Raw genomic sequence first — 66879 nt, forward strand, 5'->3', positions numbered from 1 at the left:
AGGATGAGTCAATAAAATAACTCACTGAGCAATATTCAATACTTGTTTTGAAGCAATATGAACTGCACAGACACCATATCGACAGACGATAAACAGTCGAGCCAAGAAATAGCCAAATTCCTTACATTCCCTGGCCCTCGTAGTTTCAGCTGGAAAGCCTCGTTCCAGAGGAAGCGTTTGAGGCATTTCCACGGAATTCTTTCGCAAACCAAATATGAAACTCTGAGGTGGGCGACAACACCCCGGGGGGGGGGGGGGGGGTAAACACGACCGGAGACCACATCGCTCAGCAGAACGTGGCCATGGCGGAGGTTTGCCCAGCTGAAGGAGTGGAACACCTCGCCTCTCATTCAAGCAGAGTTTCAGAGAAGGCTGGAGATTAGCAGGCACTGCTCCACCGCTGTGGTATGTCAGTTAGCAGCTGCTATGTAGCAACAGGTCCCTGGGGAAAAAGGTGGGCTCGTGTACAAAGAGCCCAGCGAGTGTGCAAAAGAAATAGGCTTTCCGGCTCTCCCCCGGACTACACCCTGTGTATTTTAAGAACCCGGGGCAACAATGCATACCACAATAACAACTGCTATACTACCTCTGTTTGATGGACTAGCACATGTAATCTACTGTACAGGCCCATACATGCCAGCAAAGACAACACACACACAGTAGCCTTCTGTGCTGTGTATTCCCACCGGAACTACTGACTTCCTACACAAAGCAATAAACCCAATAACCTACAGTAAATGACTGGTTATATGGTATAATACTCACATGTATCTTGAGCAAGTTGTGAGTAATGTACAGGGTCTAGAGGAGAATGTACAGTATACTTTAGGCCTGTGTACAATGTGGCAGCTTACCGAAGGAGCACCTGACAACATGTTGGCAGGCTATGAAAACGACCTCCTCATCCAGACAGATAATTTCCCCAGAGTTAGAATTCAGTTACGCCATCTTACCTCCCGGCCTCGCTGCTGATCTCTCCCCGTCCTCCCTATCGTACCTGCTACGGTATCTCCCCCGGGCTCTCAGGAAGACTCAGCTGTGGCTGGCGTTCAGCGGGGAGGAGGCCTACCTTAACGCCACGCCCAGGCCTGTGACATCAGAAAATCTGTCTGCTGTTTTAAATCCCCCCCCCCGGCTGCGTCTCAAAGCCCTTAAGTGCCGCGTGTCGGTGTGGAGAGAACTCCCCCCACGGGCTGTAATAAGCGGAGTGGTAATCAGCTTTACCTCCCCCGTACAGGGCTGGCCCTGTGGGCAGGGCCGAGCAGAAACACAGCCCCTGACATCCAGCACAGCCTCGGCATGGGAAGCCTGCGTTAGCAGAAACACAGCCATGACATCCAGCACAGCCTCGGCATGGGAAGCCTGCGTTAGCAGAAACACAGCCCCTGACATCCAGCACAGCCCCGGCATGGGAAGCCTGCGTTAGCAGAAACACAGCCATGACATCCAGCACAGCCTCGGCATGGGAAGCCTGCGTTAGCAGAAACACAGCCATGACATCCAGCACAGCCTCGGCATGGGAAGCCTGCGTTAGCAGAAACACAGCCATGACATCCAGCACAGCCTCGGCATGGGAAGCCTGCGTTAGCAGAAACACAGCCATGACATCCAGCACAGCCTCGGCATGGGAAGCCTGCGTTAGCATCCAGCATCCTGGCATCGGTGACTTATTACAGACTAGTCTGACTGCATTCTGTTGTAGTATTAGTTACTAATTAAACTGAGGCTGTTTAAAAAAACAAAACAACGGATGCACAGAGGTTACAAAACGGACGCACTGAGACGTGTAATTATATAAATCAACTGATGCAACAGTGTAGGAGTTCAATACAAGCTTGGGATAAGTTCATGCATTATACATGTTGACTTAATACGTGTTAACAGACAAACTTACTGTAGTGTTGGCCTGCCTGAGCTGCAAACTAGGCCAGGAAACTTTCCCGAAGCATAATTAGATCTAGGTGTTACTCAAGTTTGTCTGTTTGCTTTTCATTATCCAAGACACTGACCACTCATCACCTCTCCCGAGTCCACACCCTCCTCCCCCCTCCCCCTGGCGGGGGCAGCTCAGTCCTCCTCAGATCACATTAGAGAGCCTGTGTTGATTGATGCAAACATCGCCGTCTCCAATCAACGGCCGTGCCAGGCAATGACATCGTCGCGCGGGGATTGCTTTTCGCCCAGAGCAGTGCTCCTCGAGCTCAGCGGTGAGAGTTTTAGATTTGCTGTAATCTCATCACGGGGCCGATTGTCGTCCGACAGGTTTTGCACACTGACAAGACGATGTCCCAAGATAACAAAAGGCCGCTTTGACTTTCTCCTGCGATGGGAATTGCATAGATAAGGACGATTACATCAACCGACCCTGCGTAATAACAAGTTGTTTGTGTTATTTGCTGTGTTTGCGAGATAGGCCCACAACAAACAAACGGGTGGACTTTGCAGGCCCTCCTGCTCAGACAGGTGGTGAAATAGAGCGTTGACTACATTATCCAGCTTGTCAGCGCTTTCTACTCTCACAAGCTTTGACCAGAGACAGCTGTTGCACTGGCCTGCTTTCTAACATCTCACATCGTTTGACAACACATTACAACCGATGTTAAGCAGGGCATGGATAATAAAACATTTAAATAGTAGGAAAGCCAAAGTAAAACTGGTAAAAAAATAATAATAATTAAAAAGCATACTGACATCTGTCTATTTGATATCTGTCTGAATTTGATTATATAGTCTACAGAGTAGAACTGCAGTACCTAAACGGGCTGAAATGTGAACTACCTGAGACAAGAGTCCGATCGAAAAGCCCTGCTCACCTTCTACGGAGTATAAAGAGAACTGAGTGGCTTCAACCACCCGGCCGGGCGAGTCTTTTCACAGATCATCGCTGCTGCAGTGGAAATATCTCTCCAGTAGGCCGGCCCATTGAAAACGTGTGACAAAAAAGCAGGAAGCAGCGACCTTGGCTTGTAAGAATATTATGACTCATGTAAATTTCCTAGGTCTGATACAATAAGAGCGCCAGATCAACAGTGGGAGCCGGTCTTTCCTGACACTCCTGCTGCTCATACTAGCCTTCTTTGGATTTGGAAAGCAGAGCATTTGAAGTGTGACTGCTAGAAGTGTTTCTCCAGTTGCCCCCTGACTCGAGGCAAACGGCAGGCGCTTTCCCATTCTGAGAAAGAGGCCGTTTTGACTCTTAGTGTCTCAGTAATCCTCGACTATAAATATGCTTAAACATGCCTCCGGAGCTTGTCCTTCATTCAATAGAAAGAAAAAAAAGTCAGATGATAAGAGCCGTGCTGTGGCTGGAGGTGGTTGTGTGTGTGTGTGTGTGTGTGTGTGTGTGTGTGTGTGTGTGTGTGTGTGTGTGTGTGTGTGAGGGTTGGGGTTGGGGTTAAGGTTGGGGGTGGGGGGGGTGAAGCATCGCTGGGCAGGGGGTAAATCCCTGTGGAAAGACAAAACACAGAGCCAGGGACACAGCTGGTAATTTGGCGAGAGGTCACTCACAGTAAACACAAGCTGTTTAGAGAAGGTCTGGAAAGGCCATCACTCCAGAAGCAGTGTGGGATGGAAACACGTTAGGGGGAGGAGGAAAGGGCTCCCAGCGACTCTAGGAGAAACTCCCCTCCTTTCTATGTGTATATCTTCGATTTTTTTTTAAGCTAAACAAAACTATTTCCCACAACGTGTTCCTGCGCAGGCCTCAAACCATCTTGGCATACTTCACACCCTTATTTAGACGGCTGATAAGTATCTAGGGGACTCTAGGGGGCCGCAGTGTTATTGTCCTTCACTTACAGTATGTAATCATCCATCAATATGAATTGGCTCATTTCACTTCAATGCACATTGTTCCTGTGGTACAGTATGTAGCTCTGAGGTACAGTAACCGCTACAGCAGAGTCACAGTCAAGTCAATCGGTCAGCCAGGAAGTCAGTCATTCAGTCTGTCATAAGTCCGTCAGTTGGGTCATTCAGTCAGCCAGTCAGTGAGCCAGTCAATGAGTTTCAGATTATGCTGAGTGATCTCTGTTTCAGGTACATGACCCCACCTGGCTGAGGTCACTAAGCCAGTCAGTTAGGCCATTCATTCATTCAGTCAGTCAGTCAGTCAGTCAGTCAGTCAGTCAATGAGTCTCAGATCATCCTAGGCGATCTCTCCGTTTCATGACTCGACCTGGCTGAGGTCAACCTAGTCAACGACCTGCACTTTCTCCATCATCCCTGCACCTAATTTCGAGAAGTCGAACGGCGCTTCCAGACGTTCCGATGACAGGCCAGTGACTTGGCGCAGTCAACGCTGAGCTAGCATCTGCCAAGCATTAAGATAAGACGACAACAGGTAACACATGTGTTCCCGTCGAAGTTTATGAGCAAAATCTCCTTCTTTTAAGACGATAAGAGAAGAAATTAGAGAGGTCGTTTGTTCACCGGGGTGCGTTTGAAATCCATCAGATACACGAAACCGGCCCCAGCTGCCACCGCAAATGTGGAGCACTGACAGAGGGGGACATTGTGTTTGCGGCTGTGGGGATTCCTTGGAGTTCAGGAGCAAGTTTGTACTTTCTGCGAGGCCAACATTTACATAAAACGAACGGAGAAGAGCAAAAGTTTTCCCCCCTCAGTCATAATTATACAGTATCTCTCGTACACTGTGTCCTTTCTTCTGAAACAATGCGCCATTGTTTCCAGCGAGGCATCTATCAAAGGAGCACAGGGCCGACTTTCCCCTGGTGCTGGTCACAAGCACTGTGGCTTCCCCAGGCACTAAGATCCCCAGTCTAGACTCCCAGACTTTAGAGAGAAACATGCCCACAAGCCTGCTATGTCATCTCTGTTTTCCATAATGATCTGTGTCTTACAGTAAATAAACACAACCATGTTTGTTATCGTCTGCCGGTGCAGTCCCATGAGCTCAGATTTCCGATAGGTACGCTTTAGGATCATCGTAGGTTGCAAGGTTTGATTAAAGCATACATTTTGCTTGTGGCCATTCCCTGCAGCTGGGTGTTAACCCTCTACCTCAGTTTAATGACAAATTGCGTACAATGAAATACTAGGGAATGACCGTGAGCGCAGGGATAGCGCCATCTAGAGACAGGTTGGGGGTACAGTATCTCCTCGTTCTCCTCCACCCTCTCATAGTGTGCGTTCAACAGAAACAGCTTGCTCGTGTTGATAGGAGGGTGAAGTGTGACTGAATTTCAACACAGGCAGTCTGAGCATGTTGAACAGCATCATGGCTACTGTATCCTATGTGATGGGTCATCTAGATGTTTCTGCTCCCGTTTCACCCTCCGAGGACATCCAAAAACCACAACACTGGACCATGAAGGCTCAAACAATAATGTGTAGGTCTACATGACGTCCAAGCTGAGATTTCATCTCGGTGGCAAACTGATAATAAAAGGTTAGACAAATGAAACCAGAGCGTGTTGTTTTGAGATAATTACTCGTCTGACAGTACTGCTTATGTTACGTCTGAGATCAGGATAAGCCTGCATTGACAGCATACAAAGAAGAGATTCATCTTAAATCATTCACAAAGTTCTGGAGGTGGGAGGTGGGTGGGTTGTTATGAGCTGGATGAGCGCACAACAGACACAAAGGAGAAGGGGCCTCCACGGCCCAAAAGGCAAACACAGCTATTTCAGCTATTTGCATACATTTTAGCAGATATAATGACCCATTAAACCTCATTTTTTAATTAATCATTGTCAATTATTTTCAAATTGTTCCCTGATTTTTTTTTTTTGTTCTTACCAGTACAACCACGGTAATAATCATTCATTGGTATTTACGGTCAGTGCGTTGGCTTGAACTGCTCAACAAAGACGACCCATTATCCCCTGCTTGCTGGATGATGGCCATTTTGTCTGTTTTAGCCCTCTGAGGCAGAAACCCACGAGACATAAAAAGGCCCTGTATTTCCAAGACACGCCAAGCTTCGCGAATACGAGCTTGTCTTAGGTCTTGATTAAATTTATGTTTGGAAAATGTGTCATTTTCCTACCCACCAAATTTACTCTTGCTACACTTCTTCTCCAAGTGTTCTGGATTGCAATATCTGTGCTCCAAAATTGTTAAACATATTCAAAATAAAGCCCAAGTACTGAAGATGAGACCATGCTATGTGACTTCAAAATATACTGTACTTTATGTGTACTGTGATGGAAAACATTGTGCATAGTGGACTCTGCTGTTGACTTAAGGCCAGTGCAACGACTCGACCACGTGCTGTAAAGTAATTAAAAAGTATAGATATTTGTAATGCATGTGACGGGTGAGTCCCCTAAATGTCTGTCTTTATTTGCTTTTTGGGCTTCAGTGACAGTTTGGACTCCATTATGCTTTATGATCCGGTAACCTCATTTCTGCCCCAACTGGGAATTATTTTCCTGTCTGAACAGGGCGGCATTATATCCCCCAGGAAAGTTTCAGGAGGAAAATGTTGCAAACGCAGGAACTCTTAAGGGTTCTCTCTGTTCTAACTCCAAGCGTACTTTAGTAAACACACTATTCCCCTTGTTATTCCACGCTGCACCAGAGAGTGCGATATATCTATATAAGATTCTCCAGTTATGAGAACAGCCCTAAACATTACTCAATACAATAGCCTCGACCTGGTTTGTCCTCTGTCAAAAATGACATCATGATATTTTGTTATGATGACACTGCCCAAACCACTGACCTCATATTAAAGTATAGACTACAAGGCCTTGCTGCTTTCAGCTCTGTTTGTTGTAGGATTTGGCCCGTCTCCCTCTCGCCATAACTTTCACCGCTAGCCTCAGGAGAGCAGCTGTGCCCTTGGCCTGCCGAGCATCTGGAAACAGCTGTGGGGATTCACGATACCTTAACCAATCCCACGCTTCCCAGCCCGTGTGAGGTCATGCTTTAAGGTGTGTCCTATTACCGGGACAGGGTCCATAATACCGCGGGAGTGAGCGCGGATCGACTGGAATGTCAACTCGTAAAGCGCACAACAACCGAGCAAACTGACGAAGCATCCTCCTCTCCCACCCATAATGCAGTGTGGCTTACCGTAGCTCCAGTCCTGGTCGGACATGCCAAACTGTCAGGCCATCACGAGTCCAGAATGAGACCAGATGTCATCTCTAAACGTCTTGCTGCGACAAAAATATTATGCTCTCTTCTGGAGCTAAGTCAGTTTTCCAATGAACAAAGCAGATGTAGATATGGAGAGGCGTACAGTATAGAGTAACTTTAACTGTCTGCCCGATGAGTTGATCCCATTGTTTTCACTATAAGCGATGCACTGTGCTGCTATGCTCATGTGCTACCAACTGCTCCCCCTTGGGAAACAGCCGGCCTGCGTCTTGGCAATGTCAGTGGTTGGATAACAAACAGGGCATAGCGTCGAGGGCCGAATGACGTCCCCACATATCATCGCGTTTGAAAAGCGGGTGGGTTTTCAGAAGCGGTGGTCTAATGGCTCCAAGTATGAAAAGCCACAAATAAAACAGGGAACGCGTGTCTCTGCCTTCCTCACAACAGCTTATGGAGAGAGAGGTTCTCGTTTCCAAACAGAAGTCAAACCGCAGACTGAATTGGGTAGCCTGCTCCTCTCAACGGCCAAACAAATGTGGATCTGCTGCCGAATTACACAACACCAACGTGAAATATCAAAGAGCCATGCTGAGAAAGTATTCTCTTCATTAAATGATATTGTTGATATGCATGATTGTGTATTTCAGACCTGATCAATGTGTGGAGACTTGGAAACCCCACATTAATTGCTGTGAAGCCTTCAAATTCTCCATCTCACTTCTAATTAAAATCACAACACGTCAGCAGCTTCTTGCATGCCAAAGAAGTGAGCAGTGACTGTAAAAAGAAACTTCCAAAGAACGCTGGAAACTCACTCCTCCGATTTAAGGGTGAAATACTTCCAACCACTGGGATAAAGTCAGATGACATCATCTCCATGTCATTAAATGGGTGGGAAATTCCAAGAAGTCGCAGTCTTAATAGTCTGGACGAGATCATCGTTGACTAGAGTTGGGATACACCTCCTCAAGGATTATTAGTTTTACAATGTGTCTATCACTGGCAATGCGCCATTCCATACAATTAGTTTGAATCACAGGAACAACAAACTGGTGTCCCCAACAGAAAAGTAAACAGCCAGGACGTCATCAGGGGATAGGCAGAGGATGCGGATTGCGTTGCTTTCAAAATGCTTCCCATGACCCCAACATGTGGTCAAGGCAGTTTCTCAGTACAACCCTGAAAGCAGGAAATGAGTAAAGTTCAAAGGTTACTGAAATGTCTTCAGCAACTGTGACTTTACTTAAGGGACTTAATATAGCTGGTGCAGAAGAATGTTGGTGTAGTTGACTCAGAGATGAAGATTGCATCTAAGCTGCCTCTGGCTTCTGTCCTATTAGATTAGACAAAGCTCTTTGCTCAGACGAATTGCAATTTCCTTGCAACATGTGGTTGTAAAAGCAATTATTGCAATGTTGTCGAAATCGGTGAAAGCAACAGAAGGCCGAGACTTCAATGGCAGATATAACTAAATGAATGACAGTGGGGGCTGGTAAAAGCCCGAGAATGGTTTTAACTGAAGTGATGTGGTTGAGTGTCAACAGCAGCAGTGACTAAAATGTCCCAAAGATTTTCCAGTGCTACCACACAAATCAACAATTCATCACGTAGCAGATTTGAAAGAATTGTCCATCATCCAATAGGATGCCACTGGCAATTGAAATGCACCCAGTCATCATCATCAATCAGAATGAATGTATGCAAATGAGGGAGCCGGACGTTTCATCATACATACCTAACCCCAGACAGACGTCGGTGTGGGCTTCCATCCATGTCTAGTTGCACAGGTTTAACAAAATCCGGACTGGAAAAAGACAAACAGAGCGCACAATTGCTCATGATTTCTACCTAAAAAAATGCTCAGGTTCGAGCTGCCGTCTCATCACAGCGCCTGACGCGAGTGGGAGAATTCATGACAATGAGGTCATAGTTTTCCAAGCAAACTTTTTTTTTTTTTTTACAAGGACATGCAGTCATATATCACACGGAAAAACTTTTTTTCCCCACTCCATTTTTACAAATGTCGAGTGAATTCAAGATTCGTTTATTCGCCCTGTACACACACAGCCTACTAAACCCATCAGTTCTTACCATGAATACCGCCACTGGCCCTCGGGGAAGTTGTCACCTTTCATCAGTCTTAGTTTATTGGGGAAAAGGTACCCGGAGCGGAACAACTAAAGTTACAAAGGACGTTTTGCTTTCCATTCCTTGCATTGATCCATCTTCGCTTGAGCATGCGGGAACTCCCACCGTTTTGTTCAACTAAGTCTTGGGCGTCAGTTCGTTCCTCACCAGCACGCCTCCGCTTTTCGCCAAACAAGCAACCTACATTATCTGAACAGTGACTCGGCTCTGCTGTTTCACTAACGAGTGCGCCCCAGCAGCAACAGCCACAGAGCCTATAGAGAAGGCTACATAGAGGCAGACGAGGCTAGGCTATCCTAGAGGGGCGTTCTCCAAATCCCTCTCATTACTCCCAGCGGACCACAGAGTTTAGACTGGAACTGGGCGACTCGCAGTCTCTAGGCTACACTACCAAAACACGCAGCCCAGGCCGGCTGTCTCATTACTGTCAGATCGTTTTTCAGCACTTTTAACACGACTCGAGACAATCTCATTGAATGGTTAATTAATTGACCCTGTACACTAATTGATAAAGGTAATGTGGCAAGACCTACTGTCAGTGTTTTCGTTGCTGAAACAGCCTGCTATCTTTTTAGCCTAGGCTACTCACGAATCTTTAACTCGTGTTGTAGCGACATCGTGTGGCAGGTTTCGAGATCACAGGACTACAACATGTGTTGAAGACAGATTTGTTTATTTTTAACTGCCTTACAAACAAGGTCAACATAAAAAATAATAGCCTAACACCTCTAGTTCTAAGAGTTAATTGTGGCATTGTACTTTACAGTACCTCACACAAACGCATCATAGCCTATCCACCTCATAAATAACGTAAAAGGCATCAGATTTTTTTTTTTAAATAAAAAAATAAAATAAAAAACGTGAAGCTATAGCCCTGGTCCAGGTCGGTGTACTATTCGGGGCTATACCCCAGTATACTGCCCTGCAAGGGACCGTTTATTGCGCCATTTACTTTTTTCACTCGGTCTACATTAACGCATCTAAAGACAATATTATTTCGTTTCTCACCGAAGTATAGACATTTTTGGAAAGATGAAAGCCTTTTCTCAGCGATCGCAACAGTTCCAGCCTCCACCTTTTATATAAAAAGCACTTCTTTGCACTTAAATATCACATATCCACCGATATCCACTAGCCTGGTTTCACGACCCTAATCACGTGATCTCTCTCCACATACAGAAACAGCCTGTGAGATCACATGATTAGGGTCACGATGTCAGGCTAGTGGATACTACAATAGCTCCATGAGTGGATAGCGGTGGATATGTGCTATTTCAGTGCAAAAAGTTGCTTTTTATATAAAAGGTGAGGGGCTACAACTGTAGCCACCTTAGAAGAAAGGCTTTCATCTTTCAAAAAATACCTTCCCTTCGGTGAGTAACAAAATAATATCGCAGATTGTAGATGCGGTAATGTAGACCAAGTGAAAAGAGTCTATGATGCAATGAATGGTCCCTAGTACAGCCCCGAATAGTATACTGACCTGGACCAGGGCTAGTGGGGCTACTTCTGTTTACAGTGGGGTTGTGAGAGAGCTCCTATGTGGGAGGTGTAGAGTTGGTGCCATTGGCTATGCAGTAGAACAACTCCACTCCATGGGAGCAGTTTTGGGGATAGAGGCCGGTCATGACCAGACCGGTCACCATGACAAACACACCCAGCAGGAGGAGGACGGCCGGGATGAGGTTCTCCCCCTCGAACCAGCGGCCTGGGGACAGTTTGAGGAAACACGCCGACGGGATGATGAAGATCAACGGGGTGGCGCTCAGGACACCCTGAGAAACCCAGAAACATGTAAAAGAGGCCAGGAAAAACATACGCTTTCACCTTCTGCTTATATGCTCCTATATGCAGTTTGCCAACTCAAAGAACTACTTCATTTCACTTGATGTTTTTTTTGCTTCCGTCTGGAAAATTAGGGGTAGGATCACCCCCCCCCCCCCACACCCCTTACTCTCTGTGAAGTGCATAGTGTTGTCTCTGTGTATGAAAAATGTATTTTTTTAATACGCTATATAAATAAAGTTTGATTTGATTTGAAACCATTCAGTCTCAATCAAAGCCACTGAAGTGGGGCTCGGGATTCGTTAAAGGATAAGGACACTGAATTTCATGTTAAAGGAGTAGTAAAGGGAAAATCATGTTTAGCCCTGTTTTAAGGTTACTTATGATCATATACAATGGTTCAGATCAAAAAGTTGACAAAACTAGCACTTTTGAGAAAGTCTGATAATTGCTCTACCACCGCTTTGGTCATACAATGGATGTGGGTGGGCACCGTGAAAAATCATTCAAAAAACATGTTAAACTCTTGATTTCAAAGACAAGAAGCTCACCGAGGGTGTAATTGGTGTCCGTTGGTGTTCTGACATCAAATTTGCCGCAAAGTATGAATCCTGTAGGGTTTTATTGATCATTTTATCCAAATCCATTGACTTGTATTGAAGCGACCGTTGTAGATGTGTAGATCAATCCGCAGAGGGGATTCAGGAAGCGGAACTACTTCAAGGCATTGCGCGAGATCGGAATCAGTTCAAGCGGAAGTTTACACACGTATGTGCTGCAACTAAATAGTTCTATGCTAAATATTTAAAAAAGCCTTTCCAGATGAACTAGAATCTTACTTTATGGCGAATTATATGTAATATATGTAATGTAATATGAATGCCAACCAACACCTCAGTGAGTTTCTTGTCTTTGAAATTGAGAGTTTAACATGTTTTTGAATGATTTTTCACGGTGCCCACCTACATCCATTGTATGACCAAAACGGTGGTAGAGCAATTATCAGACTTTCTCAAAAGTGCTAGTTTTGTCAACGTTTTGATCTGAACCATTGTATATGATCATAAGTAACCTTAAAACAGGGCTAAATATGATTTTCCCTTTACTACTAAGCCCTATTCCTTCCCTTCCCTACTCCTTTTGTGCAGTACAGAGTTCTGTGTCAATAACGTCGGCGCGCGCACCCTGGCTCGTTGCTAGCTATGGGCACACTCGAAAAACGCTAAAAAGTATGATATACATGGATTTCAAGTTCAGGAATTACATGGTTTATGCTTACCAAGCTCTGAAGTCGTCCTTTAAACACTATAGGTCCTTTTGCCTCTGCTTTTCGAAACAACAGTAACTTGTAAACAGTACTAATTTCACCGAACATACAACAGCCATCCCTTCACGCTGTAAACCTCCACGAAATTCCGAATCCGAATTATTCGTTATTGACACAGAACTCTGTACTGCACAGAAATATTTTTGTACCTGTACTAGTCAGATACATGCCAGGGAAGCCAGGAACAGGGCTCAACATGAAATTCTGTGTCCTTATCCTTTAAAGGAGCACTCTAACGAGTTGGGAGGACTCTCTGCTTACATTCAACTCCAGAACAACACCTAGACAGTCGTAGGCCAGGGATATTGCTGTGCACGCGGTAACTATGAGGACGGTGACAGCTACATGGGCGGTGTTGGAAAGAGGTCCGTTACAAAAGACATTGGACACCACCTGAAAACACAGTAGAACAAGAAAAACTGCTCGTTATGGACAAATGGCAGCGTCAAGGAAGAAAAAGTGGAATTCCTCCCTTGAATCAGAATCAGAACTCAACATAAAGTATCTTATCTGTATTTTCAGTATGTGACTGGGAGGTGTGTGTGTGTGAGTGTGTGTGTGTGTGTGTGTGTGATGCCATGTTCTGTATTTCCCTTGTGTTTAATCCAGTGCTGTGCCTTGAGAAAATGTTCCCTTCCGAGACGATAAAGTTGATCTCTTATCAATAAAGTTGATCTCTCATCCTATCTCCTCTCTTTATGAGGGCTGATGATGTCATACCTCTCGCGTCACGAAACACTCCAGAGGGAACGTGGTGATGATGCTGACACTGTAGCAGAAACGGGCAAACGTCGCCAGGTCGTCGTTCCTGCAGTAGTTCTCAAAGACGTCACCTGAGAATACAGGAAGTCAACCCAAGACGAGATCAGTAAACAATAACGGGCTCTAAGACTGTGAGACAGCATAGGCTGTAAAGAAGGATACATGTCCAACCTGTCTGTCTCTTAAATACCTTAAAGGGACAATGCTTTACCCTGTGTGTCTGTCTCTTAAATACCTTAAAGGGACAATGCTTTACCCTGTGTGTCTGTCTCTTTAATACCTTAAAGGGACAATGCTTTACCCTGTGTGTAGCCAGTGAATGTGACATAGCCAGCGGCGGCAAACAGGGCGCTGACGATGGCGGCAGAGCCTACCGACACGTGAGTGACACGGGCCCAGTTCTTCAGGATTGGCTCCTCCAGGGAGCCGTAGATCATGAAGCTGTTGTGATGGCAGGTGAAGGCTGCAGGACACACGGGCGGACGACACGCAGCAGGTCAAAACACGGACTAGAACACGCTGTATACTGTTGGGTCTCGCCATGCCAGACTTAAGAGACCTCCGCATCCAAAAGTCTGGAGTCTGGACATCACCACTGAAAACCTTAGCTAGAGCAGCGCCAAAAACCGACACTATGATGAAATGATGCCCTCCAAACAAACTGGAGTGAAGAATCCAAAACAAAACATTCACCGCCCCATTAGCAAAGGCCGCCGCCCTAAAGACGTTGGATTGGTTCTGCAATGCATGGGTTCACAATCTCTCAAATTGCTTCCACCCACTTTTAGCAACGAAACCTGGCCGAATGTCTTCAGTCTCTAGTTGAGCGCAGCGTTTAGAGACTGACTCAAACCTGGACGAATGTCTTCGGTATCTCGTTGAGCGCTGAGTTTGTTGTTGTTGTTGTTGACTGTGTTACTTTTCACATGTCATCTTGATAATGAGGATAATGCAATTTTGATAATAAGGCAATGTTTTACTCACTAAAAGACATGATTGCAACAGCTTGAATTGCAGTCCACTTTGCAAACACCCAAGCATCATCTGTAGGAGGACTGGAGGAATGGACAAAATAACATCTGTCACAAAGTCACAAAAAAAATTCACAACACCTTTTTACAATTTTCTTCCATCAAATACCCATTTAAGAAAACAAAAGTGTAAACCAAGCAATAATGAATGTATATGAAGTGGTATAGAATCCATGGGACTGGTGGTGATTTCATCTTGGGAAAAATACAGATTAGATGTGAGTGACGTGAAAAATACTGAGATTAGAAGTGAGTGACGTGAAAAATACTGAGATTAGAAGTCAGTGACATGAAAAATACTGAGATTAGATGTGAGTGACGTGAAAAATACTGAGATTAGAAGTGAGTGACGTGAAAAATACTGAGATTAGATGTGAGTGACATGAAAAATACTGAGATTAGATGTGAGTGACGTGAAAAATACTGAGATTAGAAGTGAGTGACGTGAAAAATACTGAGATTAGAAGTGAGTGACATGTGAGAAGTCAAGGCTCCAGTACTGTACATCTGTGGTCCTAACGTAGCCGCTCTGACGATGAGTGATGAGGATAGCAATGGTAAACACCATAGACAACAATGACACCTGGAAACACAGACACACATTGACGGTGACTCATACTGCAGTGCATGAGTGGTACCTGACCAATCAGTGACCATGTCTAATCAACAGTCCTACCTTGCCCAGCTTTGCTATATTTCTGTAGAGCGACAGAGGTAGTGTGAAGAGAATGGTGGACACTAAGATCACAAAGTGTCGCTCTGCAAGTATGTGGTCAGGACTGACTGCAAAAACAAAGAAAAATAATGATTAAGATAACATTATATGAGATAATAACTTTGCTTTGAAGTTAGATGCACACAGTGGGTTGGTAACAGTACCTCCTGGTATTCTCTGAAATACTTTGGTCAGTGTGTCACCGGTTATGATGTTGTAGCTGATCATCGCTATGGAAGAAAATGGTGATGTTACAAAATTAGCGATCATATAATCAACCTCTCTAATATTGTCATGATTATTTCATAATAGAATCTTCTCAAAATATAATTTGTCTATATATCAGTAACCTACCTAAAAGACTGACTTAATTTCAGGTTCCAAAATAATGGCACGCTCCGAAATAATGACAAATAATCATCGACAAGGCCTGTGTCCCTCTCTGACTGTGCATTATTTTGCACATCAATCAATCAATCAAAGCTTTATTTATATAGCGCATTTCATACCCAGAGGCAACACAATGCGCTTTACAGAGAACAAGGGAGGTGGGCAGACATCCCACCCCTACATATTCCAGAGGGAAGCAAAAAAACAGTAATCACCCGGGGGCCAGATAAGTGAGTTGTAAAAATTCTTCCCTGACCCCTCTCAACGAGGCGATCGAGCAAGCTCCTGGAGTATGTTTGTCTACCGGCTAAGAACATTTATAGAGCAATAAATAACATTAAATTACATTTTCAGAGTAAGAGAGGCTAATAACATCATAGGAGAGACATGGCAAACATTGGTGTAAGTCTGTGTGTGCATAAATGTGCCTGGGCCCAGATAGAGGCAGGGTCAGGGGTAGGATCGGGGTAGGAAAAGGATACGGACCCGGGTTAGGGTGAGGGGAAGGGGATCTGAGCCCAGGACTGGTGTCTGTCAGTGTGTGTGTGAGTGTGCCTGGGTCCAGGTAGAGGCAGGGGTCAGGGGTAGGGTGGGGGTAGGAAGAGGATACGGACCCGGGGTAGGGTGAGGGGGAGGGGGTACTGGACCCAGGCCTAAGGCCGGAAGTGGACTTTTGTATGTCTGTGTGTGCGTGTGTGTGTGTGTTAACTAATTTGCTACGACATCTGCAGCAGACACAGGGGTATCTATCGGACTCAGGGTGGTCTGCTGGTGACAGTGGGGCATCCACTGGACCTGGTTAGAAGATAGGAGGGAGAGAGAGAGGCACTAGGGAGAGGGGAGGCAGAACAGGGTTAGTAGCACACAGAGCCATATATAGAGCAGTACATTACAACAAACTACATTTTTAGAGCAAGAAAGGATAAGAGCATCATGGGAGAGGTGTGGCAAACCCTGATGTGTGTCTGTGTGTGTGTGCGTGCCTGGGCCCAGATAGAGGCAGGGGTTGGGGTAGGGTGGGGGGTAGGAAAAGGATACGGACCCGGGTTAGGGTGAGGGGGAGGGGATCTGAGCCCAGGACTGGTGTATGTCTGTATGTGTGTGAGCGTGAGTGTAGGTGTGCCTGGGTCCAGTTAGAGGCAGGGGTCGGGGGTAGGGTTGGGGGTGGGAAAAGGATACGGACCCGGGGTAGGGTGAGGGGAAAGGGAACTGGGCCCAGGTCCAGGCCTAAGCTGGATGTGGACTGGTGTGTGTCTGTGTGTACGTGTGTGTGTTAACTAAGTACTACAACATCCACAACTGACACGGGGGTATCTATTGTCTGCGGGCGACAGTGGGGCATCTACTGGACCAATGTATACAGAGGATTCACAGGTAGGTTTGAGGCTGCCTTTCTGTGTCTGAAGTTCCTAGCTAGTGATTGTAGGCTAGGTCGAAAAGGTATGTCTTGAGGTCTCGCTTGAAGACCTCCGTTGTTTCGGCCCTTCTTAGGCACTGCGGTAGGGTGTTCCAGAGGTTGGGGGCATAGAAACTAAAAGCTGCCTCTCCGTGTTTCTTGGTCCTGGCTTTTGGAACTGTTAAAAGTTCAGTACCTGAGGATCTGAGTGGTCTGTTGGGCATGTACTTATTAACAAGCATGTTTGAAATATATTCTGGTGAGTGATTGTGGAGAGATTTATAGACTAGTAGTAGTATTTTAAAGTCTATTCTAGAGTTGACTGGTAACCAGTGTAGTGATTTTAAGGCTGGTGTGATGTGTGCCCTTCGTCTAGTCTTAGTGAGGACTCGTGCTGCAGCATTCTGTATCATTTGTAGCTTAGAGATTGTTTCTTTCTTTGGTAGGCCTGATAGTAGAGCATTGCAGTAGTCCAGCCTACTTGTGATGAAAGCATGCATTAATCTTTCGGTGTCAGCTTGAGAGAGAAAGGGTTGCACCTTGGCAATGTTCCTTAGGTGGTAGAAAGATGTCTTTGTAATATTCTTTATGTGATTTTCGAAATTAAGATCTGAGTCAAGTATGACACCTAGGTTTTTAGCCTGGCAATTGGTGTCCATTTCCAGAGTTTTTAAGTGTGCAGCTAGTTTCTCTCTTTCAGCTTTTTCTCCAATGATCAGTACTTCTGTTTTGTCCTGGTTTAGTTGGAGGAAATTATGTGACATCCATACATTTATATCTGTAGTACACTTGACAAGGCAGTCAACCAAGCTGTAGTTACTGGGTGTTACAGAAATATAGAGTTGGGTATCATCTGCGTAGCTATGGTAGCTAATGTTGTGCCTCCTGATGACACTGCCAAGGGGCAGCATGTACAGGCTGAAGAGTAGAGGTCCTAGGATCGATCCTTGGGGCACCCCACAGGTCATTGGGATCTTTCCTGAGCTATAATCACCGAGGGCGACGAAGAAATCCCGACCGGTTAGATAGGTCTTAAGCCAATTTAGGACTGGACCAGAGAGGCCAACCCACTTTTCCACATGACTTTTGATTGTATTGTATATAGGATTACATTGCACAGATCATATTGTATTTGCCCTATTGCTTTTTGTGCTATAATATATTGCACTGTCCTATCTTTTGCACTGCGCCTTGTCTATTGTTGTCTATTTAATGTTATGCACCAACAGTCAAACAGATTCCTAGTATGTGTGAAAATGGTAAATGGACTGCACTTATATAGCGCTTTTCCACCTTAGCGGCACTCAAAGCGCTTTACAATGGCCTCTCATTCACCCATACATTCACAGTAGCTGCCATTCAAGGTGCTAACCTGCTCATTGCGAGCAATTTGAGGTTAGGGACACTCAAGGACACTTCGACATGTGGACAGTCGGAGCTGGGATTCGAACCGCTGACCCTTCGATCATTGAACGACCCGCTCTACCAACTGAGCTACAGCCGCCCCTGAAAACCTCCCTGGAGAAAACTAAACCTGATTGTGACCCACCGATGAAAGGGTATAGGAACTGTAGTGCAGACAGCACCAGGAAGCCAGGGGGTCCGAACGTGCTGTGGAGAAGTGACTGGTAACTCTCAGTCCCCGAGAGATTCCCTGCTCTGATCAACAAGATGATGGAGTAGTCTACAGCCAAGCACAGCACCAATACACGTTAGCTTTTCATAGTTTAATTAATGTCGCTATAAAACAAGATTACAGCCATCATCGTTCAGATACACACCTGTAATGACAGCTACCATTACGAGGAGCAGGAGCCCAAGAGGCAGGCCCGCCTGGTTCAAGGCATACGGTAAACCTGTCCAAATGCACACAAACACGAAATCATTAGTATTGTAGTTTTGTCATTTTCATATTGAATTAAAGTCATAATACTTCATGGATTTCGTGGTTTTGTTGTAGGTGATTGAGAACTGGATGAACCACTATGACCTTGGGAAAATGTTGGAAAGAATGTTGGTGCAGAGAGTGAAAGAGTGAAAAAAAATCGGAAAGAAAAAAACTATCCCAGGCGCTGATCATATGATGCAGAAAGGGCTGTTGTAGCCGGGGGAGTGTGTGTGTGTGTGTGTGTGTGTGTGGGGGGGGGGTCGATGTTGTAAGCACCAGGGCAATAATTACATACATACAAACGTATTTACCCTGCAATGACGTATCAAAATGGCTGCTGGGAAAATGATTTATTGTCAGAGTTTACACAATAATATCCAGATAATCATGAGGAGAAATTGCTCATACATTCATAACATTGATTACCCATCTCCGCACTATCATGCAATACTGAGACAGGTGTACTGCTGCTGTCTGTCTTAAATCGAATTGTTTATTTACCTATTATTCCAGATCCTATTATCGAATTGATAAAATTAAAAGCTGATGACATCGTACTTTTTCCTGCTTCTCCATCCACTTTTTGTGGAGAAAATAATGTTTTTCCGTCCCCATTGTCCAACTGGAGGGGCAAAGAATCAACAAGGTATGTAAACTTGATAAAAGGCACCATTCACCTGATAATATTTTGTCTGTATCCAATTTAAAACGACCCACTTTCAGCCAACATATGTTCTCATGTAATAGTCAAAGATTTCCTACCTGTTGAGCCATTTTGTGCACCTGGTCACCGCGCTTTTGAGTTGACCAACAGCTGCCTTGAGTTTCAGCAGGTTTTCTTAGAGTTACGGTGATTTTGGAAACTTTCTGCTCACATCTCTACCATGAAATTGAATCTCTTGAACTGGATGTTCCAAACTCTCGGTTTGACTTGTGGTTTGACCGCCGGTGGAAGAGAAAAAGGAAAGAGGGCAACAGCGCCGCTGACAGGACGGCTTTGGAACTGTAATCACACGCTAAACTACCCATAGCCCATGAGCCAGACCACCGATTACAATCGAAAAGGTGGGCAAATACTTGTTGCTATTTTCTTCTTCCTATATAGCCAACAGACCCTACCGGGGTAGTCCGACAACGTGTCGACACATTTTCAACCAGGCTTTATTTTGGTAAACAGACCACATATTGGGAGTCTTTGTGGTTACTTTATCCGGTAAGGGAAACAAATCAGGATGTGATAAACTGACTGTCAGTGCGAAAATTACATTGGAATGTTGAAACAGTGAAACAAGACGGTTCACCTACAACGGCTCGAGCTTGATCATGACGCGAGTAGTAGTGTAATTATAGGCGCAGTGATATTTTAAATAGAACTATAGAGAGAGAGAGAGAGAGAGAGAGAGAGAGAGAGAGAGAGAGGGGAGAGACAGCTAGGAAGGGCTCAGGGCGGGCTTGCCGTCGCAGTGAATGAATTAATTATTTATTATTAAGACAGGGACAGTGTACAAATAACATTAACCTTGTAAAAGGAGAGATGTTTTGCACCAGGTTTTAGCAGAGTGCTAATTTCCGCCCGTAGTCCCTGGGCAGGTAATAAAAAAGGAAGATAAAATATAGTAGGAAACCATATAGACATTATCACATTAAAAATGTCCTAAAAATACTATGGTGCAAAACAACAAATGCATAACACTAAAAGAGTACATCCATCATACACATAGCCTATGCATCAATAATCAATATCCAAAAGGTCAATAGAACACATCAATAAAAGCGGAGGCTTACTATGGAATTGATTAAAGACATGGACCTGTGCCGATTCACATACAAAATATTGTTTATTAAGACGATTTACCAAGCTGTACCATTGGTGTAATTCCCGCCACCACCCCTGGGCGGACCAACTACCTCCAGTCCAGGGACCCGAGCAGTGAGCATGACCCTGAAACCTGAACCGTCTCAGATTGAGCCTATTCTGTAAATTTAGTGTAACGGGAGGGACAGAATCCACCTAGCCTCTCGGGTTTTGGTAATAGTTCACTAGACTGGAAGGGCATGATACATGAGTTCTGTCTTATGAGTGTCTCCCATTGTCTGGTTTTTAATTCCCTTTGATCATAGACAAATCTAAACTATGGAATTGGATAAAGACATGGACCTGTGCTGATTCACATACAAAATATTACACGTTGTTTTCAAGTGTTTATTGATACAGTCACAAAGCCATGATAAAATAAACCCACACATGATCTATTGTGTTGTTTGGAGGCTGTAGCCTACAAGTCTGCTCCAGGTTAGCCTGCTAGCTAGCCCTTGGTACCAAGCAGAATTGACTCAGTTTTTCCCAGATACAGTGAGAGTTTGTTGTCTATGAGCCACTCCCTTACATTTTCAAGCTCTATACTAAGTGTAACTTCGATTTGGTGGACATCTTTGGTGGACCATCACCCCCTACCCCCATTCTATTGTGTCTATTCCATAACAGAGTGTTGTTGTCCATCCATCAGGTCTCAGGCTGCTGCCTCGTCCTGGAAAACACCAGAAGAGTCAGAGAAGCAAGGGTCTGCTGATTCAGAAAATGGGTCAGAGTGGAAAATCAAACACTGGCCAGTCCAGCTAGCAACACAAACCCTGGAAAGTGCCCTAACGTTCATGAGGAAACATTCAACAAAGAAGTCTGTAAATATGTTTTGACCCCTTTTTTAAGACTTATGGCTGTTGTAATTTGCCCAAGAATACTATTAAATAAAGTTATGCTTCAAAAGACTGACACACACATACGAGAGAGAGAGAGAGAGAGAGAGAGATTCTCGTGCTGGAAGGCCATGGCAACTATCACGTGACTTCAGGGTAATCTGAGAGAACCTTTTTTTCCCACCAATGGTTGCTTTAATGACTACACAATTTAGAGGACATTGCATTAAGAACAGCCTATGGAATCTCTGGTTGCAATGTGAGTGCTGCCTACAACCACTAGGGGCCATCAGAGCACATGGATATCTGGTCTGACCAGAGAATTCAGGGGCTCGATAGGCGAACAAGAATATATTTTACACATCCATACCGTAAACTGGACGTTGATATATCTACAGCAACCTATTGTGTTTATTACAGTCCAGATATGAATGTTGGCTATGTCCAGGATGGGCATACAGCCGTGGGAACACATCATATAAGATTGCACATGATATATTATAGCCTATTTATTTATTGTTGTGTCGTGTATGTAGGCTATTTTTTTTCCAGAAAAAGTTGATTATCTATCTATCTATCTATCTATCTATCTATCTATCTATCTATCTATCTATCTGTCTATCTATCTGTCTGTCTGTCTGTCTGTCTGTCTGTCTGTCTGTGTCTGTCTATCTATCTATCTATCTATCTATCTATCTATCTATCTATCTGTCTATCTGTCTATCTGTCTATCTGTCTGTCTGTCTGTCTGTCTGTTTGTGTCTATCTATCTATCTGTCTATCTGTCTATCTGTCTATCTATCTATCTATCTATCTATCTATCTATCTATCTATCTATCTATCTATCTATCTATCTATCTATCTATCTATCTATCTATCTATCGTATATGAGGCGCAGGGGCTGGATAGGATGATTATACATCATCCCTTACCCCCAGGAGACACATGAGCCTATAAGAAAGTCATTACTTTCAACCACCCTACTTATCATGTTATAATAAGATCTATCAATCTTCAATTCCCGTCATCCACGTCCGTTATTATCAAACGTGATATTTTGACCACGAACATTCTCAGAATCTCCGCGCTCCGCAGTCGGGTTCGATGCCCGGGATCTACCGGAAGCGCAACAGAGAGGAGCGCTATAATGTGCTAGGGGATTGATCGCGCGTTGCTCTCGGATTTCTGGTGATCGCTGGGAAATTGCCTACTCTATCCAGACTGGAGAATTAGGCTAATTAACTCAAACACGGATCCTAAATCGTCCCTCAAACTTCGTTTTGGACGAGAGAAAGCTGAGATCAAGGCGTAGGCTAGTCTGTGTGGAAATTATTTGTCACCTGCCGAGGATGAAAAACTGATGGTGAGTTGCCTGTTGCTGCAATGTTAGATACGATTCTCAAAGGATGAATGGTTGTTGCATCTGTTGAACTCATTTCCATAACCATTTCTATAACTTCTTCTTCTTTTATTTTTATTTTTACGTAGGCTAATTGTGGTGTGTTCTTCCCCCAAAAGTGATGAGTCAAAGATGGTGAGGTGGGGTGGTTATACTTTGAGGGCTGATAATAATTCAGCTATTATAGAGAAATATGATAGGCTAGCTAGGCATACTGCACTATTAGCAGCTATTTCAACCTGTTTGACGGCGGGACTGCCTCAAAGCAATACACTTTGGCAGTAGGGATCCGAGGCTGTAGCCTACCAATAGGCCGTGATAGCACACTTTTCAAAGAGAACTAGAGGAGGTCAGCTTTTGAGAGGTGATATAAATACCAAAATAATTAGCCTACTTTCATATGAATGAAAGTAGTGAATCCCCGTCCCAATCAAATGCATGTGTTCGGTGGGTTACATAAACATAACAGCTTACATTTTATTATCAGGATTTTCAAACATATCAGTAAACCAGACTACATCTTTATCTACGCACTATAAGCGCACCTGACTTTTCACTCGGTGATATTTGCCTTTCCGAGGCGTGATGCAGTGTTCGTGAGCGCTTTGGCTGCGGAGCAAAAGGAAACGCGAATGCGAGGAGTGATTTGAAAGTAGGCTATTTGCTCCTATCCTCCGTCGTCACTTCAGGATGATTGGGCAGCAGTGAAATAGCTGGGATAAAAGAAAGTAACATGGAAATAATTGAATCCAATCTTGTAATATGATAGCAGCTTAGGTCCCCTTTCTGAACATCTTTCATGATCAGGTAACTTGTTTAATGATGGGTTTTTATTTATATAGCACACTTTAAAATACAGTGAAATCTCAAGGCGCTTCAGTTATCTGATGTGGTCCAAAGATATAGAAAACTGAACACAGTGTAGCCTAATTTCGGAAGGGACATTTGTTTTCGCCCTCTTAGCTACGGCTGCTCTCAGCAGGGTGCACCTTCGGAGACGAGTCGCACAATTCCAAGCTCATGTGAGCGTGGTGTTTATTGACTGTGGTGGTTTTTCATAATAGCCGAGATGTCGATCGTCATAGGCTACTAAAGCTACTAAAGGCCACTAAAGTTTGAAAGATTGTTTAAAAGTTTGAAAGATCGACTTTTGTTTAGGCCTATGAAAACCCGTAGCCTTTTAAAACCTCTATGGGGCGGATCTCCTGTAAAAGGGTGTTGATTAAATCATCAGCTACTCAAACAACCAGTGAATGCTCTGCGATGGAATATCCGATTTATCTCACGTGAACACACAGATGTGTGAAAGTGAAGGAAATAACAACGCAAGTCCGTATTTTCAACACCATAGTGTACTTTTATGAAAACCACACACATTACTGCTGTCCTCTTGCATTTTCGTCATTATGTCGACACGAAGCCATGCTGGGTTCTTTTTCAGAACCATGGACAGCGGACGCTGGAAAGCGCCTCCTACCAGAGCCGCCGTCAGCTGTAGGCCTGTTCACGTAACCCTTTCAGATGTGGTTGTGGGTCATGAAAGAATGACGTGAAGAATATGCTTTACATTATGATAGATAAAATCATGACAGACCATTTCCAAACCAGGCTCATGTCATTTTTCATCTCATGGTTTGGAGTTTGAACAGGAATTACGGTTTGAGCAGCGTCCATGGGATTTCATGTTCATTTCTCTCTCTCTCTCTCTCTCTCTCTCTCTCTCTCTCTCTCTCTCTCTCTCTCTCTCTCTCTCTCTCTCTCTCTCTTTCTCTCTCTCGTTGGTAAAACCTACACGGTTAGTCCTGAGGTCAAGGCCTCTCGTCTTTCTGTAGATCAACAGGACTGGGCTAATATGGTTAATGACATGGAGAGCATGAATGTGCTGCCATTTTGGGTTCTCGAGTAAGAAAGGACACAAAGGAGTTGCCATTTTGGGTCAGCCACCACCATAAGTTCATGATGTCAGAGACATTGACCAGGTTTAAATATAGCATAGTATAGAGTATTGCATGGAGTAAGCTTGGTGTACGAGTACTGATGTGTCACAGTGTTCATTGCGTCGCTCATCAATATAGCTTCCACCCTCACTTTGCCCTTACTGGGTTCAAACTCAGGTTCAAGCTCCCAGCTATGCCATCGAGAAGCAAGCAATTCAATGGCGCGGGTGTGCGGTATTTATACAGAGGAGTGAGTTTAACCAATTCAACTTGGTTACACATGCCTGATAAGAAACATCTCCTCACTGTCAATATTATCAAACTTTGACACATAAAGATCTTTGTCCAGCAGCTGATCTTATGAGAAACTATGAATACAATATCATTTTTATAACAGAATTGTCTACTAGTACATATTTGATGTGTGCTACATGTGTTTTACATGACATGCGTTGTTGTAGGATATATGGATGATCATGGTAGTGTTTTTGTCTTGCAGACGGATTGTGACTCTATTCTGTATTGATACAGTAGAAGGTTTCTAATATGAAAAGCAAAACGGTCTTTAGTGATGGAGACGCCGGATTGCCCGGGCCTAGAAACAGGCTGGTACCAGACTCCTAGCATGACCCCAGCCTGGCTCCTAGCATGACCCCAGCCTGGCTCCTAGCATGACCCCAGCCTGGCTCCTAGCATGACCCCAGCCTGGCTCCTAGAATGACCCCAGCCTGGCTCCTAGCATGACCCCAGCCTGGCTCCTAGCATGACCCCAGCCTGGCTCCTAGCATGACCCCAGCCTGGCTCCTAGCATGACCCCAGCCTGGCTCCTAGCATGACCCCAGCCTGGCTCCTAGCATGACCCCAGCCTGGCTCCTAGCATGACCCCAGCCTGGCTCCTAGCATGACCCCAGCCTGGCTCCTAGCATGACCCCAGCCTGGCTCCTAGCATGACCCCAGCCTGGCTCTCCACATTGAAAACTGGACCGATGCCATTCAGGCATGAATTAGACGTTGATGAAGCTTAAAAGGTGTATTTTTTCATCATAACACATTCTCACTCTGAAATGAGGTGGAATGTGTTGCATGGATTTGGATAAGGATTCATACTGATAGTGACATTCACCATTATCACCCGTGGTTGGGTCTACATTTGTGTTTATTGGACTATTATGTGTTTGGGCAAAATATTGTGTTTATTATTATTTGTGTTTATTGGAGTATAAATATGAAAACCTTAGTAGTACCTGAGTACTGTAACCTGTGTATCTATGTGCGTAGTATATTCATCAGCCTCCGGCATTTCTTGAATATGCTATTTGAATAAGATTTTCCTGCCTGACAGGTCTTACTCTGTGTTATTTGGCTGCTGGCTAATAATAATTGGCTGTGTTATTCAGAATGCAGGCGCCAGCGTTGTCATGTCACCCTCCATACCGCTCCGTCTATCGTGCGTGTGCACGAACGGTGATCTGCTCGGCACCTCGGCGCACGCAAGCAGACATGTGACACATGCAGGCGATGCGCATGACACCGTCTACAGCACAGTGCACTCTTCCCCCGGGCTCCTTCAGTTTAAACCTGTACCAACAATATCCAGCTGCCCTTTAGTTTAGTGAAATGGGCTCCACTTTTCAGGATGTATTTGAAATCCAGCGTTAGCATTGATGTGACTGGAAAGCTTACTGTATATGAAAACAGTATGTATTTAATATCTTCATTTTTTTTTTTTACATTGAAATAGTTTCACTGTTGTGTTTTTTTTTTACATTTCAGTCAGTTCCCACAGTACGAGGGTACACTCTGTTGATATGGCAATGTGATACTATATATGTCACTACTAGTCCGATATTGTTGGTCATTGATTGACCAGTGTGTAGGCTACATGATTGATTTCTCCTGTCAGCTAAAATAAACAATGGAAGTACAGTGTTACACCACAGCGTTTAGATGGATGACGAACACAGGGAAATCTCTTCACCAAATGCATGCTGGGCATTGTTATTATCAGGGCTTCGTATCCGCGCTCCCAGGGCCTATCTGTGGTATTGAGTATCTCTCTCTCTGTCCCGACTCTTCCCCTGGCAGCTAACCTCTCGTCACCATGCTCTCCTCGAGGGAGAGCCCGTTTCAGGTCTAGAGCCCGCTGGTATCCTGTCACACAAATGTTGAATCAAGCAGCCTAGCCAGTCACTACGAATTCAAATAAACCCTGAACATACCAAACGAAGTAGTCCAGAAGAAGTTCTTGCTGCATCGCATCGTAGGTTTATGGGTAGGTCTGATTTCGGACTGGGGGGATCACTAGCCGCTTAGACCGGAAACCACAACTACAAAGTAAATAGGCTATTGGCGTCCATTTTAAAATGGAAACTCCAAAACTCCAAGCTTGAGAACATGGAGGGAAGCTTCTGCTACTGCAACATGGTTGCAGGGTTAACGCGAAGACCTCCCAGAAGGCCTCATTTGATCCCCGGCATTATAGATTATCTGATCTAATTATTCCCCACCAGATAGTTGGTGTGGATTAGAGAGCATGCCAGGTCTCTCCAGTCTCATTAGACTCTGCTCTCTCCTTAATCCAATGTGCTCATCCTGCTTTTCTGTTGCCGGGTATCCGACCTGACAGGTGTTGACAACAATGACCGTTCGGTTATTTCATTTGATTGACTTTAACAGTGAGATCGACTGTGGTTGCACGCGGCTACATTCTGTGTATTTTGCATGGTAATTTACACCAGCTCTGTGTATGAATTGTGCCTCCCTCAAATTTGCCAAACATGTTCTGTAGTTGATCTTTGAGAGGAAGCGCCTAACCAGTGTTGTGTTTGTGGAGCTAAACCAGTGAAAACACATGTCAAAAACCTCATTTTTGACTCTGAACTGAACTTTGACTGACAAGTGAGCTCTGTGGTGCAGTCCTCCTTCTACCAACTACGCACCATATCCAAGATCAAGTCCTTCCTCACCCCCAGTGACCTACGGAGGGTCGTCCTCATGCTCATTTTCTCCTGGTTAGACTATTGCAACTCTCTATGCTGGGGCTACAGACAAAACCATCCATCGCCTGCAGTTAGTACAAAATGCCAGGGACCAAAATGAGGGACCACATCTCCCCTGTCCTCATCTCCCTCCACTGGCTTCCAGTGAAGCAGAGTTATATATACGATCTGCATGTTTGCTTTCAAGGCTCTCAACGGTCTCACCCCGGCCTACATCAAGGACCTCCTGGACCAGTCCCCCACCTCTAGGTCCAGGCCCAAGCTCAGATCTGATCCTGGACCAGTCCTCCACCTCTAGGTCCAGGCCCAAACTCAGATCTGATCCTGGGCCAGTCCCCCACCTCTAGGTCCAGGCCCAAGCTCAGATCTGATCCTGGACCAGTCCTCCACCTCTAGGTCCAGGCCCAAGCTCAGATCTGATCCTGGACCAGTCCCCCACCTCTAGGTCCAGGCCCAAGCTCAGATCTGATGACAAACTTAGCCTGAGGGTCCCACGGACAAACCTAGTGAGGAAGGGTGACCGTGCTTTAGGGCCAAACTTTAGGGCCAAACTTAAAACACACCTTTTCAATGTTGTATTCTGAACTAGCGTGACTTCTGTCATGAATGTTTCAGTCTTTCAGTCTCCTGTTCTCTAACTGTTGTCTCTGTGTTGTCGTGTCTCGTTCTGTTACCTATCTCCTACCTGTCTCTTGTCTTTGAAATCGAGAGTTTAACTTGTTTTTTGAATGATTTTTCACGGTGCCCACCCACATCCATTGTATGACCAAAACGGTGGTAGAGCAATTATCAGACTTTCTCAAAAGTGCTAGTTTTATCAACGTTTTGATCTGAACAATTGCATATTATGATCATAAGTAACCTTAAAACAGGGCTAAACATGCATTTCCCCTTTACTACTCCTTTAATGAATGAATTAATAAATGAAGGAATAAATAGTTCATTCATTCATTCAATGATTCATTCATTCATTCATTCATTCATTTTTGGAAATCAGTATCGATACCCATAACTTGGCAGTCATGTAGCCTAATTAAGGTTACAGCAAAAAAAAAAAAAAGATTTTAGTATCACTAACCGAATCGATATTGAATCGTGATAATCGATTCTGAACCTTGTGAATCGGAATCGAATCGATTCTTGAAATTCGAATCGATACCCAGCCCTATTCTGTAGTCAGTCTCTAGTCAGTTGATAGAGTTTGTCTGTGTTTAATCCGCCGGTGTCTCTCGTGTTCCCAGCCCTCTCTCATGCCGGAGACTGGCCGCTCACACTGACGGTGCAGGATGAGAAGATGGCCCAGCTGCTTGTACCGCCAGGGCTAGACAGCTTCCGCCCGCTCTGTCCGGAGTCCCTCGAGGCCATCGAGAGGCGGATCGCCGAGGAGAACGCTAAGAGGCCCAAGGGGGAGCGGGGTGGCGGCGGCGGCGGCGGCGATGACGAGAACGGCCCCAAGCCCAACAGCGACCTGGAGGCGGGCAAGTCCCTCCCCTTCATCTACGGGGACGTGCCCAAAGAGATGGTGTCCACCCCCCTGGAGGACCTGGACTCTTTCTACTGCAATCAGAAAGTGAGGGTTAATCTGCGCCCGCCGGAGGGGGAGGCCCTCTTTGTTGTCCGGGGGCCAGGTTTAGCCGTTGTCTAGGCGATGCAGCATGTCGTTACCCACCCCTAAGCCTTTGTATCCCAGGGAACAGCAGGGGTGTCTGAGGGGGGCTCGTGTGTGAGGACCGCCGGGGGAGGCGGAGCCAGCAAATCACACTCCGTTGTGTCTGGTCGTGTGCTTATATACCGTGCACTCAAACGGTGTACAAGTGGCCAGGTTCATTCCTGCACTTACGAGAAGGCTCGGCTTCGATTAACTGCTGTATTGTTGTACTGCTGCCGTGGGTGGTTTGTGGTGTAAAAAAAAAAAAAACGAAAGACTGATAGCCATCTCTCCTTCCTCTCTCTCTCTCTCTCTCTCTCTCTCTCTCTCTCTCAGACCTTTATAGTGTTGAACAAAGGGAAGGCCATCTTCCGTTTCAACGCCAACCCTGCCTTGTATGTTCTCAGCCCTTTCAACCCTCTTAGAAGAATATCAATTAAGATTTTGGTACACTCATATCCTTTCATTCAAAACATACCACGTTAGGCATTCATGAGTCAGATGAAGTGTGTTTGTGCCCTGTATCTGTCTGCACACTTACATAATTAGCAAAGCACAATGAGCCGTCTTCATCCTGGCGCTAAGCTGAACGAATGTATGGCGGTCACCCGATATGTTGTATGTCTGAGCTGGGTGTTGTGTGTCATTGTGTAAACAACGTTGAATCAACCGGTCTGGACGGTTTCCTTGACAACTGCCTCCACATTGTTCAACATTGTGATCATGTGCACCATCCTGACCAACTGTGTGTTCATGACCATGAGTCAGCCTCCGGAGTGGGCCAAGAATGTCGAGTGAGTGGTCCCACGAACCCGCAGAACCCCCCCCCCCAAAAAAACCCAACAACAAACAAACATGAGTGCACCTGCAAATACACATATTGAGTCTTGTGTGTGTTTAACATGTCCCTTTTCGTTTTGAACAGGTACACATTCACTGGGATTTATACGTTTGAGTCCCTGGTTAAGATTCTGGCTCGAGGCTTCTGTGTAGGGAAGTTTACTTTCCTCAGAGATCCATGGAACTGGCTGGATTTCTGTGTTATTACAATGGCGTAAGTACTGCCTCTCACAATTCATTCACATTTACTGTTACTACTCCCCCAATAACTAATGTTAACAATTTATTATGTATGGCCTTGGGACGTAGGGAGAGAAAGTGAAAACATGCGCCCCTAGCGGATTTGTTCTTATCGGAGAGGAGTTTCCCATAGACCGGATTTTCTAATAATTACTACGAAGACATTTCGGTGAAGTTATCAAAACAAAAACTTGTGAGTGTCTTTTCAGTAATAACCTACTAACCGTGAGAATTTCAAACAGTATTTCGCCTTCTTTCAAATTTTCGAAATTGCTCCATTCCTCCAGTCAAAGTCAATGGAATTTAAGAAAAATATTTTCATAATAATCGGATTGTGATTGAAAATCAACTATGATCACCAGAATCAATAAAGTTTGTCTCCAACTATTTGCCGTTTAAGGCATTCTACTAACTTTTCGGTGTCGACCAAGATATAATTTTTCAAAAGACGTGTCTATGAGAAATCCCATTCATTCTCTCGGCATTAGGAACGCTACCAATAGGGGGCGATGAGATTACTTTCCCTTCCTATAGTTTGTAGTGCTTTTATAACGAACCTACTACTGTACTACTCTTAGTGTCCTCTTTTTTTCTTACTAACACCTTTATATCACAACTGTGTTGCCGATCTTTCAAGTTGCTGATGTCAGTAGCCTACTATCTGCTGTTCTGGCTCACAATGACTGAACCATCGTTGATTTAGTAGGAGACTATTATTGTTCCTAAAGCAGCAATGGCATACTAATGTGGTAGTTTGAGAATTCATTGGAGCAGCCATATTGCAATCCTGTGTTGGATGTGTGGTTCCTACCGCAGAATGTTCCCAGATACTACGTATCTACATGACCTCTATCTCAACATGTAACACTGTGTGAGAGCTTAGGACCCCAGTCACATTACACATGCTGTAGATTGTATATGTATTTTCTCCTGAACTATACAAACTCTATTGTCATTTTTAATTTCCCTGCAGGTATGTAACTACTTTTGTACGTCTAGGCAATGTTTCAGCTCTACGCACTTTCAGAGTACTGAGAGCTTTCAAAACTATTTCAGTCATCCCAGGTAAGGAGTGGCTGCTGTCAGGCGTTACAGTAGCTAGCACCCATGTGATGTTTCCTTCTCTTCCTCCTCCTCCTCCTCTTCCTCCTTCTTTCCCTGCAACTGCGTTGTTGTCCTGTCATGGCATTGGTATGTGACCCTCCCCCCTTATTGCAGATATATCACAGAGTTTGTGGACCTGGGCAATGTGTCAGCTCTAAGAACATTCAGGGTCCTGCGAGCTTTGAAAACTATATCGGTCATCCCAGGTGAGAGTCAGGTCTGAGGTGAAAGGTTAAAGGTTAGGGGGCCCATAGGCCGGTACTCCATCAACATGAGCAGGGCCACTCCACCCTGTGCTTCTCCTCAGGCGTGATGGTTTTGGTTTGCCTCCCATGCCAGCGAAAGCAGGAATCTGAAACAAGTCCATCAAAATGGAACGGATTTCTCGCTTTTAGACATACTATTTCATCTGGTTTTTATTCATTAATTTCATTTTCTCAGAAGAGCTTCAGGGGTCTGGTAGATAATGTTGGCGTGGTGCTTGTGTAATGTACAGTATGTGGTGCTGTCCCAGTTCTGCTTTTCTGTCCTATTCTGCACTGCATGCTGGGTAGGCTGCTGTCCTGCGCCATGTCCCTCGACTGCGGTCTGTCTTCGTTCAACGAAGGCCGTCTCCATTCGTTCAGTGAAGACAGACTAGGCGGTTGTGGGGTCGGGGTGTGTGGAAGCAGCGCACCTCACCCTCACCCTCACCCTCGCATCCCGTCACCGTCATGCATGCTCTTACTGTACCGTGAGTCATCGGTAACACTTTACAGTAAGGGTACATTAATAATCATTAGTTAATGCATTATTAAGCAATAAGTAACAGTTAACTAATGTCTCTATTAACCATTTACTAATATTATTTATGTTAACTAAGTTTAACTCACCTAACCCTAACCCTAACCCTAACCTTAACTAAGGTATTAATTAACATTAGTAACCTAACCTTACCCTAAATAAGCATTAGTTAACAGTTAACTAATGTTTTTTTGTGACCCTTATTGTAAAGTGTGACCGAGTCATCTTATTTTGGCCCGAATTCAGTAAGATTTATAATACACACATCTGTATGTCAGTGTCTGGCCACAAACTATAACTACACACCATTATAACTGCAAGTACTACTCTATCTTCCTCTGAATTAATGCTTAGAACGTATAAAACGCCTATCCTCTGTACGTTTAAAGCAGTTGCCTAGTGCTACTGTACAGTATATTATACTGTTGTTCTGAACAGATGGTGGTCGGTACAGATCTTGCCTGTTACCGTAGTTTGTTGACAGCTGGGTAATTTTCATGACTGAGCAGATGTGTGCTGTAAATATACTTCTGAAATTTCAGAAAAGAAGGCTCATACGATATTGGAGAGTCATTATTGGCCTCGTCACACCGTTGAGAAAATGTCACATTATCGTTCTCATACCAATAATATGAGCCGCTTTTCAGACACATTCAGCGTTTCGTGCCTCATAATGGGTGTAGAGCTCGTTGGCGTCAGCCGACCGCTTCACGCTGTGGTGTCTACACACGCTCCACCGGGCATGGGGGCTGCTTTGTTTTCATTCGCCGTCGTAGATAAACCGCTCAGACTAACGGAGAGCTCGTACGTACGCCCGGCAGGCCTGAAGACCATCGTGGAAGCCCTGATCCAGTCGGTGAAGAAACTGTCCGACGTCATGATCCTCACCGTCTTCTGCCTGAGCGTCTTCGCCCTCATAGGGCTGCAGCTGTTCATGGGGCACCTGCGCCACAAATGCATCCGGATACCACCCAACTCCACCGACAGCCACTTCAACGTGGTGGGCCGGAACTTCACAGACTACATCAACGACGAAGGTGAGCATTTTGGGGTGTTGTTGTCGGGAGTGTTAGATACAGTAGATGGCTTATTTTATTGTCATCGTGTCCTTTACAGGAAATCTGTTTTGTCTTTATGTCACCTTACATGAACACAACAGACACTTCACCAGCGCACAACCCACACTGTGCAGATACACACACGTCACCAACCACGTTTAAGCACACATACCTATAAACATAACGTACGGCGAGCTGGGCGTGAGGTCGGGGGCTGTGCTCTGTGAGTCATGGGGCGGACGGGGGCTAGACAAGCGGGCACTCGCTGGAGAGAACGATGAGGAATGACAGAGGTTGGGGGGGGGCAGTGTTCCCCTGGTGGGGAGATGTCATGTGGCACATAATCACAACAGAGTCTGTGTGTGTGTGTGTGTGTGTGTGTGTGTGTGTGTGTGTGTGTCTGTCTATGTTTGTGTATGTGTCTGTGTGTGTTTGTGTTTGTGTTTGTGTGTGTGTCTGTGTGTGTCTTTGTCTGTATCTGTGCGTGTGTGTGTGTGTGTGTGTGTGCACACGCATGTGTGTCTGTGTGCGTGTCTGTGTTTGTGCGTCTGTGTATGTTTGTGTGTGTATCTGCGTGTGTGTCTGTGTATGTGTCTTTCTGTGTGTGTGTGTGTGTCTGTCTGTGCGTGTGTGTGTGTGTGTGTGCATCTGTGTCTGTGTCTGTGTGTGTGTGTGTGTGTGTGTGCGTGTGTCTGTGTATGTGTGTGTGTGTCTGTCTGTGCGTGTGTGTGTGTGTCTGTCTGTGTCTGCGCGTGTGTCTGTCTGTGTGTGTCTGTGCATGTGTGTGCGTGTGTGTATGTGTGTGTCTGTGTGTGTGTGTGTCTGTGTGTGTCTGTGCATGTGTGTGTGTGTGCGTGTGTATGTGTGTGTCTGTGCGTGTGTGTGTGTGTGTATGACAGCAGTAGCGCTGAGCTGGTATCGAGCCGTAGAGGACCCTGAGTCACTGTCTCAGCGGAAGGGAAATTGTATGCAGATGGCCTTTACAGAGTGACCAGGGCAGCACAGACTCACAGTCCTCCCTCCATCCCATACTTCTATACTACTGCGTAAACACAACACTAGGACTTACAAACACAAATGTATTATTGTTAAGAATTTTTTGTATATATATATTTTATTTTATTTTTAAGAGATTTGACCGTACTGGAGTGACCCTAATAGAAATTCCTTGTGGCGACCTCCCTTACTAACTCTCTGTTTTCACTGTAGCAAATCATTACTACATCCCAGGTAAAAAAGATGCCTTGCTATGTGGAAACGGCACAGAACAAGGGTAAGATTTAACCCCCATTTGTCTGGTTATCAGCTTATCATATTGTATGTTTTAGTGTGTCTGTCTGTGTGTGTGTGTGTGTGTGTGTGTGTTTGTGTGTGTGTGTGTGTGTGTGTGTGTATCCGTCCTTGTGTGTGTGTGTCCTTGTGTGTGTGTGTGTTTCCGTCCCTCTGTGTGTGTGTGTGTGAGTGTGTGTGTGTGTCCTTGTGTGTGTGTGTGTGTCCGTCCCTCTGTGTGTGTGTGTGTGTGTGTGTGTGTGTGTCCGTCCCTCTGTGTGTGTGTGTGTGTGTGTGTTTGTCCATCTATCCTCACCTATCGTGGTGTAAGCTTGCTTATGTGTATTATGTGGTCTATCCTGATAATAGCCTATACAGCACATTGTGAATGGAGAGGGAACTGTGTTTGACTTCCCCTGGCTTCTCCTCTGTTGTAGACAGTGCCCAGAGGGGTTCAGATGCATCAAAGCGGGCCGGAACCCAGACTACGGATACACCAGCTTTGATTCGTTCGGCTGGGCCTTCCTGTCGCTGTTCAGATTGATGACGCAGGACTACTGGGAGAACCTCTATCAGCAGGTCTGCATGGGACAATCAGGGGCTGCAATTCAATCAGACCTGCCACAGGGGTGTTCTCTCTCTCTCTCTCTCCCTCTCTCTCTCTCTATCTATCTCTCCCTCTCTTTCTTTGCTTCTCTCGCTCTCCCTCTATCTCTCCCTCTCTCTCTCTTTCTCTGTTTCTCTCTCTCTCTCACTCTCTCTGTCTCCCCTCTCTGAATTGCCTTGTATGCCTAGTGCATGCGTCGCCCCGGCCAAAAACATGAGTGTGCAGGATCTTGTGTTATGTACTGTAATCAGGTTTTGGGCGGGATCAGTCCTCAGGATGCTGGAACAAAGGGACTCAAGTATTTTATGTTCAACCAATTACGCAGCTCAAACCAGCTCAGTCTAACATGCCTACTTTAGATTTGTCCTTATCCCTTATGGTGTGTTGTATGCTATTGGCTATGCTATACAACGGCTTGTGTGAATACTTGATTGTGATTCACATTATTTCTGCGCAATGCCGAGTATATACGCCCGGCAACTCACCCTTGTTCTACATCAATGTGCAACTCAAAATACGACCTACAGTAGCAACCCAAACAATGACCCATAGCAGCCCAAACTACAGTAATGCCATACTGTACCTGATATTGCTAGCTAGCCATGAGCAAAGTGTAGGCTTCTGCCTATCTGCTGTGCAACATATCAACCGTCCAGTTGTCAAATCTAATGTCCAACAAGCTGTTTATGATAGCCAGACACTTCATTGTCCTCAAATCAATAACCTTTTTCCACATCAAATACAGTATGTGTTACTGTTAATCGTAGCTTCCAAGCACATGGGATGTGACAGGGTTTGGTCTAGGTGAGTGATAACGTCACAACATTAGATTTGGGTGGAGGGAGCTAAAGCTAATGTGAGCATTAGATGTATTTTGTTTTCAGAATGATGTTTTCTGTTGTATATAAGCGGGATAATAAACTCAGTCGAGCCGGTTGTTGTACGTATGGTGTTGTAGATATGATCTTTGTGTGTATGGTGCGGTAGATATGATCTGTGTGTGTATGGTGTTGTAGATATGATCTGTGTGTGTATGGTGTGGTAGATATGATCTGTGTGTGTATGGTGCGGTAGATATGATCTGTGTGTGTATGGTGTGGTAGATATGATCTGTGTGTGTATGGTGTTGTAGATATGATCTGTGTGTGTATGGTGTGGTAGATATGATCTGTGTGTGTATGGTGCGGTAGATATGATCTGTGTGTGTATGGTGTGGTAGATATGATCTGTGTGTGTATGGTGTTGTAGATATGATCTGTGTGTGTATGGTGTGGTAGATATGATCTGTGTGTGTATGGTGCGGTAGATATGATCTGCTTGTGTATGGTGTTGTAGATATGATCTGTGTGTGTATGGTGTTGTAGATATGATCTGTGTGTGTATGGTGTGGTAGATATGATCTGTGTGTGTATGGTGTTGTAGATATGATCGGTGTACGTATGGTGTTGTAGATATGATCTGTGTGTGTATGGTGTGGTAGAAATGATCTGTGTGTGTATGATGTGGTAGATATGATCTGTGTGTGTATGATGTGGTAGATATGATCTGTGTGTGTATGGGGTTGTACAGTATGTTGTGTTTTTGGACCCCAGGAAAACAAGACGTCACCAAACGTGGATCCTAATAAACGTACACTCATACCTCCTCGCTCACTCACATATGTCTCTCCCCCGTAGACCCTGAGGGCTTCTGGGAAGCCCTACATGCTGTTCTTCGTGCTGGTCATCTTCCTGGGGTCCTTCTACCTGGTCAACCTGATCCTGGCGGTGGTGGCCATGGCCTACGACGAGCAGAACCAGGCCACCATCATGGAGGCCCAGCAGAAGGAGGAGGAGTTCCAGGCCATGCTGGAGCAGCTGAGGAAACAGCAGGAGGACGCGCAGGTACGGTATCGCCTCCCTGTCTACTCAACGCTACAGCTCAACACTACGGCCGACACTACAGCTCAACGCTACAGCCCAACACTACAGCTTAACACTACGGCCGACACTACAGCTCAACGCTACAGCCCAACACTACAGCTTAACACTACGGCCGACACTACAGCTCAACGCTACAGCCCAACACTACTGCTGACACTACAGCTCAACACTACAGCTCAACACTACGGCCGACACTACAGCTCAACACTACAGCTCAACACTACAGCCCAACACTACAGCTCAACACTACAGCCCAACACTACAGCTTAACACTACAGCCCAACACTACAGCTTAACACTACAGCTCAACACTACGGCTCAACACTACAGCTAACTCTACAGCTGACACTACAGCTCAACACTACAGCTCAACACTACAGCTAACTCTACAGCTGACACTACAGCTCAACACTACAGCTTAACACTACAGCCCAACACTACAGCTCAACACTACAGCCCAACACTACAGCTTAACACTACAGCCCAACACTACAGCTTAACACTACAGCCCAACACTACAACTCAACACTACAGCCCAACACTACAGCTGACACTACAGCTTAACACTACAGCCCAAAACTACAGCATAACACTACAGCTCAACACTACAGCTCAACATTACAGTCCAACACTACAGCTTAACACACTAGCTACAGTAAATGCTACAGCTCGAGGCTTCTGAGTCTCGCGTCGCCCCTGACGACCGCGTCTGCGTGTTGATTGGCCGGCAGGCGGCGGCGGCGCTGGCCACCGCGGAGAGCGGGGAGTACGGCGATAGAGGGGCGCTCGCCGAGAGCTCGTCCTCCACGTCCAAACTCAGCTCCAAGAGCGCCAAGGAGAGACGCAACCGACGCAAGAAGAGGAGGGACGAGGAGGAGAAAGTAGAGGACGGGAAGGTTCCCCGTTCGGAGTCGGAGGACAGTATGATAAGACAGACTCGCTTCCGGTTCTCCGTCGACGGAAACCTGCTCTCCTACGACATGAGGTGTTCGACGCCGCACCAGGTCAGACCGCTGTTCCTACGCTGCTTCTCCACACGTTTATGCTTTTCTTTCTACATTCTGGTCCATTTCTATATTTCAGTTGCTTTCGTTTTACTTTTTGGTCGGTTTGGTCGTCATCGTCTTCATCATCATCACCATCATCGCCATCGTCATCCTCCTCTCGATCAACATCTTCTTGATCAGTTATCTGCAGTGATATCATTCTCTTATTGATCATTTTCATCGGCATCAACATCATCTTCTCTTTCATCATCAGTGTACTAAAGTTCTTTCTATGAAATTTTTAGATTTTATTATTGAGATCCTGACTGTATCACTCCTTAGATGTATCTCAATATCATCAACATCATCATAATTGTCACAATCATCAGCATCATCACCATCATTATCATCATCATCACCATCATCATCATCATCATCATCACCATCACCATCACCATCATCATCATCATCATCATCATCACCATCATCATCATCATCGCCATCATCATTGAGAACATGACATCTCTTTACCCAAACTCAACCACTGAATCAGGGGTCTATTCCAGCAGAGACCACCTTTAAGAATCCATGCGCTTCCCGTCAGCTCTGTGACGGTGTGTCTCTGCTAGTGACGGCTGCTCTGAGGCCTGTTTCTCTCTCCCAGTCAGCTCTGTGACGGTGTGTCTCTGCTAGTGACGGCTGCTCTGGGGCCTGTTTCTCTCTCCCAGTCAGCTCTGTGACGGTGTGTCTCTGCTAGTGACGGCTGCTCTGGGGCCTGTTTCTCTCTCCCAGTCAGCTCTGTGACGGTGTGTCTCTGCTAGTGACGGCTGCTCTGGGGCCTGTTTCTCTCTCCCAGTCCTTCCTGAGCGTCCGCGGACCGCTGTTCTCCTCCAGACGGAACAGCCGGGCCAGCCTCTTCAGCTTCAGGGGCCGCGCCGGCTCCGAGAACGACTTCGCCGACGACGAGCACAGCACGTTCGAGGACAGCGGCAGCCGCCGCGGCTCCCTGTTCGTCCCCCGGCGGTCCGACCGGCGCGGCAGCGACGTGAGCCAGGGCAGCCTGCTGTCACGCCACGTCCAGCTGCCGCCGGCCAACGGGAGGAAGATGCACAGCTCGGTGGACCGCAACGGCGTGGTGTCCCTGGTGGGTGGGTCTTCACTGTCCTCGTCGCCGGCGGGGCTGTTTCTGCCAGAGGTGACGGTAGATACGGCCACCTCTGACCATCACAACGTAAGGATGCTTTAGGGCGGGGCAGCCCGGCTCCCTGTGTGACCACGCCCGCTCTGTGCTGGTGGCCCCGCCCCCCGCTGTGACTGGTCCACAGCAGCGACATCTGTAACTCGGCCGCCTGCAACGTAGTGACCCTGTTTTTTTTTTCCTTGTCTTTCTTCTCTCTCTCCCTCTCTCTCTCTCTCTCTCTCTCTCTCATTCTCTGTCTCTCTGACTCATTCGTTGTAATTTGCTTTTTTATGACATTTTATATTTAGCATACTCTTCAGTTGTGCCCCTTACATAAAAATACTCATGTTCATGTTAATTATTACCTCCATGTTAAGCTAGTGACCCTGTTGATTTTCATTGTCTTTCTTCTCTCTCTCTCTCTCTCTCTCTCTCTCTCTCTCTCTCTCTCTCTCTCTCTCTCTCTCATTCTTTGTCTCTCTGACTCACTTGTTGTAATTTGCTTTTTTATGACATTTTATATTTAGCATCAGTTGTGCCCCTTACATAAAAATACTCATGTTCATGTTAATTATTACCTCCTTGTTAAGCTAGCAAACCTATTAAGTAAACACTTTTTATAGGTGCCTTCGTTTTGTGGCACTGACATATTAGTTCATCGGTCTGTGTTTCTGTGTTGTCATCTGTAGATGCCTCCAGTTATGTCACTTCCTGTAACGCGTGAGCGTGTCTGTGTGCAGGGCACCACCACCGAGACGGAGTACACAAAGGAGAGATGCGGATCCTACCGAGCCTCCATGGACTTCCTGGACGACCCAGAGGCCAGACAGAGAGCCCTGAGTGTGGCTAGCGTCATAACCAACACAATGGAAGGTAGGGGCACGCTCTACCTCAGCTAGGGCTGTATATCATCTTGGATTTCGCGATACGATACGCATCACGATACACAGGTCACGATTCGATATGTATCACGATACAGAGGTCACGATACAATACGATACGATACGTATTGCGATACACACATCATTTACTGAAAGATTTTAAGTGTTCAAGACTGAAAACTGAATGGCTCATATGCACTATATAGATAACTCAAACTCAATGACTGGACAGAGAGCTAGCTAATAAATATTTTACATTTGATATCCATGCTTTTTAAACTGTCAACATTGTAGTATTTATGGTTTTTCAAAATTATTTATATGTATGCTTTTTTAACTTAATTCTGTAGAATATGCTTTTTAAACTGGATTTAAAAATTTAAATAAAAAAATAAAAAACTTTTTTTTTTTTTAAATTTTACAGCGCCCGGCTGTATCGATACTCCGGGCTGAAAGATCAATACAGTATCGCGAGACTACGTACCGCGATGCATCGTTTTATCTCCCGGTGTACCGTTAAAAGCAAAAACTCTTAACAGCGAAGACATCGCTGTATGTCCTTGTCTGTCTCTGTGTCTATTAGAACTCGAAGAGTCGAGACAGAAGTGTCCTCCTTGCTGGTACAAGTTCGCTAACACCTTCCTGATCTGGGAGTGCTGTCCGGCGTGGATGAAGATCAAGTTGTTTGTGAAGCTGATCGTGACGGACCCGTTTGTTGAGCTGGCGATCACCATCTGTATCGTCATCAACACACTCTTCATGTCCATGGAGCATCATGAAATGGACACCGACTTCATCAATATGCTCACCGTTGGAAACTTGGCAAGTAGTCCGCATCATTTTGTAGCGAGTGCTTTGCGCGGGAACTATTTGTACTGGTACGAGTACCTTTATTCTTATAAAATCGTTTTTTAATTGTCTGTAATGTTTTATACAGGTGTTCACAGGCATCTTCACTGCTGAGATGCTCTTGAAGATTATCGCTTTGGATCCGTACTACTATTTCCAAGAGGGATGGAATATATTTGATAGCATCATCGTCAGTCTGAGCTTGATGGAGCTGGGCTTAGCCAGCGTGCCGGGAATGTCCGTCCTCAGGTCATTCCGACTGGTGAGGAAAAACTTCCTTCCTGTTACCGTAGAGAACGCATGAGGACATATTAAGACATACAGACGTATTTGACTTCAGTGTCTCACCTGTCATCTCCGTCTTCAGCTAAGAGTGTTCAAGCTGGCCAAGTCGTGGCCCACCCTCAACATGCTGATCAAGATCATCGGCAACTCCGTGGGCGCCCTGGGCAACCTGACCCTCGTCCTGGCCATCATCGTCTTCATCTTCGCCGTGGTGGGCATGCAGCTGTTCGGCAAGAACTACAAGGACTGCGTGTGTAAGATCTCCAAGGATTGCACGCTGCCTCGCTGGCACATGTACGACTTCTTCCACTCCTTCCTCATCGTGTTCCGGGTGCTGTGCGGAGAGTGGATCGAGACCATGTGGGACTGCATGCAGGTGGCGGGCCAGACCACCTGCCTCATCGTCTTCTTGATGGTCATGGTCATTGGCAACCTGGTGGTACGTCGCGCCATCCACTCCACGCTACCCAAACATGTTACGATACGGTTACGTTACATTACAGTCATTTAGCAGATACTTTTATCCGACGCGACCTACAATAATCGCATTTAGCGTCGGAAGTCATTGTATTACTACTCGCTAGAAGTGAATCTCCTTTCTAAGACAAGTGACTAAGAGCATAGTCTAGTGCTGAAGGCAAAGTGCAAAATATAATAGGTGCTTAAAATTGAGTGAACACCTTATCACGTTATGCCAATGAAATTAATCTCTAGCTACATATGATTGTGTGTGTGTGTGTGCGTGCGTGCGTGCGTGCGTGCGTGTGTGTGTGCGTGTGTGTGTGCGTGCGTGTGTGTGTTCGTGTGTGTGTGTGCGTGTGTGTGTGCGTGTGCGTGTGCATGTGTGTGTGTGCGTGTGTGTGTGTGTGTGTGTGCCCAGGTGCTGAACCTGTTCCTAGCCCTGCTGCTGAGCTCCTTCAGCGCCGACAACCTGGCCGCCACGGACGACGACAGCGATATGAACAACCTGCAGATCGCCATCGGCCGCATCCAGCAGGGCGTGGCCTACACCAAGGCGCTGCTCGTCCACAGCATCTCCCAGAGGGAGAGGAGGAAGAGGAGGAGGAAGAAGAAGAGCGGCGGCAGCCCCACCGAGGGCAAGCCGCTGGACGAGCTCCACAAGCCCGCGCAGGAGGAGGAGCACAACTGCGTGTCCAACCACAGCGCCGCGGACGTCCGGAAAGACCCGGACCGCCCCAAGGACGGCAACGGGACGGCCGCCAGCGGCGTGGACAACAACGGCGGGAAGTACATTGTCACCGGCGACGGCGACTACATGCCCTACCTCCACAACCCGTGCCTGACGGTCTGCGTGCCCATCGCCGTGGGCGAGTCCGACTTTGACAACCTCAACACGGAAGACTACAGCAGCGACTCCTCCGACGTTGAGGGCAGCAAAGAGGTGAGGACGTTGACCTACGTTGGCCTAGCAGAGTCGGATACTATGTGGAGTTATGGGGGAGGAGGGACATAGGGCATGGTAGACATCGCTCTACTCAGCGCGCGTGTGTGTGGGTGGGTGTGTGTGTGTGTGTGCTAGTGTCTGTGTGTGTGTGTGTGTGTGTGTGTGTGTGCGTGTGTGTGTGTGTGTGTGTAAGTGGGTGGGTGTGCGCGTGGGTGTGTGTGTGCCAGTGTCTGTGTGTGTGTGTGTGTGTGAGTGAGTGGGTGGGTGTGTGTGCCTTTGTGTGTGCACGCCTGTGTGTGTGTGTGTGTGCGCGCCTGTGTGTGTGTGTATGTGTGTGTGTGCGCGCCTGTGTGTGTGTGTGTGTGAGTGAGTGAGTGTGTGTGTGTGTGTGTGTGTGTGTGTGTGTGCGCGCCTGTGTGTGTGTGTGTGTGTGTGAGTGAGTGGGTGTGTGTGTGTGTGTGTGTGTGTGTGTGCGCGCCATACTTGTCAACCCTCACGTTTTTCTCGGGACTCTCCTGTATTTGACCCTTCTTTCCTGCCGTCCTCCCATTTAAATATTTTCCCGTAAATCTCCCGTATTTAACCTTTATTTAAAAAGATGAGAAAGAAGGGTCAAATACGGGAGAATCCCGGGAAAAACGGGAGGGTTGACAGGTATGGTATACGCGCCTGTGTGTGTGTGTGTGTGTGTGTGCGCGCGTGTATGTGTGTGTGTGTGAATATGTCTGATTAAAACTGATTTGGAGGGGATCATTTACCCCTGACAATGCTGTTCTCTGGGGTACCAATTACTGTGATGGGAGGAGAACATGTGCAGTGAGTCATTGGTGCCAACATGGAAACACACAGAGCACCCAGTGCCTTTCACCTGCCTCACAGGACGACACTGAGTTGTGGAGTGATTGTGTGATTACCTCCAACAATCAGAGTTATGTGTTACCCAGATAGCAAGCGGATGTGTAATAATTCTGGGCCATATATGGGCCGGAACTAAGCCACAAGGGCCAGATCTGGCCTGTACATGGCCCAGATCCGCTTGCTATCTGGGTAATCTCTCAATTTTGTATACACTTTTCAACGTAAAAAGTAATGAAACTATTTACTGATTACATTGGCACGCTCTATACAGAGTTGTCACATGAAGTTGCTTTCGTGTAAAAACAGGAACTCTGCCAACCAGACAAGAGATCAATATGAAGGAAAGACAAAGACTGATTGCAGTATTGGCTGTGGTTCTTCGCAGATACATTTGTTGTTTTGAGATAAGTGGCGGTGTCCTTTTGCCGCGGTCTCACTGGGGCACTTAGCCCGCACCCCTATTCATGACGACCCAAGTATGAGCATGTGACAAGACGTTTTACCCCAGAGGCCCCTAGACACCGTGCCCCGTCTAACAAGGAGAGGCCATGGAGACAGGAAAATACCAGCCTTCAGATTACATTATGTGCCATTTAAGTCTGAGTGCACAGCAGCTGCATCCTATTCTTCTGGGAGCCGTTTGTTTCGTGATGTAGAGATGAGAGAGGCCCTTTTCTGCAGGCTCTGAGTGCAGAAAAGAAATACTGTTTCCAACCGTTCGTTGGCAGTTATAAAATGCCATTGTGATGTAGTTTCAATCTGAAGATGTTTTGAATGTCCCCCCCCCCCCCGAGTGCTATGATACTTGTCACTATTTGACATTCTGCAAATTAACGACTTCTTTCAGCTGTGAATGTCCATTGCTTAGATGTGTTGATGTCTGACCAACATTGTTTATTTGCAAAGATGTTGTTGTGGTAACCTTTGGTGTGACTCTTACCACACTTAACCCCCATCTGTTATTGCAGCTGTTTCACAGGGGCTCTCAAGGTTTTCAGTGAGAGGAAACTTGTAAGACCACTTTATTCTACATCACACTCACCATGGATATCGCCTATCCCATTTACAAAACAGAACCACGTCATCATCGGATTGCTCATCCATTTCTTTCTGCTTGGTCATTTTGAAACCCCTCCTCATTAGATTTTTTTTAATACATTTATTGTTAAGCAGCATTTCCGATGCTGCAAACCCTGATTTGTTGATTTTTATTTCAGTTTGGTGTAAGCCTTCTTTGCAATACTGAAATAGTCTCTTTGCACAAGCTCCACTACTTCCTGAAATTGTACAGGCATCTTTATTTCCTGTCCTATACTATTGGATGGAAGTGATTAATCAGGTGCGGCACACCTGATCACACCTGATTAATCACTTCCATCCAATAGTGTAGGACAGGAAATAAATATGCCTGTAGAGTTTCAGGAAGTAGTGGAGCTTGTGCAAAGAGCTCATAGGTCTAGGACTGGGCAACACTGCCAGTTTGATCAACAGATCAGGTGATGGTTTCGTGTGGCTCGATTGGTTGTCTTGTTTTTGGGGGTTCTTCCGCTGGACAGTCAGTGAGCATCCAGAGCCCGTCTGACTGACCTGCTGTAGACTAATGGATTTCGCTTTTTACTTTGACCAAATTCATTTTAGCGGACTGGATCACAGTTCAAACATTTATTATGGCATTTTCCATGAACCAATATTGTCCATAATGGAATGATGAATGCAAACTATTACCTGTGACATTTCGAAAGAAAAAAAAAAGTTGAAACGTATTAACATGGTTTGCTAGTATTACCAGCTAAAATTAATCTAAATTCGGTAGTATCATTTAAAAAATCCAAGTACTGTAGCTAAAATGAGTCTATATATTACATTTACTGCATCTGAAGGGCACATAATCAATCTTCCAGACAACAGACAGTACAGTAATTCGGAGCGCACACCTATATCTGAGAGAACCAGTGCAGTAGCAGCGAGACCCGTGGCGGGCGGCTGTTCTCTACAGGGTGACTACGCCAGCCCTCTCAGCCCTGCAGGGAGCTGTCCGTTAGCGTACACTAGCTTGCTTACATCATTCCCACTCTGCATTAGCTGGTCCCAGGACAGCCCAGCGCTGCTGCACTCCCCAGGAAGGTATCCAAGACCGCTCTCATCACAGGGCTTTTACCAGACACGCCCAGAAGAGACCCACTAAAAGCTGAAGGAGCCAGTCAGCCAGCTTTGGTGTTGATAAATGTTGTTTACAAACTGGTTGAAGTTTGGATTTTTCTCCTTTATCAAGCATATGATTAAATACATATTAAATATGGCTTGTTATTGTTGAATCACTTTGACTTTGGGCTGAATACAGATACTGTGTTCCTATTATTGGCTTTGGCAAACCTTTGCTAGTAACTGCCCATCAAGCCTCTTTAAATATCTTTTCAAGACACCCTATAGACTTTCCTGTGGTTACCAAGTAGTCAGATTGACTGAATGAGAGCCAATGTGTGATACAAATTGTATAGACCGCATTGGTCTGTCCAAAGTCCTATAGCAAAATAATGTGATTGTAGGCTTCTGTTTATCACATTACCCTCCCCACTTCGAGGCTGGAGGAGTTTGATTTCACCCCCCTAGGGTTGCTGGGAGTGATGAAACCCCACTGACACGAGCTCCGCAATGCAGACTGGCCTCTTCGATGCCTCCCTCGGTTAAGTGCACAGCACTGCTTTTCTGCTGTTAAGCTAATGTCGGGATAAATCCTCCTTTCTAAATGACTGAAGCTCGTCAAGTGTGTGGAAACTGCACACGGGTTTTCATGTCAACGAGACAGGTGTTTATCGGTTTGTCTATCTCGTAAATAATAAAGTTTTGGGTAAAAAAAAAAAAGCACTGGACATGAAAATACTGGAGCACACATGTCCATATGGATCACAGGCTTGGTTGAAACATGCACTTGTAGAAAACGCATGCCACCATAATACAGTATGAGTTACTGTACGTGAGATCAATCGTACCTACAGACTTCATGGAGATACAACCATTTTTGTTACAATGGTGATCAAACTAACCAGTACAAATCGGACATTACAAACTACTTCAGTATGTGCCTCAAGTGCGAAGCCTGTGCTGTAGGTACCATTGATTCGCTCTGCATGAAATGATACAGTCCTATTCTAGAGATCCACCCTGCGAGCTTGCAAAATGTCAAGCGGTCTTGCACTCCCGAGTCTTGCACCCCCTGTGGTAGACGCAGTGGCTCAGTGTGTCGGCTCCAGGGGAGATGCTACAGCAGCTAGCATCCCCCGGTAGGCTATAGGCCCTGATGGGGGCTGTGCGCGACGCTAACAGCGGCGTGGTTTGGTTGGTTCTCCCCCCCCCCCCCCCCCCGTGCGCAGATGCTGGCCGACGCCCAGCTCAGCTCCTCCGAGGGCAGCACGGTGGACATCCGGCCCCTGGGTGAGGGAGGAGAGTCCATCGACCTAGAGCCCGAAGAGTCCCAGGAACCCGAGGGCTGCTTCACCGACCGTGAGGCCCCCCTCCCTTGTTTTGTAGTCATTAGTGACCGTCACTGGAGGTTTGGTCTTGATGTCTGCCAAGGTCATTTTTCAGTTTTTTGCAGATGATGAAAGTGTAAATTGTAAGCGTTCAAATTACGTGCCATGCATTGAAATCTGCAAATATTTGAAGAAGATATGCTTCTGTGAATGTCGGTACACCTGCAATCACTAAGCAGAGAAAAAGGGCTTCTCAGATTACGAGCTGTTCACACTTCTCACAGGACATGGACTTTGACGACAAAATATGACTATTTAGCGAACTAAAACTGTTGTTGAGTGGGTTCTTCACAACCTCAACTTTCACAATATAAAAAAAGGAAAACTGTGTGAACCCCCCCCCCCAAAAAAAACCCCAACAACAACGTATTGTTCCCTCTAGCGCATTTTGAAGCCTGCAGACATCAACACCAAACCTCCAGTGTTACTATCATACATTAGACGTGAGAGCCAGTTGAATGTGCGTGTTTCCCTGACTGCGCTTTGCCCCCCGGGCGGGCGGTCGGTCCAGGCTGCGTGCGCCGGTTCCCCTGCTGCCAGGTGAGCGTGGAGCACGGCCGCTGGAGGATGTGGTGGACCCTGAGGAAGACCTGCTTCAGGATCGTGGAGCACAACTGGTTCGAGAGCTTCATCATCTTCATGATCCTCCTCAGCAGCGGAGCCCTGGTGAGTCGGAGATAATCCGGCCGGGATTAAAGGGGGTACTAGCCAGATTATCCGCCGCTTAAGATAAGAGAACCTGCATTTGAACAGATTCTGTTGCTGTAAGTGCTGTAATGGTGACTAATTTAGGCAACATCACGGTCAGGGCTGGCGTCTCCTTTAGGTGGAATAGGCAAAACTTTTTGGGGGGATTCGCAAAAACTTTTTAACGTTCTCATTGGATGCAGTACATGCCAGTGATAATAAAACCAGTCAAAATCACAGATTTCCATGAGAACTCCATTCCCCCAGAAACAGAGATCTGATTGGCTGAGGCCCCAACCGGATGTGATACTCAGGTCATGTTCAAGTGTGTCATAGCCGTCACATGACGACACGATGATGGCACCTCAGTCTTTATTGCTTGATGGAGGGTAGGACTTATCTCAAAAGGGGGCCTCCGCAGAAAAGTTTTCCTAGGGCCTCCGAAAGTCTAGAGTGGGCCCTGACCGCGGCGCCCAGGCTCAGAATTGGCGGCAGAGGTAGAGTAGGGTGTGACTTTGCTGTGTCTGAGGTAACAGTCTGACCTGCTTGTGTTTCTCCCCAGGCGTTCGAGGACGTCTACATAGAGAAGAGGAAGACAATTAAGACCATGTTGGAGTTCGCAGACAAAATCTTCACTTATATCTTCATCCTAGAGATGTTACTGAAGTGGGTGGCGTACGGCTTCGCAAAGTATTTTACGAATGCCTGGTGCTGGCTGGACTTCCTCATCGTCGACGTAGGTCCCCTATTTCACATCACTCACTAATCACTCCTTTGTTTAGGTGGAACATTAAAAATGCTACACACAGGTAATCTACGCAATGCAAAAGCATACAGCAATACAGAAAAAACAACATCAATGCATGATATGAGACGGTATAGAGATGATACCTGTTTGTAGTCATATGTAAAGCCAAACATGTACTTTTCATAGGTGAAAAATACATCACAATCAATTTTCAGCACTGAGATGCGTGAGTACATTACTGGCTGTCATGTGACGCGATCTAGGCGAGTAACTGTCCTTGTCCCGGGAAAGAGCCAGTCGGCCATCACACACATAATAGTGTGTGTGTGTGTGCATGTGTGTGCACTTGTGTGTGTGTGTGTGTGTGTGTGCTCCAGGTTTCCCTGGTCAGCCTGGTGGCCAACGCCATGGGGTACGCTGAGCTGAGCGCCATCAAGTCCCTTCGGACCCTGCGGGCGCTGAGGCCCCTGAGGGCCCTGTCGCGCTTCGAGGGCATGAGGGTGAGAGCCACTACAGTCCCCTGCCTGCCCCACCTCTCAGTACACATTAGGAACCGTCACCGGGGCTTGGGTCCTGATGTAGGGAAAGGTCCTTTGTGTAAATTATAAGCTTTCAAATGATGTGTCGGCATTGATATCTCCAAATAGTTGATGAAGATACAGGTATGCTTCTGTGAATATTGGTACACCTGTAATCACTGAGCAGAGAAAAAGGGCTCCAAAGATGCAGAGTTGTTCAGACTTCTCCCAGGACATGGACTTTGACGACAAAATATGACTATTTAGTGATCCTAAAACAGTTGTTCGTTATACTGAGTGGGTTCTTTGCAACTTCAATTTTCGTAATAAAAAAAGATACTTTGCGCTCTGGCACATTTGAGGACCGCCTACATCAGGACCACATCCCCACTGACTGTCACAATACAGCAGCAGCTTACAAAGCCACACACACGCACACACACACACAAACACACACAAACAAACACACACACACACACACGCACACGCACGCACACACACACACACACACACACACAAGGCAAGGCAAGGCAAGTTTATTTATATAGCACATTTCAGCCACAGGGCAATTCAAGGTGCTTTACATGAGACACACACACACACACACACACACACACACACACAGGCACTCTGCAGCCAAAAACAAGGCCCACAACAAGCACACTTTACAACAGCTGGAGACCATAATCACTGTATAGTGCATGTATAGTACAGTACCTTTCCTTCCCTGCTCCCTCTTGTCCAGCTCAATTAGAGTTCCCTTACATTAGATACAGTAGCTCTGACATACAGTAACAAATGTATCCCCTGATACGCATGTTATAATGAACCTTGTAAGTACAGGGTGGGTCCATGATACCACTACCACTAGGTTCCACACACAGTTCTACGAGAGACTCTGTATGCAGAGTGGCATCTCACTCCACTCTTAGGCCTTTTCCACCAAGAGGGAACCGGTTCGGTGCCGGTTCACGAACCTAATTTTGAATGGTTCCGAGCATTTCGACCAAAAAGAAATGAGTTCGGGAACCCGAAAGCTGGTTCCGAACCGGCACCACAAAATAGTAGTTTTTTCAGTGCGACTGTGACGACATCATGGGCGTGGGCTGGCGTAAAACGGTTCGGCTCAAAACTGGTCGAAACGCGGGCCTGTTCTCTGGACAGAACCAAGGTTCCAGGAATTGAACCGGTTCATGAACCAGAGTTCTTTTGGTGGAAAAGGGCTATCTGATGTTGCAAACAGCTAGGGGGTTTCTCACAGTTCCAGGTTTGGTTGCCCTGACCAAACGTTTGAAGGCTTATGTAACAGGTGACATGGGCCGTTCAAGACCAACGGAGCCTCGACCATGCTAGACTCGCAAGTCAGTCTCTAAAATGCCTGGCTCAACTAGAGACTGAGGACATTCTCCCTGCTTTTGTTGCTAAAACAGGGTGGAGAAAAATAATTTAAAAAAGAAAGGAAAAAAAAGAAATAAAATGCACTTTTGAACCAATCCAAAGTGAGTTTAAAAAATAACAACAACTGAGGAACCAGTTTGTTCAGGTTTGGACCAGTCCAAAGCAGTAGGCGTAGGTTTGTTCTTCGCTATTCCAGCCACTACCTTGAAGGAATCCACAGACGATTGGTAGGCGACTAGGCGGAGATCTCCATTTGTCTGCTATCGCGAGACCGCTATCCTGCATGTTACGGTGGTCTAGATTTCCACCGGCGCTGTGACGAAACTCCCTCCTAACGTGTTAACCTCTGAACGCCCCCACGCCAACCCCCCCCCACGCCCCCCCCAGCGCTGCACAACCAGCTTCTCATCACTTCACTGTCCTGACACTGATGTCCTCTGAAACTGTACTATCTGGATGTTGCTCGCTGTTTGCCTTTTAACACAAATCTATTCTTTCTTGATTCATGTGTTTGTTTTTCATTCACAGTAAACAAATGTTGTGACTTCAATCCTGCCTCTACAAGGTTTTTTTTTTCTGTTTCGTTGTTGTGCAGTACACAGCCTTGACTGTAGCCCCCCAGCACATGGTAGAAGCTCCTTAGATCGACTTCCTGCCTCCTGTCCTCACTCCTTCCCCACGTCTTTACCCCGCTGTTGTCGTGTGTCGTTAGGAATGAGCTGTGGTTCTAGTGGTACTGTGTGTGTGGGTCTCAGACTGATGTGTACACTGCCATTTCAACACTATACTCTTGTGTTTTCCTATTTTCACCATTACCGGTCGACGTCAATATGTACCAAAGTTATTGTCAGTTTGCCAAACTCTTCTCTTCATCCAATATGATTCTGTACTGTCTAGCAACTTATCTTACATTCTGATAGCGTTGTGTATTTATTTGTGTGTGTGTGTGTGTGTATGCGTGTGTGTGTGTGTGTTTGTACGTTTACATACTTGTGTGTCTGTGTGTATGCATGTGCGTACTTGCATGTCTGTGTGTGTGTATTCACGTGCGTACTTGCATGTGTGTGTGTATGCACGTGCGTACTTGTGTGTGTGTGTGTGTGTATGCACATGTGTACTGTGCGTGTGCGTGTGTGTGTGTGTGTGTGTGTGTGTGTCCGTGCAGGTGGTGGTCAACGCTCTGCTGGGGGCCATCCCCTCCATCTTCAACGTGCTGCTGGTGTGCCTCATCTTCTGGCTCATCTTCAGCATTGTGGGGGTCAACCTGTTTGCGGGGAAGTACTACCACTGTGTTCACAACGCGACAGGTGACCGCTTCCCCGTGACAGAGGTCAACAACCAGAGCCAGTGTAAGGCTCGTCAGGACGCCCGCTGGATGAACATCAAGATCAACTTTGATAATGTGGGGGCCGGCTACCTCGCCCTGCTTCAAGTGGTGAGCTCGTTACTCTATTCGGCTCAAGATGGACCAGTCGACACATGCAGGCTGCTTTTCAATCCCTTATGATTATGTGATATATTGGAAAATATGTAATATATCAAACTATACATTTCCATATATAGGAAACTAGTGGTTATTTTTTCCAAGATACTGCAATATATGAAAAGGGCAATTCCTTATGTATTATTCAATATCATGTATGTATCATATATTATTCTGTTTATTTCCTCTGTGTATTTTACAAACATATATATAATATATTGACAGTTAAATCTGTATATAGGGGAATATACTTTGTTTGCATAAGGGGTGTGTTTGGTTTCTATATAGGCAGTGACCATTTTTACAGAGGACAGAAGTTGAAGTTCAAGCATATTAGCCATAAATACCTTATATTTGGGTAATGGCTAGGGTTAGGGTTAAGGATAGGGTTAGAGTTGGCTATGTTATGAAAGCAAAGACCAAAACAAGATTCAGCGCAGTAAGAATAGCAGGTGCGTCTATTCTAACAGCCGCCATGATTGTGTGGTGGTAGATAGGGCGAATAGACTGTACCTTCTATATACAGTGTATGTATTACAGTACAGTCTTCAGATAGATAGATAGATAGATAGATAGATAGATGTTTTTAGATCATTTTGTAACATAGTAACATTTCTTCTCATATTCTTAAAGGCTACATTCAAAGGCTGGATGGACATTATGTACGCGGCTGTGGACTCGCGAGGTGTAAGTGACCCATTCTGTTACGCGGTGGCCATCGTTTGGAGCCATGCTCTATTGATAATGTAGCCCTGTCTGAGACTTTTAAGACCAAATGTTGCTCCAGGACAACAATAATGTCCTATTGGTCAAGTGACAAGACCCCTGGGTAAGCAAAGTGACACCATGAGTGATATCTGTAATGTTCTCTCATCAGGCCTGTGTTCCTCCCCCTCACTAACTAGTCACTTACCGCTAGATGAATTATACATACAAAGAAGATGAATTATACATGCAAAGACTAGGACTGCTTGGAGCATGTTTGTGGTGACTTGCCTGTTATATAGGCCATGTCCTGCATGTCTGCCAGCCTGTCTGGATGTAGTTAATTGTTGTGTTGATGTGTCTGTTCTGTTGTCTCTTCGATAATGGATAGTTAGTTAATGGTAGTCCATTGCTATATCATTGTTATTCTTGTCCGAATAGTTATAGAATAGTTATAGAATTAGTTATAGAATATCATTGTTATTCTTGTCTCCGCACTGGCCTGTGAGCGGTTACAGATTCCAGATTCCCCAGGCAGAGCTGCTTTATGCTGCTAGGGAAAGGGATTACTGTACCATGGGTTTGGTTAATGTGTACTGTCCCTGATCAATGAGATGAGATTTTTTTTAAGGTTGGATTTTACTTGATTTCTTATCTTTATCTTCCTTTATTGTGTTTTATCTTCCACCTTAATTTTCCTGCTTTTTGTTCATTTTATGTCTTTATTGTTTTTTTATGTCATTTTATGTTTTATGTGAAGCACATGTAAATTATCTGCTGTAAGGCACTTTGAGCTGCATTTATTTATATGAAAGGTGCTATACAAATAAAGTTTTATTATTATTATTATTATTATTATTATTATTACCATTATCGTTATTACTATTAGCGTTATTATTATTATTATTAGTATTATTATTGTTATTATGGTTATGATTATGATTATGATTACTATTATTATTATTATTATTGTTATCAATAAATAAATACATAAATAAAATGAGAAAAATATACTGTAGTTCTGCACTGGATGCTAATGCAATGTTCCTCTGTTGCAGGTTTATGACCAACCTGACTATGAAGTCAACCTGTTGATGTATTGGTACTTTGTGATCTTCATCATATTTGGATCATTCTTCACACTCAACCTCTTCATTGGTGTCATTATAGACAACTTCAATCAGCAGAAGAAAAAGATAAGTATATTAATAAGTATATAATTGCACAGAATATTCAAACATAATGTGCTTTGCTAAGACAACAGGCCATCATCCATTTTACAGCCATTTAATGTTTCATCTTTCCTCTTTACTTTGGAGGTCAAGACATCTTCATGACAGAGGAACAGAAGAAATACTATAATGCCATGAAGAAGCTCGGATCGAAGAAGCCTCAAAAGCCTATTCCCAGGCCAAAGGTAGGTGGAGCCTCTATTTAAAGGAACATGCCAACTTTTGAGGAAATTAGCTTACTTTCCATCTTCCCCAGAGTCAGATAAGAAGATACATACCCTTCTCTTCTCTGTGCGTTTAGTAGGAAGCATTGAGATGACAAATAAACTAATTTCCCCAAAAGTTGGCATGTTCCTTCAACATTACCACGTTAAACGTTTCTTTAACCTATAATCGTTAGGTTACTAGCGTAACCCCGGTTCTCTGATAACAAGAGTGAGGTATCTGACTCTGGGAAAGCACCTCAGGCGTCACCAACCACAGAAGCACCAATGACACCACAGCAGTCGTATGACAGACAGGTCACAGCCCCGCCTCCCCTTACAATAAGCTGTGACCCGCAGGTATGGCATTCTCAATCACATCTCTTTCCCGTGCAAGTGCAATCCAAAGCCGACTGGACAAACAGAAAAAGGCTGGGAATAAAATGAGCCCTCTCCCTCTGATGAACCGAGTCTGAGGACCGTGTGCGCTAATGAAGGCGTAGTCACACCCAGCCAGTAAAATCTTGATAGATGTGTGCAGAGTCCAACTCATATCCTCCACGGAAATACCCTTAACCAGTGACCGAGAAGCCGCCACACCCCTGGTGGAATGACCCCTGAAGCCCAGAGGAGCCAGCAAACCCCTGTTCTTATAGGCCCAGAGAGTAGCCTCCTCTATCCAATGAGATAGACGTTGACAACAGAGAGAGGTTTACCCTTGTGTGGGGGGAACCTAGAACCCATTAATTTTGGAACGGGTCCGAATTGAGGCGAATCCACGAGCCGCCCAAACACGGTGAACACCATTCACCTCCATTCTTTTTGTGTGTGGCTGTAAGCCAGCGCACCAATGATAGCAAATGTCCGGTTGTCACTCCCTCCTTCCCTCCCTCCCTGGCTTCCTCCGTCATGTTGTTGACCTGCAGTTCTATGTTGCTACCACAAGAGGCAGTGGTCCCAGAATCTGCAGTTCTATGTTGCTACCACAAGAGAGATGAGCTTAGACAGGCTGGATCTAGCACTCTGAATGGTGTTAACGACATTCGGTGGCAGGCCGGCCGTATGTAGATTCATTCATCCTGTCAGGGGCTCGGGCCCAGAGATCAGCCCAGTCCGGGTGGGGATATAGATCTAGATATAGATATAGGGGGTATAGATCTCGCCGTGCGCTTGTGGATAGGAGGGCCCTGCACAGTGGGAGTTGCCAGGGCTGGCCAGACAGCAGTTGAATTATTTTCCGCCAGACAGAGATTCCCAGGCCTGTACGGGGCAATTAGGATGATAAACCGTGTTCTCTCAGGTCAGAGTGGGGGGGGGGTGGGGGGGGTATTAGGCTGAGTGGGAGGAATGTGTAAAGCAACACGACTGGCCACAGTGCGTCCACTCATAGAGGTGCCTCGCCATCCTTCAGAGAGAAAACCAGAGAGCAATGAGCACTTTCACGCAATGCCTAATAGCAGCTCGCTCCTATCTCTCCCAAATCTGATTGATCACCTGGGGATGGAGTTTTCATTCCCCCATAATCCCCCTGGAGAGTGGGTCAGTTCCCCCGAATTCATTACGCCCGGAAAGCGAGTCCAGGGGCTCGCTGCCATCACTGTGTACAAGCAGAGAGCATCTGTCACCCTGGCCGTTGATGTATGCCACTACTGTCGTGTTGTCCGTTCTGATAAGAAAATGGCGACCCTGCATAGATACGGTTCAATATGACCCACACACTGGATAAATGTTCATCTCTTTTTATTCAAACTTCACACACACAATCGCTTTAATGCAGCCAGACGTTTTGGCTTCTGCTTTTCTCGGTGGCTGCATTCAGTTTCAAGGCTAGATACACTTGACTGTTCGACGATGGAGCCGTAGAGCCCACAGCGCCTTCACTGCCCCCCCTGGTGGATGAAACCAGTGCTGCTGCTAGCACCAAAAAATGCTAATAAATCACAGCTGCTGTTTCAGCACTGAGTTGGGGCCGGATGTTTTGCAGAGGAAGAGGAAGAGACAAATTACAAAATATACAAGGGTCTCTGCCCGGGCCCTAAATATTTAAAACTTCTTACAGTACATTAAAAATATCTTTAAAATCAAATCAATCCAAAAACCACAATGCCTGAGTAGCATGCTTATTCTGCATCACCCGGGGCTTGAACTCACAACCGTAGACAGCAAGGGAAGGTTATATTCTTGTTCAGCCTATCTATCTATCTATCTATCTATCTATCTATCTATCTATCTATCTATCTATCTATCTATCTATCTATCTATCTATCTATCTATCTCTATCTGTCTGTCTGTCTGTCTGTCTGTCTGTCTGTCTGTCTGTCTGTCTGTCTGTCTGTCTGTCTGTCTATCTGCTCCATGCGTGACAAACTGTCTGGGGTTTGAAATGTTTCTTAGCTTGTCTTGCTAATTGCAGAGTAACTGCGCCTGTGCTCAATCATTGGCCAATCAATTAATTTGGCCGGATGTAGTCCTACTGTAAGTGGGGGTGGGACGGGGTTGACATCTCTGATTGGTGGAGCTTGCGCTGTTGCACTATAGGGTTGTGGGTAGTGTATTTTTTCCCCATATGAGTGCAATAGGGGGACAGAATGAGGAGAGAATTGAAAATACTGTTACAATTCAGTTTTTGAGATAACATTCTAAAAAATGTCTTAATATCTACGATGTCATGATGGATGTCAGGAAGACTAGCAACTGTCATAAGACAGTTAGCTAATGGGTATCCATTATGAAACATGAAACGTCATTTTTTCATGAACATTAAATGAGCGAGCATTTGCAGTAGCTGCATACAGTACTGTTTACAGTAAAACATTTTGATGTGCTGTGGGCTCATTTCAAAAATCTGTGTAGGACGTTTGTGGAGGACAGTCTGAAGATGCAGTGTAGCAACTGTGGTGTCAAATGACAAAATATGTAGGAGGAGATTGGTTTTACAGTTTTTTTGAAAAACGAAGAGCTGGACTTCATAATTCCTTCCAGTCCAATGCATATGGACGTTTCTACTCACTTGGGGCCTACGTTTTGGTAGTGGTTGCAAAGTGATAGCATATATGGCTGATTTGTTATAATTTAAAAAAAAGTTTTAAACAAAGAAAAGACGGTTGCTGTAACGCCACCATCAGGACTTTTGGCCCCCAATGCCAGTTGAGGACTTTTGGCATAGGACTGGACCTATGTGCAATGTTTGGTGAGTTTTCATGCATGGGAAGTCAGACTTCCTAGAGGAAGAATCCAATTCAGAAGATTCAGAATATTGGCAAATACTACAAGAGGGACTGGAGCAGCAGAGCTCTCTGGCCCCTAAAAATCATCTTGGCGCCCCTCGGCTATCTGGCGCCCTAGGCGACCGCCTATCTCGCCTAAGCCTAGGACTGGCTCTGACTGCACCCCAGCCTGTGAGAGACTCATCTTGTGAGGGCTGGTGCTGAACAGCTGTACCCAACAGCACGACTCAGGAGACGGTAATGAGGGAGTAGCCCAGTGTGGGTGCGTTTATTGTGGCAGAGGGAGAGTCTGGTTAGGCGGGGCATGGGAAACAGGCGGGTAGACGAGACGGACTAGGAAGAATAGCAACACGAGAGACTTCGTCACTGAGAACATTACCACATAAAGTATGGTGACGAACGCTTACAGCCAACACACAAAAATACGTTTTAAAGCCATCATGTTCAACTTTTGAAATGTAACTAAAACACGAAAATGCAAACATCTTTTAGCATGAGCTTTACTTCAGAAAATGGATTGCGATAATGTGATATACGTTGGGTGACTAGGTTAAGGAGATCAAATACTATTTAGACCGGTATGGTCCTTTAAGGTGGGACTGCAAGGATAGCAAGCACCCAGCACACAAATGCCAGGTAAAACAAGCCAAATAGCAGTTCTCCTTAACGTGTTAGCCACAGCCCTAAAAGACATCGTCCCACGTTCGTCAACAAAGTCCTTGACAGCTTGTCTGGGAACTGATTATCAGGAGACAGAACAACCGAGTTGTGCTGAGGAAAGCTTCTTAATTGTGGTCTTCACAGGGAAGTGTGCGAGACTGCCATACATGTGGGGGTCACTGCTTATTATAACCTCTCTCTCATATGACAGACGTGGTGTCATTGCTGCTTCCGTGGTCAGTCATGCCTGGAGCGTTTTCCCATAGTGACATTTGAAAGAAAACTGTCACTTATATTTCCGGTGTCTAAACATAAACTGTTTTTTTTTCTCTCTTTTTGTCTCTTCCAGAACAAATTTCAAGGATATGTCTTTGATTTTATTACAAAGCAAGCCTTTGACATTTTCATCATGGTCCTTATATGCCTTAACATGGTCACCATGATGGTGGAGACAGACGACCAATCTGAGGACATGAAGAAGATCCTGTACTGGATCAACATGGTCTTTGTTATTCTGTTCTCTGGAGAGTGTGTGCTAAAGATGATCTCACTCCGTCAATACTACTTCACTATTGGCTGGAATGTATTCGACTTCATTGTTGTTATCCTGTCAATAATTGGTAAGGTCCACCTTTTTATATAGCTGTGTTCGGAATCGCTCCCTATTCACTATATAGTGCACTATATAGGGCGTCAGCCATGTTTGTTTGTTGTGTCCGAATTCTCAACGGAATTCTTGTTCCCTATATAGTCCACTATTTATTACCCACAATTCACCTTGATTTGCAGGGAACAGTGCATGTACACTACATGGTGAACCCTATATAGGGAATAGGGAGTGAGGGAACGAGGGAGCGATTCCGAACACAGCTTATGTCTGTTGCACTCAATTGCAATATTGTGGAATTACTAAGTATTTTTCATTCTTATTTTTTCTCTCCAGGCATGTTTCTCTCTGACTTGATTGAGCAGTATTTTTTTTCGCCAACGTTATTCAGAGTCATCCGATTGGCCCGGATCGGCCGCATCCTCCGCCTCATTAAGGCTGCCAAGGGAATACGCACGCTCTTGTTTGCCTTGATGATGTCACTTCCTGCCTTGTTCAACATTGGCCTCCTGCTCTTCCTGGTCATGTTCATCTATGCCATCTTCGGCATGTCGAACTTCGCCTACGTCAAGAAGGAAGCCGGCATCGACGACATGTTCAACTTCGAGACGTTTGGCAACAGCATGATCTGTTTGTTCCAGATCACCACCTCGGCTGGTTGGGACGGCCTGCTGGCTCCCATCCTAAACTACAGGGACCCGGACTGTGACATCGGGAAGGAGCACCCCGGCAGCCTCTACAAGGGGGGCGACTGTGGAAACCGCATGGTCGGGATAGGCTTCTTTGTGAGCTACATCATTATCTGTTTCCTGGTGGTGGTCAACATGTACATCGCCGTCATCCTGGAGAACTTCAGCGTGGCCACGGAGGAGAGCGCCGATCCGCTGAGCGAGGACGATTTCGAGATGTTCTACGAGGTGTGGGAGAAGTTCGACCCACGCGCCACCCAGTTCATGGAGTACAACAAGCTGTCGGACTTCGCGCACGCCCTGGACCCGCCGCTGCACATTTCGAAACCGAACACGGTCCAGCTGATCTCCATGGACCTGCCGATGGTGAGCGGCGAGCGCATCCACTGTCTGGACATCCTGTTCGCTTTCACCAAGCGCGTCCTGGGGGAAGGCGGCGAAATGGACATCCTCCGGGGGCAGATGGAGGAGCGTTTCATGGCCTCCAACCCCTCCAAGGTGTCCTACGAGCCGATCACCACCACCCTTCGCCGCAAGCAGGAGGAAATGTCGGCCATTGTTATCCAGAGAACCTTCAGAGGCTATATGGCCAGACTCACTGTGAAAAGGGCCTCCACCACATTCAAGGATTTAGGGGAGGGGATTCAGGATGTGAAAAGTGCGGTGAGTAAAGATGACCTGGTCATAGAGAAGCTGAGTGAGATGTCGACTTCAAATAAGACTGGCATGACACCCTCCACAGCATCTCCACCGTCCTATGACAGCGTGACACAACCAGACACAAACAAATATGAAAAAGACAGGAGTGAGAAAGAGGTCATGGGCAAAGATGTTAGTGATGGTGGGAAATGAATCTTGGGGAGGTGCAACATAGACTTACAATGACCAATTGTTTACAGCCTTTTAAGGTGGCCAGTGTGTCAAGTGGACTTCCTTCCTTGGTGTGGATATCTATGCCAAACTGACAATGCTTACTTGAGATGAGATTTAAGGTTGGTGCCTGAAACAAGGAAGTGACTCATGTTCTCAGGCTGTTATGGGACCGTTTTCTTTTAGTTGGTATTACTGTGAGACAAAAGAAAAATGGTACACTGTTTGATAGGAACGGGCAACACTGTTCCTATTACAGACATGCGTTACCTTCTCTTGCAGCTACGTAGATCTATTAGTGCTGCATCGAGTGTCTTTCATTATACTTCAACTGCCATTTTACTAACTGATTTTTCTTACAGAATCTTGTTTTTAATTATATTATTTTCACAAATCATGAGTTGTAACTATTTTTGTAAACAGTTTTTTTTCTCAAAACAAGGGGTTTCATGTATTGCTTTAAAGGTTATCTTGAGAGGACTACTCAAGATCATAGGGGAATAGAAATGTATACAGTACTTTCATGAATGCTTACCCATCATTATGCATGTTATAATCCACCATCACTGATCTCTCCGTCTCTCTTTCTTCCATTGTGTCTGAAGGTGCTCGTTCTTCGATTTGTCCAGAAGCCGTCAGTAACACATTCATTCAAATCAGAACGTTCCTTTAGAGCATATTGTACAAACTCATCCATTTCAGAACAATAACACTTTGCCTACTGTAACACACACTTGAGAAAAGCATGTGGACACATTCTTGTTTCATTTCATTTCATTCATTCATTCATTCAGTCATTCATTCATCCATCCATCCATAAGAAACAGTTGTAGCTACGGAGATGTGGATGCATTCATTACAGTTTCACCTAGAATGTTCTCTGAATCTATTCAGCTCTTAGGTGGCTGCTAACAGGCCAGTGTGGTGGTGTTTGTATCTTCACAATAGTGAATGTTAAGACAAGCCAATGTAATTTGCACAGTATAACTGCATTAGGTGTCATCCTCCTCATGTATAGAGTACCACAAGTGAAGCACCATGTTCTGTGTGTGTTATGTGCTACTATCTTGCGGGGCATGTGTCTATGTGCTGCGTTTACTACAACATCATTGGTCACTACTCATTACATGTACCAAAACCAAAATGGCTTCTTCCAATACCCCCTTCCCTCTCACCTACCTGTTAATGTTGTGTATCAGCATGTACATACTCTTTAGTATATGAAATATACAAATATATTTAATATATGCTGTTCAATGTGTAATATATGTTGTTAATGTTACTAAGTATATATGTTTAAAAAGAGAGAGAGAGAAAAAGAAGATATATATATTCAATTTTTATAGCTCTTGTATGGACAAACAAATCAGAGTAAAATGCATCAAGCAGGTCCTGAGATAAAACTAGTTGATTTCATTCAATGACTAGTGAAGTACTGGAATATAGTATGAATGCACACCATAGCCACTTTTGTTATTCAAGCTCCACTGCACTTTTTCATTCAGAAACTTCCTGGGTGATCTAGTAAAATGGGAGTGTTTTTCTCATTTGATCCTTGCATATTTTTGTGTAATTTGTAAACTGTGGTCCCACAGTTTACCTCACATTACTTTATCATAATAAATATCTAAGATGGAAAATATGGACCAGACAATTCTGAATATGGTTGTCTCAAGGATAGTGTCGTAGCAGCACGAGTCCTTGTTTTTTTTTCCTACATTTGTTTACATTTTATAGTTCTTTATACTGTAGTTATATTATTTTTCATTCTTTTGACATTTGTTTTCCTAGGAACCCTTAAGCTGCATGGTACTGTATGTATCACAAGAACATCTGTTCATACATGTTATAAAATATACATTTATATACGTATATTTTGCATGTAATTAAACATTTACAATATGTATACATTACACATGCATAATGGATGTTTTGATTACAGAACATTTATCAAATTCCATATTTTCTATGCATTATGCGTGTAGTGGATGAGTCAACTGCATGCAAATATTGCTATAACCCATCTCACTGAAAAGCCAAAAGAATAAAGACTACATGTACCTCAGGTATGCCTGTAAAATACTCATTTATTCCAGTGCCTTCTACTTTTATTAACTATTTCTGCCAGATAAATTTGCTAATGATCAGTTTAGAATGAGGCAACCAAATGGAAATCATACTTGGTCATTTATTGCATGGCATTGAAAATAATATCTGGATTCCTTATAAAACGACCTACTGTAGATCACCATACCAATCCATCTGGCCATATATCTGTATGGGGAAGTAGATCACACTGATTAGCATGATGAGCAATGTTTCACAGTCACTGATGCTGATCCAAACCAACATCTGTCGGCATATGCTCAAGAGAAACAGGAGAAACCTGGTTAGATATGTTTTCAAACCTTTCTATGTTTTCTTTTCCTGGGCATGCATGTATGGGCAGTTCTTTCTTTTTTTGGAGGGATTTTGTCTATTTCCTTTTTCCTCAATCTTTCTTCTGTCTTTCAGCAGTACAGCATTTGTCATTCAGTTCCCCTCGACATGCTTTTAATATGGCTTTTCATTTGAAATCAACTAAAACAAACTAAAACAGTACTGATTTGTGTTTGAAGACATGTCCCTGTTTTACTGTATGCTGCTATGAACCCCCTGTGCCTGTCTTTGTACAATGCAAACTCCAATATGACTTATCAACATGCTGGAAATTATTATTGATTCTAATTATCATTATGGTACTGTATATACGGTACATGGTTACACTGTTCATATGATGATAATCTATGTTCTGCTACTAATCTATGTTCTGCAGCTTTATTTGATATGATTTTCTCCCCATAGCATATTGTAACTCTTCCTCAACCCTATGATGTTCTGTTCTGGAAATTAGGACTCTAAAATAATTGTAAGAAACTCTTTATTTGAGGAACTTCACCCATTTTAATTCTCTCATTCTGCTAGTAGTGCATTGCTCTGTTGTTCTCCACCCAATGAAATTGGGTTGAAGGGACATTAGATCAACCCGTGTACGTTAGTTAGTTCCCGCGTACGTTAGTTAGTTCCCGTGTACGCTAGTTAGTTCGTTCCTGTGTACGTTAGTTAGTTCCCGTGAACGTTAGTTAGTTCGTTCCCGTGTACGTTAGTTAGTTCCCGTGTACGTTAGTTAGTTCGTTCCCGTGTACGTGAGTTAGTTCCTGTGTACGTTAGTTAGTTCCCGTGTACGTTAGTAGGTTCGTTCCCGTGTACGTTAGTTAGTTCCTGTGTACGTTAGTTAGTTCCTGTGTACGTTAGTTAGTTCGTTCCCGTGTACGTTAGTTAGTTCCCGTGTACGTTAGTTAGTTCGTTCCCGTGTATGTTAGTTAGTTCCTGTGTACGTTAGTTAGTTCCCGTGTACGTTAGTTAGTTCGTTCCCGTGTACGTTAGTTAGTTCGTTCCCGTGTACGTTAGTTAGTTCCTGTATATGTTAGTTAGTTCCTGTGTACGTTAGTTAGTTAGTTCCCGTATACGTTAGTTAGTTCCCATGTACGTTAGTTAGTTCCCATGTATTTTAGTTAGTTAATTAGTTTGTTGGTTAGTCCATCACACCAGAGCCCACCACCTGGTGGCGCTTGGCACAATTAATTTTTCACATTGACAATTACATTTTGCTTTGTAGATAAACTATTCTTGAGCAAATTGATCACAGTGAAACTCTGAGCCATGCGAAATGGGCGAATCAAGTGAAAATTGCATTCGCTTGAGTTGTTCAACTTAAGCGTACATTTTGCCAGGCGAAAGCCAATCACCTTCAAGTATGGCTAGACACGTGCTACCATGCGCTGCATTGTGGGAAACTATTTTAAAGGGACTCCCGCACCAAAACGACTGCGCATGCTAATTAACTACCTCGACTGCGCATGTGGAGTCATGCTAATTAACTAGCTTTGTCTAACAAACTTGCTAGCGGTGTTGGTGTAATCAAACATGCTTGCTGTCATGTCACGAATTTTGCTTGTTCATTTTTCAGGCAAAGAACCTGCAAGCGATGAAACCCGTACGAGGAAAGCAAAGCGAACTTTCTCCATGCATTTGGTGGAAATAGCCTTTATAGGCTTGCACTATTGATGTAAGGAGGATCTCTGAACAGCTCTGGGTGCTCTGGAGATCCACGTTCACTGGCCGAGACTGTATTTTGAACAATGCACTCCAGAAAGAGCGAAAGTCTCTCAGAACCAGAAGAAGGCTGAATGTAATACAATGGTCAGGAGCCAAAAAATATATAATATTATTAATATAATATTACTTTGAATATCAGTCGGACATTTCACAAATCAGCATAACTGCATCTATTGGCATTGCCGTGACGCAATCAAACAAGTGTTTCAGTAAAAGTATAATCTGTTCTCAGGAGCCCGTCTTCTTTCTAAATCCACAGAGTTCAGAGCTTGAGGTGTTTAGCTGCTCTTTTAGTGCTTGTTCTAAATATTCTAAACAATTATCATTAGTTGTTATATTTCACATCATAGATCAGATGATTCTTATTTAGGTAGTTTGATCATGTTGGATAGACCAGAGATAGGCTATGGCTAGATGTGTCCAACTGGGACGAGGTTAGTCACGCCCCTAGGTGGGGAATCTGTGGGGATTGGTGGTGAATTTGACTGCTGAGCTCTCGACTCCCGTGACTGTATTTCAGGTACACACGCTCGCTCTTGCTCGACGGAATGAGCTCTACTGAATAGCACAGTTGACAGAAATCCAGCTTTGTGAAGCTCACACAGCTGTGCTTTGGAAACAGGGTGAATGAAACGTACTATACAGTATCATGCTACACAGAATCCTTTGATTTAGCTGCAGACCGGATGTTTCACAAACGCAGGAACAGAACACCTGCATCTGCTTCGTGTTGCCACAACACAAGCAAAAACCTGACTGGTGCACATTACATATTTGCTGGACAATTGAAGACTTTTCTGGATGTCCAGAAGTGAAAAAAAGTGCTCAGGGGCTCTTCCACTTTTCACACAGAGATTAGTGCTTCGGGAATTAAATCCTATGCACATACAATTAATAACACTTACAACTTTTCATATATTCATATAGAAAAGATCACGTTTTCACTCATGTATTACCTCAAAGGAACATGCATCATGGGTGGGGGAACAACATGTTTACAGCGAACTTGTTGAATGATGTCATAGGGACAGATCGGTGTCATCATAATACACTATTGTTTACCGGCGGTCTCATTGCATAATATTTCTTATTTAAGTCACCATCCACATTAATTCTCTGTGCTGTGTTATAGTGTTCACTATTTGGGACAAGACACATACTGTAACTAGATTTCTGTCATACACAGTTATGGACACATATTTCAGCTCTCTGATCTTTTGTTGTTGTTGTAACGGACATGCCTCAAGTACTATAGTCAGAACGCCAGACCCTTGAGAGTTCTTTCGCTGATACACAGTGTCTGGGACACTTCATGCAAAAATATGGTGTTCAAACCCTGGCAATTCATTGGTAGTGCCAGAATCCCGGCGACACCAATCAGTAACGACTTTCGCAATCAGGCGTTCCCACCCATAGATATGCCCCGCCCATCTAACCTGGGCTAGCATCTCTCATTTGCTGCTACGACCTGTCACTCTTTCAATTTTGACCTGTCGATACGCCCTCGGGACGCCAGCTTGGGCGGCAAAGTGGTACAGACTCTGTTATGTGCTGTAGTATGCGGAGCACAGCGATTCAACATAATATTTGAGTCTGGAGAGAAACTGATGTCTCAAGTGACCACCGAGATAATTGCAAAGGCATTAGGCATAAAGCTTTTCCAGTCACCCATTTCACCATGACTTTTACCATGCTCTTATAACCCAAACCACAATCAGCCCCTTTTCAGGATCCGGAAAGGCCTTAATTTCTTTTAGTGTCCATTTCATGCATCAAATCTAATGAGCACTCAAGCGTAATTGGCTCACTGGAAATTGGAAAATATCCAGTGTTGTGTTTGCTTTTCTTTTTTTTCACAATTATTCCCTACCCTTTTATCAGTGCTTTGTGGTTCTCCTCCCTTGACCATCATTACAGCACGTTGTGCTCTTCTGTAGTGTTGTACGAGGTTATGGAACCTCTTTTGGGGTATCCCCAACCATTCCTCCATGCAGAATTGTTCTAGTCTCTTCAGTTTCACAGGTTGAAGTCTGTGGATGGCTTTTTTTAAGTTCAAACCACAAATGTTCAACTGGATTTTGGTCTGGAGACAGAGATGGCCACTTCAGGACATTGAACACAATTCTGTCATCCATTTCTTAGTTGTTTTGGACGTATGTTTGGCATCGTTGTCCTGTTGGAAGGTCCATCTGTGGCCCAAGGTGTAGCTTGACAAAATGTCTTGGTACATGCTGGAGTTCATGGTTCCAGGGCCTGAGGACGCAAGACTACCCCAAAGCATGAAAAATCCACCACCATGTTTCACCACGTTTCATACATTACTTGCATTCTTTGCACACCAAAAAGCACACCAAAAAGCTTAAAGGAGTAGTAAAGGGAAAATGCATGTTTAGCCCTGTTTTAAGGTTACTTATGATCATATACAATGGTTCAGATCAAAACGTTGACAAAACTAGCACTTTTGAGAAAGTCTGATAATTGCTCTACCACCGTTTTGGACATACAATGGATGTGGGTTGGCACCTTGAAAAATCTTTCAAAAACATGTTAAACTCTCGATTTCAAAGACAAGAAACTCACCAAGGTATTAGTTGAATGTATATGATCATAAGTAACCTTAAAACAGGCTAAACATGCATTTTGCCTTTACTACTCCTTTAATGTTTGTTTCATCTGACCGTGGTTCCAGTTTTCATGGTTGTAATTG

At 45.0% G+C, this 66879-nt stretch overlaps 3 protein-coding genes across 5 annotated transcripts in view; 1 reads left to right on the top strand and 2 right to left on the bottom strand.

Moving 5' to 3' along the window:
- Nucleotides 1-9221, bottom strand: part of cobll1b (cordon-bleu WH2 repeat protein-like 1b) — a 29262-nt gene extending 20041 nt beyond the window's left edge. The window contains exons 1-2 of one of the 3 annotated variants that reach the window (XM_084443455.1): nucleotides 9163-9221; nucleotides 8807-8875 (exon numbers count right to left, since the gene is read on the bottom strand). In XM_084443455.1, coding sequence (XP_084299581.1) covers nucleotides 8807-8875; nucleotides 9163-9206 — 113 coding nt within the window. In that variant the 5' untranslated portion in view covers nucleotides 9207-9221. Of the gene's footprint in view, nucleotides 1-953; nucleotides 1152-1894; nucleotides 2209-8806; nucleotides 8876-9162 lie in introns of those variants that run through there. The other 2 variants (XM_084443457.1, XM_084443456.1) reach the window with 2 other exon arrangements.
- Nucleotides 9222-10757: 1536 nt separating this feature from the next.
- slc38a11 (solute carrier family 38 member 11) lies at nucleotides 10758-19066 on the bottom strand (the record flags this gene model as incomplete). Its single annotated transcript, XM_084442950.1, is given in 12 exon segments — nucleotides 10758-10994; nucleotides 12593-12724; nucleotides 13052-13164; nucleotides 13395-13556; nucleotides 14078-14148; nucleotides 14630-14665; nucleotides 14667-14707; nucleotides 14801-14907; nucleotides 15004-15069; nucleotides 18175-18309; nucleotides 18407-18481; nucleotides 19015-19066. Coding segments are annotated over 12 exon segments (1227 nt in total).
- Nucleotides 19067-28836: 9770 nt separating this feature from the next.
- On the top strand, nucleotides 28837-59996 carry scn1laa (sodium channel, voltage-gated, type I-like, alpha; the record flags this gene model as incomplete). The annotated part of the gene is made up of 26 exons (XM_084442951.1): nucleotides 28837-29112; nucleotides 29527-29637; nucleotides 29887-29984; nucleotides 30116-30244; nucleotides 31489-31580; nucleotides 32979-33194; nucleotides 34425-34488; nucleotides 34922-35063; nucleotides 36768-36974; nucleotides 37745-38017; nucleotides 38856-39230; nucleotides 39920-40052; nucleotides 40644-40882; nucleotides 40998-41171; nucleotides 41277-41633; nucleotides 42075-42596; nucleotides 46829-46958; nucleotides 47499-47653; nucleotides 48237-48410; nucleotides 48800-48922; nucleotides 51504-51773; nucleotides 52455-52508; nucleotides 53585-53726; nucleotides 53846-53943; nucleotides 58198-58468; nucleotides 58792-59996. The coding sequence occupies 26 exons, from the start codon at nucleotides 28837-28839 to the stop codon at nucleotides 59994-59996; spliced, it is 6030 nt and encodes a 2009-aa protein (XP_084299077.1).
- Between the last annotated feature and the right edge of the window lie 6883 nt (nucleotides 59997-66879).

Source organism: Borostomias antarcticus, assembly GCF_949987555.1.
Source record: "Borostomias antarcticus genome assembly, chromosome: 9".
Classification (NCBI taxonomy): Eukaryota; Metazoa; Chordata; class Actinopteri; order Stomiiformes; family Stomiidae; genus Borostomias; species Borostomias antarcticus.